This window comes from Zingiber officinale, chromosome 5A (assembly GCF_018446385.1).
Source record: "Zingiber officinale cultivar Zhangliang chromosome 5A, Zo_v1.1, whole genome shotgun sequence".
Classification (NCBI taxonomy): domain Eukaryota; kingdom Viridiplantae; phylum Streptophyta; class Magnoliopsida; order Zingiberales; family Zingiberaceae; genus Zingiber; species Zingiber officinale.
This window is the reverse complement of record NC_055994.1, coordinates 85107197-85179285: the sequence shown is the minus strand read 5'-3', so window position 1 is coordinate 85179285 and position 72089 is coordinate 85107197.

The window sequence follows — 72089 nt, the reverse complement described above, 5'->3', positions numbered from 1 at the left end:
TTTTTTTTATAAAACATAACTTGAAACTTGTTGACCCTAAAAGACCATCCATCAAAAACCCACAAGAAAATTTTACGGTTTGAAAACTCTTGAAAAGAAAACTTAACGATCTATTCGACAACAACTTGTACTGCAATGAGGGGAATACTCACATCCTTCGCTAAATTCTCTAAGGAGGGAACCTTGCTTGTGAATCCTTCCTAGAGGAGAGCTTCCTTGCTCCTTGGTCTCGGCAAGAGGATGAGAGGGAGAGAGAGGTCACGGTGAGGGTGAGTAGGAGGAGAATGAGAGCAAATGACAACTCATCTTTAATTTCCTCCTTTTATTCAATATGAGAGGAGGAAGGAAAATATATTTTTCTCCCTCCTTTCTTTTACTCTCTTCATAATTAAGAGAAAAGTCTAGATACATCCCTTCTTGGTGAGTAATAAAGGAATATTCTAGAGCATCTCTTCATTAGAGAGGGAGAAGACAACTCTTACTTCTCCTTCTAAGAGAAGAGTCTTTTCTTCTTACATTTAATTATGGTTTCCCTCTATTTCCTAACAATAATTTCTCTTGGTCTAGTGGTTATCTTATTCAGGCATCTAATGAGAGATCTAGAGTTCAAGTCCTAGACCTTATGTATTTTTATTTCTATTTTATTTGTTTAAGTGTTCGGCTAGGAGAAAAATTCAACTAAAGCATATATATTTTTCTTTATTCATGATAGAATAATCTAGAATTTTGCTTAGGACCCTATGGGTGTTACAAGTGTTCCTTTTTTTTTTAGGAGGATGAGATATTATCAACAAGAGAGGTGTCAAAAGAGATGTCTGAGTCTAGTCAATCCAATGGGAGTGATTTGCCAAGCCATAAGTTGACTTCTCAACAACCCAACTTACGAAGAAGTGTTTGTAAGATTAAACCTCAGAAATGATTTGATATTGAGAATAATGCATTAATAATACTCTCAATTGACACAGTGAACCTCAAACAGTTGAGGAAGCATTAAAATCCTCAGTTAGAAAAAAAGGTAAGTTGCAATGGATTAGGAAATGGAGTCAATGAGAAAGAATCAAGCTTGGGATTTGGTCGATCTTCCTCTAAGCCGAAGGGCTATTAGGAATAAGTTTATTCTCAAAATCAAGAGGAAAGCGGATGGTTCGATTAATCGATTCATAGCTTGACTAGGTATAAAAGGATATGTAGGATCGAAAAGAATTTAGATATCTCCACAATGACATGATATTGTCCACTTTGGGCCTAAGCCCTCATGGTTTTGCTCTTGGGCTCTACCCAAAAGGCCTCATGCCAAATGGAGATATCTTTCTCTTATAAACCCATGATCTTTCCCATGTGTTTTCAATGTGGGACTATGTTTGCAACCTTGCAACCCCAACAATCCCCCCCTCAAACAAAGGACCACGGGCTTTCCATGTCCGATCCTCGACCCACCAGGTCTTCCTGCCCCTCGGTCTACCCGACCTACTAGGACTTTCTTGCCTAGCCGTAACTAGGACTTCCTGCCCCTCGGTCCACTCGACCTACTAGGACTTCCTTGCCTAGCCGCAACTAGGACTTCCTGCCTGGTCTCTGGTCCTCTTGATACAAACATAGGAGCCCCCACTTTCTTTGTTCGAGGTCACACATGGTTCAATCAGACCATAGCTCTTGTGCACAGTCGGTGGTTAAACCTTCTGGCAGTCCGGGCTCTGATACCACTTGTTGGATCGAAAAGAATTTAGATATCTCCACAATGACATGATATTGTCCACTTTGGGCCTAAGCCCTCATGGTTTTGCTCTTGGGCTCTACCCAAAAGGCCTCATGCCAAATGGAGATATCTTTCTCTTATAAACCCATGATCTTTCCCATGTGTTTTCAATGTGAGACTATGTTTGCAACCTTGCAACCCCAACAGGATATACCCAAATGAAGGATATTATTTTTAAAGAGAAGCTGAGTACATATTAGGAGTGAAGATCATGAAAGTTCGATTAAAAAGGCTTTTGGGTTTGTCTCAAGAGGCTTATATCACTAAGTTGCTACAATACTTTAATATGTTGAATTGCAATATTGTATCCCAAGACTCCTGAAGAAATAGCCAGAAAAAAAATCAGATGCCAGTACTATTGGTAGTTTGATATACACTATGTTGTGTACTCATCTTGCTATAAGTTATGTTATTTTCTTAGTTAATCATTTTTAATTAAACCTAAGATTGAGACAATCAAAAGCAGTAAAGAGGATATTAAAATACCTCAAAAGGATAACAGATAAGCCTGAGTGGCTACATAGATGCAGATTAAGCAAGAGACCTTGATGACATAAAATCCACATCTGGCTATACCTTCTTGTCGAATGGTGGCACCATCTCATGGAATAGAAAGAAGCAGACTTATGTAGCCTTATCAAAAATGGAAGCTATGTGGTTTGGCTTGTGTAGCCTTGTCGACAATAGTAGCTATATGGCTAGGCTTGTGTAGTCTTGTCGACAATGAAAGTTGTGTGGCTTGCGCATCAGTTGTGTAACAATCTGTCTGGTTGAAAAGGTTCCTAAATCATTTGAATATTACTGAGGACGGTGAGAGCCCTGTTTCAGTGTACTGTGACAGGCAAGCTGAGGATCCCAAATATCACAGCAAAGGTAAGCATATAGAATTAAGTATAATTTTGTAAGGGATATTGTGAACAAGAAAATGATAATTCTTGAGTATATCCCTACACATACTATGCTTGCAGATCCTTTTACTAAGCCAGTGACTAAAGAGTCATTTCAAAGATATGAGAAGTCTTTGTAACTTCGTAAAATGTAACATGTTGTAAAATGTCATGATCTATTCAATGTATATATTGTTACATTTTAGATTAAAGTCTCAATGAACATATTGGCAAGTTGAGATTAGTCCACTCATATGAGCAATCATCTATATTTGTTGAGTATAAATAGAGGTAAGACCATTACTTATGAGGCAGCTAATGTAGCTATGAATAGAGACATACATATAAGCTAAGGTCGCCTTGATAATTGTGTTAAGATGAGATCATTTATGTAATGATCGGAATAAATATACCCATCATTTACTGAATCTTCTTAAGGCCAGATTGGAATTCATATGTTGAATTCAGGATTAGACATTTAGTATGTCTAGATCTAAATCTGTATGATGTTAAAATTTGAGACAAACATGCGATATTTTTAGTAAAGAGAATAACATCATAGCATGTGATTCATACCATATGTGCTATGACGACAAGAAGGGTAGTAGGAGAATGGATCCCTGCTTCTCTACTATGTGAGACCCTTGAGATTATAAGTTAATCTCAATTTTACCCTAAGTGACTATTTAGCTCTCTACTTGAAGTTATAATCAGTGTTTGCTACTTTAGCATGTTTCCTATTGGCTATGGATGATTCGGTCTATGGAGCCTAACTAGGAAAGCGACTGATTAGAATGAATATATTCAAATTAAAAAGAAAAATTAAATAAATTTACATCTTTTAATGTTATTCAATGGTTGACCCATTTCTGTTATGTATAGAAATAATTGTGAATATTGAATATGGAATATTCTCTTGACAAAATAGTCATTATGAGAGATTAGAGATGTTCATATTGATGTAAATAAGATTATTTAATCTGGGTAAATAGCAAGACATGGATATCTCCAAGATAATGGTTGTGTGTCACTGGGAGATTGGATGTTTCCTGGATAATGGATATGTACCACCAGGAGAGAGGCTATGTGCCATTATGAGAATGTCTCTGATTTACTCTATAAAGCAGCTATGTAAGGTGTAACAATCTTCTTAGCAATAATTGCTCAGTGTACTTGTTGTCGCATGAACCATTTTCCCTAAAGTATGGATTGGATGTTATTATTTGGTCTTTGTAGCTAACTAGTTCTTATTGGTGTTCGTGACTAACTAGTGTTTTGCTCTAGTCTTTGTGACTCAATTACAATATAGTCTATGTGACTTACGTGATCTTTGTGACTATATGACATTTATTGAATAACTTGGATGAGTGAGAGATGCTGGAGTTAAGAAGATGAAAGGCACCCCTTCCCCTTCATCTTCTAGCCCATTTAATTCCTCTATTAATAGAGGGAGAGGAAGAGTCATCTCCCTCTAATATATATGCGTCCAAACCAAATAAGAAAAGGGGGGCTTTCGGGGGCTTGCTATGTGGGAGGTTCAGATAGAAAGGGTTCCTCCCCTATGTGAAAGGTCTCTGTGCAAGGTTCGTCCGTGTGCACAAGATTGTAAGAGAAGAACATCCATTAGAGAGGGATTTGGCTCATGGAATCTTGAAGAGCTTTTCAATTTGTTCATGATCATTCTTCCGATAGCAAGTTATTCTTCGATATCTTCTCTAATCTCCTTCTCAGAGCATCACTGTGAGTTTTTCATTTTGTACAAAAAATGAAAATCAAGATCTACTATGGGAGATCACTGTGAGTTTTACAATTTTTGTATTTATGTATTTTTCATGCTTTAGAACAATCAACAACAACGCCAAATATTTATGGGACCGATTAGTTGAGCTACATGAGGGCATTGATGAAACCAAGGTAACTAAACGAGATGTCCTATTGAATCAATTACTCAATATCAAAATGAAGGAAGGCGAGACCACAAATCAACTCCATACGAGAATAAGTACATCCTCAATGATCTACATATCATCGGACATCAAATCGACAATCGCGACTTAATAAGGTATGTACTAAACTTGTTCCCTCGAAACTTTTTATGGGCATCCATGGTGGATGCTTATAAAGTTCAAGGGATCTTTCCAAAAATCATTTAGATGAACTTTTTTGTGAACTTGAACTACACGCAATCTAACTCAAATCAAACCGAGAAAGGTATTGCTCTTATGCAAGACCAAGCAAGGAGCCAGAATCAAAAGTTTGATTCGAGCATGAGTCTGAAGACGAATATGACTCAAACTCAATCGAAGAATAAATAGTAAACATGGTAAGAAAAATGTTTACTAAAAAGAAGAAAAGATTTTCAAAGAACTATCTCAAAAAGATAGTACAATCTGCACCAACCAAATCACTATCCAAGGTGGCATGCTATGGATGCAAAAAAAAAAAGGGATACTACAAGTCCGATTTCCCAAATAACAAAAAAGGAAACTCTAAGTCAAGAAAAGAGAAGGCACTAACAGCAACCTGGGATGAATCATAATCAGAGGAATCGGACATAGACAAACCAAGACAAAATAATTTCTTGGCTCTAATGGCAAGAAAGCAACTCGACAAATCCGAGTTAGAATACAAGTCAGAATCAAGTTAAGAAGACAAGTCTAACGAAGAATCAAGCCACAATCCATATTCGTTTCCGAAGGTTCCCAAAAGGTAGCATCTAATTTGGAAATCAAAATATTTAAAATTATCACATGCTTAAATAGGAAACTATCTAGATCTGAAAAATAAGTAGAATTGCTCCTTACAGAAGTTAACAGTCTTAAGGAGCAAATTAACCCTAAACTCTCAACTAACCAAGTTCAAAATAGAAACTCAAATCAAGTTGTAAGACTTGAGAAAAAATCCATATTAAAAGGCAAAGTTGAGAGACTCAAGGGAATACTTGAACAGTTCATTTTGGGATCCAAGAATCTTGACATGATACTCGGATCATAAAGGACCGTGTACAATAAATCTAGTCTTGGATAACAATCTAAAATCAACAAACAAATCATTTTTATCACTTATTAACCAAAATAAAAAATATGTTAAAGCATTAGTTCCGAAAGCTTATCTAACAAAGTAAGTAGAACCAAACCAATACTATGTGCCTAAAAATAACATTCATTACTTAAACATAAAACATAAAATCTATGCTCCAGGGGGAGACGACAAACTAGTTGTCACCTCAATAACTTAATCTACCCATCTGGGTATTTAGGACTAATAATATTAGGGAAAATTTTAACTTAGTTCCAAAAAAAACTAAGATGATGGTAGGTTAGGGAAGCTAAGTCGAAAGCTTGTCTAGAAGAATCATATGTGTTCAACTTGTACCAATCGGCTTAGTCTAACTGAAGCTACCCCTATCTAGTCTGAACTAGTTAGACCATGACTTAATATTAAATTCTTTGGGCAAGACTATTTTGAGAAGTATTCAAAAAGTGATTCACCGTGATACTCAAGAAGGTCATATGTCTCGCCACTACATAAAAATTTATTCTTAAGAAACTTGCTTGATGGACCCAAAGTTAAGCCTGAAGCCAACATCAATTAAAATTACCCTTTGAAAATTAATTAAATTAATTAAAACTAAATTTAAATCTTAATTTAATTTAAAAACTTAAATTAAATTCTAAATTTAAATTAATCAAACTTAACCTTAATTTGATTAATCTTAAATTAGCTAAACTTAATCTAAACTGAAACCATCTATAGTTCCAAAATAAATCTTAAATTACCTAATTAAATTAATTAATCATTAATTAATAATTTAATACACATGGTTAATCCTTAATGAATTTTAAATTAAAATTAAAAATCTTAACTTTAATTAACTAATAAATTACTTTAATTAATCTTAAATTAATTTGAAACTAATTAATTAATTAATCTGAAAGTTAATATTTAAAATTAATCCTTAATTGATCCAAAAAAATTAATTACGTTAATCCTAAATAAATTTAATTCAAAATAATAATTAATCAATTAATCAATAGAAAACTAACCTTAATTTATCCTAAATTAAGCTTAACTTAAATAATTAAATAATAGAACTATTTAACTTAAATTAATCTATCAAATATTAATAATAATAAATTTTAAACTTAATACTTAATTAACTTAACTAATTAATTTAATTTTAAATCAATTTGAAATTAATCTTAACTTAATTCAAAATTTATTTACCTTAATTTAAAATTAACTTAATTAATATGAAATTAATTTAATTATTTTATTAATCCTAAATTAACAATTAATCAATCTTAGTTCCATCTTAAATTAAACAAACAATAATTTGTAATTAATAATCATCAACTTAATTCAAAATTATCCAGAAGTAAATCTTAAATTAACTAATTAAATTAGTTGATTAATAACTTAATCTACTTAATTATGTTGGTGCGGGAAGCATCCGACGATCGAACCCAAGTTTTGATAATGACAAAGGAATCAAAGTTAAGCTTATATGTGATCTAACATATCTAATGGAAATTGCAGGAAAGTCCTAAGTGTTCTTAGGCAAAAGTTCGAGCTGCGGTTAGGCAAGGTGAAAATCCTAGGGGGTCGTAACCCTAGTATTAGAGTATATACTAAAAGCCTAGCTTTTGTAAAAATTTATTTTTGAAATAAGAGAATCACATTGGTCAAAAGTCTATATTTATTTGTTGAATATAGTTGTTCAATTAATTTATAAAGTAGATAACATAGTGTGTGGTGTCACACACAAAAGATCATGTTATCAGCTCTTTATAAATTATAAACAGTTGCTCACGACTAAGATGGAAAGGAACAAACCATTGGAATAGTCGTAGTGTAATTAGATATTAGTTTATCTTGACTAATAAATTACACTAGTACACTCTAAGTGCATTGAGTAGGACCATTTTAGGTAAGTTCTTTTTATACTGCCTTAATAAAAGAACTATACCTTAGTTATTATGGAAGTGTGTGCTCTTAATTCTAATATAATAACAAGCACATATATTTAGTATTTATTTCTTTAACTTATCAAAGGGTGAGATTTAGCTTGATAAATCAATAGGCCTGATAAGTTGGAAAATGATATTACTTATAGTGTGTATTGTTAATTATAGAAGGAAACAGTGTCCTGGTTATCTAGGTTGAGATTGTCCCCAAGAGGAGCTCATAAGGATTGTCATGTTAAACCCTGCAGGTGAACTTAGTCCGACATGACAATGAGATTGAGTGGTACTACTCTTGGAGCTAGATATTAATTAAGTGAGTTGTCAGTAACTTACTTAATTAGTGGACATTCGTTATCTTAAACACAGGGAGACTAACACACTCATGGTAAGAAGGAGCCCATAATGTAATTTGGGATTGGTGCGGTAGTGCAACATAACTCTCTAGTAGAATGAGTTATTGTTAATGAACTTGAGTTGTGTGTTCGGGGCGAACACGGGATACTTAAGCTCATCGGAAGGTCAAAACCAATTTCTCCTCTAGGTCCCTATCGTAGCCTCATTAGTGCCTTATAAACCACTCATAAAAAGCCCTTCTTGGTGTCCAAGAAAGGAGGCCGACGACCCATTGCTTGGTGACCAAGCAATGGTCGGCCACCATCTCCTTAAGAGGGCCGGCCCTCTTGCTTGGTGACCAAGCAAGTAGGGGCCGGCCATAATAAATTCAAATAGGAGGGGCATCTTGAATTTTTAAAATCTTCTCTTTGTAGAAAACTATAAGTTTTAAAAGAGTTATTTTAATTTTAAAAACTTTCCTTATTTGAATTAGGCCACATGGTTTAATAGAGAGTTTTAAAAGTTTTAAAACTTTCCTTTTTTAACCATCCTCTTGGTTTTAGAAAAAAAGGAAGAGAAGTTTTAAAAATTAAAATTTTCTATTCATGTTAAAAAAAGGGAATTTTGAAGAAAAGTTTTAAATTTTAAAACATGGTTTTAATTTTTAAAACTTTCCTTTTTAACATCCACTTTAGGAAAGAGAGCAAGTAAAATTTTATAAGAGGATTTCTTCTTGTAAAATTTTATTAAAAATTTATTTTTTCTTCCTATAAGTGGTCGGCCACCCTTGCTTGGTGCCCAAGCAAGGGGTCGGCCAAGATTAAATCAAGTCAATCATTGATTTGGTGACTTATTCAATCAAGAGGAAAGAAAAGGAAAAATAAAAAGGAAAAAGGAAAAACTAGAGAAAGATTTTAATTTTTGTAAAAATTCTTCCCTTATTTGCCTTGGGCAAGTAATATAAAAGAAGGGGTGAGGAGGCTTCATGAGACACAACTCTTATTCTCTTGCTTGGTGATCCTCTTGGTGTGGTCGGCCCTCTCCCTTCTCCCTTTCCCTTTGCTCTCTTTTGCTCTTTGTTGGTGGTGGTCGAATATTAGAAGAAGGAGAAGAAAGCTTTGGGTGGTGTTCATCTTGGAGGATCGTTGCCCACACGACATCCAAGGCAAGGCGAGGAATATGGCAGAAGATCTTAAGGTCATTAGTTTGCAAAGAAAAGGTATAACTAGTAATTTTCTTCCGCATCATGCTAGTTATTTTTCTTTGTTAGAATTCCAAACACAAGTGGCATTAGATCTAGTTTTTCGAATTAGTAATTCATGTTTGTGTTTTTCTTTATTTTTTGAATTTGTGATTCGATTGTTCTTTTTGGTTAAACCTAGAGTTATATAAGAAAATTAAATATTAGCTTTCCTTAAAAGGCTTTGTCTAGGAGGTGGTGGTTGCTCCCATATCCAAGAAGGTCTTGTGCCTCGCCATGTTTAACCTAGAAGCCAATTTTGGAAATTAATATTTAATGAAATTTATAACGTAGGTGGATTTGAATCAATAGTGTTAAGTTCCTCTTGCGATTCAAATCTAAACCATTAAGAACAGATGAGTTAAATTTGGAATCAATGATGTTAAGTTCCGTCTGTGATTCCTAATTTAACTTCTAAAGAACACAATAGGTTATTTAGGAAAGGTTCGACACTTGTACAAAATTATTGTACAGTGGAACCGGTACGATCTTCCTAGGACTAACCAACAATTGGTATCAGAGCTAGGGTTTGCCTCTGTGTGTTTTGGTTTTCAAATTAATTATGCACATGTCATACATATTTCAGGCAGGATAATAGTAGGATGTGCTAACTTTGTGGTTGCAGGCTCCAACTATTATGGCATTTAGATATTGTGTGTGATTGGACCCTTGGACATGTCAAGGGCATTATTTTGTGTGCATGATTGTATGTATCAAATATAGCAGGAGCTGTATTATTTTTAGAATTTTATTTTTGTTCGATCTAGAATACATGTGCACTCCTTTATGGAATATAAGATCGATATATGTAAAATTCTATATTTGTCGTGGATCGTATCTTTGCATGGCGTGGTGCTATTGGAGGACTAGAGGCGCAGCGGATTAAGAAGCAAGATAGATGCGACATCTCGACCCGATGGCGGTGGTTAAAGATGGCAGCAGCTAGGGTTGGAGCATACTGAAGACAGTGATGGAAAAGGTCATAATAGTTAGAAAATTAATTTCTAAATTTATTGCTTTTATTTACTGTGATGTTTATGTGCATGTGATGTATGCTAGCATAGGTTAAAATCCTTATTTTTAAATAACTAAGTGGGAGAGGGATTTTAATAAATTCCACGGTCTCCATTACTGGTTTATAAGTGATGCAACAAGTTTGAGTGTTGGCTTTGAGTGCCTCCCTCCACAACGGATGGGTTTGTTGCGGATCACTAGATTAAACTTCCTTTATGGATCGTTATAGGAAATTATTTAGGAGCGTGTGATCTTCTCCAACTGAAGGGGCACAGTCCTATTTAATGGACTAAGTATCAACTAATGGTATACACTTAGACGCATTCAATAGTATCCTCCCCAACGGAGTCACTGCTATTGTTTTGTGTGACACCACAAGAAAACCAACTATTAATTTTATTTGTCATAAAGTAAGAATGACAAGATAATAAAATTAATGGGTTACACCCTCCTCTTATAAATGTTGAATTTGTATACGTCCACACTAATGTGGCATACAATATTTACGGTGTTTTGAGGTGTTGGTAAATTTAAATAGTATTGTTTGAGGAATCAATATTATTCTAAATTTAGAGTCCTAAGCAAAATTTATTTTATGATTCTTAGGATGACTTTCAACCCACTGCCCATTATTCTAAAAGAGAATAAACTTATTGGTCCCAACTATATAGATTGGAAAAGAAATCTGGATATTGTCTTAACTGCTGAAAGCTATAAGTTTGTACTGTCAGAGGTATGCCCAGATACACCTAATGGTGATTCTACCCCAGAGGAGATTGAGTATCATAAGAAATGGGTAAAAGCAGATGAGATGGCGTGGTATTATATTTTGGCTTCAATGTCAAATGTATTGCAACATCAGCATCAAGATTTACCAACTACTTATGATATAATGAACAATCTCAAAGAACTCTTTGGGCACGAGAGTCGGACTGCTATGCAAAAGGCAATGAGAAATTTAATGACAACCACCATGTCTGAGGAGACACCCGTAAGGGATCATATCCTCAAAATGATGGCTCATCTGAATGAAATACAAGTCCTTGGAGGAGAAATCGATGGAGAAACCCAGGTCAATATAATTCTCCAAATGCTACCCAGAAGTTTTGAACAGTTCCGCCTGAACTATAACATGGACAAAAAAGAGTATACGTTGGCGGAACTTCTGACAGAACTACAGGCAGCAGAAGGAATATTTCATCATAGTATTCAGATTCACTATGCTGAAAATGATTCTACTTCTAAGTCGAAAGGCAAGAAGAAGAAGAAATAGGTCTTTTCAGCAAAGAAAGTGAATAAACCTCAATGTACAGGACAAAAAGCTAGAATGAAGAAGCCGAAGGGCAAGTGCTTCATCTCCAAGCAGTCAGGACTTTGGAAGGTGGACTGTCCTCATAGGAATCAGAACAATAAAGGTATATCTCATGCTCTAGTAGTTGAAACATGTTTAGCAGTGTTATCTACCAGCACCTGGTGTGTAGATACGGGAGCCACTGATCATGTCTGCAATTCTTTGCAGGGGTTCTAGGAAACCCGACGACTATTTTAAGGAGAGATAACCGTCTACATGGGCAATGCTACTAAGGTGGCGGTTGTTGCAGTAGAAGACGTCTACTTATCTTTTAATAGGAATAGAAGTTTGATTTTAAGAAATTGTCTTTATGTACCCAGCTTTAGAAAGAATTTAATTTCAATTTCTAAACTATATTTGGATGGATATTCTGTTTCCTTTAGTAACAATGTGATTATAAAGAAAAATAAGGTGATTATCTGTTCTGGTATATTGGTTGGCAATTTATATACTTTAAATCCAATTTCTCCCACAATGCAATATATGAAAATTAATAACATATCTTCTAACTCTAATAAAAGAAAAGAACCTTCGGAAATGAACCAAACATATCTTTGGCATCTAAGGCTTGGTCATATTAACTTAAGTAGGATTCAAAGGCTTGTAGCCGATGGACTCTTGGGTTCATTAGAGTTGGAAAACTTTCCAACATGTGAATCCTGCTTGGAAAGTAAAATGACCAAGAGACCTTTTAAGGCCAAGGGGTATAGAGCCAAAGATGTGTTAGAATTGGTTCATTCTGATTTGTGTGGTCCTATATCTATCCAGACAAGAGGTGGTTATGAATACTTCATCTACTTTATAGACGATTATTCAAGATATGGATACATTACTTGATGCGTCACAAGTCTGAATGCTTTGATAAGTTCAAAGAATATAGGGCTGATGTGGAGAAACGTCTTGGTAAAACTATCAAGATACTACGGTCTGACCGTGGTGGCGAATACCTCTTTGGAGAGTTTAGGAATTACTTATCAGAAGTCAGGATTCAATCCCAATTGTCTACATTTGGTACACCCCAACAGAATGGTGTGGCAGAACGAAGGAATAGGACTCTTATGGAAATGGTTAGATCGATGATGAGTTATTCAGAATTACCAAATTCGTTTTAGGGATATGCTCTAGAAACAGCAGTGTACATTCTGAATATGGTACCTTCTAAAATCGTTCCTTCTACTCCCATGGAATTATGGAATGGGCGTAAGCCTAGTCTGAATCATATCCAGATATGGGGTAGTCTAGCACATGTGCTGAAGGGAGATACTAACAACTTGGAATCACGTACAGAAGTTTGTCTATTTGTGGGATATCCTAAGGGAACGAAAGGTAGTTTGTTTTATAATTCTAAAAATCAGAAGATCATTGTTAGCATCAATGCTCGATTTTTAGAAGAAGATTATGTAATGAACCATAAGCCCATGAGTAAAATAGTTCTAGAAGAAATAAGAGAGGACACGTATACTTTAGTACCAACAGTACAAGATGAAGTACCACTAGAAACTGCAACACGTGTCACACATGATACACATCAGAGACAGTGCCTCGTCGTAGTGGGAGGGTTGTGAGGCAACCTGAGATATTCATGTTTTTGGGAGAGTCTTCGGACTTGATCCCGGATAAACATGAACCTGATCTCCGAACATATGACGAAGCACTCCAAGATAAAGATGCAGTATATTGGCAAAAGGCAATGAATTCTGAAATAGAATCTATGTATTCTAATAAGGTCTGGGAACTTGTAGAACCACCTGATGGTGTAAAAGCCATTAGATGCAAGTGGATCTACAAAAGGAAAAGAGGGGCAGACGAGAAGGTAGAAACCTTCAAAGCAAGGCTTGTTGCAAAAGGGTATACTCAGAAAGAGAGAATTGATTATGAAGAGACTTTTTCGCTGGTAGCTATGCTTAAGTCTATCCGGGTACTCTTATCCATTGCCGCTCATATGGATTATGAGATTTGGCAAATGGATGTCAAGACAGCTCTCCTTAACGGAAGTTTTGAAGAAAACATCCATATGAAGCAACCAGAGGGATTCATTGAAAAAGACAGAGCATCTAGTGTGCAAGCTCAATCAGTCCATTTATGGACTGAAGCAAGCTTCAAGATCTTGGAACATTTGGTTTAATGAAGTAATCTAGTCATATGGATTTATTCAGTGTCCGGATGAGTCTTGTGTATACAAGAAGTGTAACGGAAACGTGGTGGTATTTCTTGTACTATACGTAGATGTTATTTTGTTAATTGACAACAATATCAAAGTATTATCAGATGTGAGGGTATGATTGTCCAAATAATTTGATATAAAAGACTTAGGAGAATGTGCACATATTCTTGGGATCAAAGTCATAAGGGATCGCAAGAAAAGGATGTTGTGCCTATCTCAAGCTTCATATATAGATACAATCCTTGCTCGTTTTAGCATGCAGAACTCCAAGAAATGTTTTTTACCTTTTAGGCATGGAGTAGCTTTATCTAAAGAGATGTCTCCGAAGACATCAAAAGAGATAGAGGATATGAAGGTAGTTCCTTATGCTTCGGTTGTAGGAAGTCTTATGTATGCAATGTTGTGTACGAGACTTGATATCTGTTTTGCCGTGGGCATGGTTAGCAGATATCAGAGTAACCCTAGACAAGGGCATTGGACTGCTGTAAAGCATATATTGAAGTACCTGAGAAGGACTAGAGATTATATGCTAGTTTACCAAGCAGACGATTTGCTCCCTGTGGGTTACAAGGATTCAGATTTCCAATCAGATAGGGGCAATAGTAAGTTTACATCAGGCTATGTGTTTACTTTAGGAGGTGGAGTCATTGCATGGAGGAGTGTTAAGCAGAAATACGTTTCAGACTCAACCATGGAAGTTGAGTATGTGGCAACCTCTGAGGCAGCCAAAGAAGCAGTATAGCTCAGGAATTTTCTAATGGACTTAGATGTGATTCCTGGTTTGCCCAAAATCATCATAATTTATTATGATAATAGCGGTGCAATTGCAAACTCGAAGGAACCACGAGCCCATAAGGCAAGTAAACATATAGAGTGCAAGTACCACCTGATACAAGACATCGTCAAGCGAGGAGAAGTTGTCGTCGCCAAGATTGCATCAGCAGATAACCTAGCAGATCCTTTCACTAAGGCCCTTCTGGCGAAATCTTTTGATCGACATGTGGGAGGGATGGGAATCAGATGTATGGCAACAAATATGGCAGCTTAGTCTTTTAGTATAAGTGGGAGATTGTTGGAGTGTATACTAAAAGCCTAGCTTTTGTAAACATTTATTTTTGAAATAATAGAATCACATTGATTAAAAGTCTATATTTATTTGTTGAATATAGTTGTTCAATTAATTTATAAAGTAGATAACATGGTATGTGGTGTCACACACAGAAGATCATGTTATCAGCTCTTTATAAATTATAAACAGTTGCTCACGAATAAGATGGAAAGGAACAAACCATTGGAATAGTCGTAGTGTAATTAGATATTAGTTTATCTTGACTAATAAATTACACTAGTACACTCTAAGTGCATTGAGTAGAACCATTTTAGGTAAGTTCTTTTTATACTGACTTAATAAAAGAACTATACCTTAGTTATTATGGAAGTGTGTGCTCTTAATTCTAATATAATAACAAACACATATATTTAGGATTTATTTCTTTAACTTATCAAAAGGTGAGATTTAGCTTGATAAATCAATAGGCCCGATAAGTTGGGAAATGATATTACTTATAGTGTGTATTGTTGATTATAGAAGGAAACAGTGTCCTAGTTATCTAGGTTGAGATTGTCCCCAAGAGGAGCTCATAAGGATTGTCATGTTAAACCCTGCAGGTGACCTTAGTCCGACATGACAATGGGATTGAGTGGTATTACTCTTGTAGCTAGATATTAATTAAGTGAGTTGTCAGTAACTTACTTAATTAGTGGGCATTCGTTATCTTAAACACAGGGAGACTAACACACTCATGGTAAGAAGGAGCCCATAATGTAATTTGAGATTGGTGTGGTAGTGCAACAATAACTCTCTAGTAGAATGAGTTATTATTGATGAACTTTGAGTTGTGTGTTCGGGGCGAACACGGGATACTCAAGCTCATCGGAAGGCCAAAATCAATTTCTCCTCTAGGTTCCTGTCGTAGCCTCATTAGTGCCTTATAAACCACTCATTAAAAGCCTTTCTTGGTGTCCAAGAAAGGAGGCCGGCCCATTGCTTGGTGACCAAGCAATGGTCGGCCACCATCTCCTTAAGAGGGTCGGCCCTCTTGCTTAGTGACCAAGCAAGTAGGGGTCGGCCATAATAAATTCAAATAGGAGGGGCATTTTAAATTTTTTAAATCTTCTCTTTGTAGAAAACTATAAGTTTTAAAAGAGTTATTTTAATTTTAAAAACTTTCCTTATTTGAATTAGGGCACATGGTTTAATAGAGAGTTTTAAAAATTTTAAAATTTTTCTTTTTTTATCCATCCTCTTGGTTTTAGAAAAAAAGGAAGAGAAGTTTTAAAAATTAAAATTTTCTATTCATGTTAAAAAAGGAAATTTTTTAAGAGAAGTTTTAAATTTTAAAACATGGTTTTAATTATTAAAACTTGTCTTTTTAACATCCACTTTAGGAAAGAGAGCTTGTAAAATTTTATAAGAGAATTTCTTCTTGTAAAATTTTATAAAAAAATTATTTTTTCTTCCTACAAGTGGTTGGCCACCCTTGCTTGGTGCCCAAGCAAGGGGCTGGCCAAGATTAAATCAAGTCAATCATTGATTTGGTGATTGATTCAATCAAGAGGAAAGAAAAGGAAAAATAAAAAGGGAAAAGGAAAAACTAGAGGAAGATTTTAATTTTTGTAAAAATTCTTCCCTTATTTGCCTTGGGCAAGTAATATAAAAGAAGGGGTGAGGAGGCTTCATGAGACACAACTCTTATTCTCTTGCTTGGTGATCCTCTTGGTGTGGTCGGCCCTCTCCCTTCTCCCTTTCCCTTTGCTCTCTTTTTCTCTTTGTTGGTGGTGGTCGAATATTAGAAGAAGGAGAAGAAAGCTTTGGGTGGTGTTCATCTTGGAGGATCGTCGCCCACACGACGTCCAAGGTGAGGCGAGGAATATGGCAGAAGATCTTGAGGTCATTAGCTTGCAAAGAAAAGGTATAACTAGTAATTTTCTTCCGCATCATGCTAGTTATTTTTCTTTGTTAGAATTCCAAACGCAAGAGGCATTAGATCTAGTTTTTCGAATTAGTAATTCGTGTTTGTGTTTTTCTTTGTTTTTCGAATTTGTGATTCGATTGTTCTTTTTGGTTAAACCTAGAGTTATATAAGGAAATTAAATATTAGCTTTCCTTAAAAGGTTTTGTCTAGGAAGTGGTGGTTGCTCCCATATCCAAGAAGACCTTGTACCTCGCCAAGTTTAACCTGGAAGCCAATTTTAGAAATTAATATTTAATGGAATTTATAACGTAGGTGGATTTGAATCAATAGTGTTAAGTTCCGCTTGCGATTCAAATCTAAATCACTAAGAACAGATAAGTTAAATTTGGAAACCATGATGTTAAGTTCCGTCTGTGATTCCTAATTTAACTTCTAAAGAACACAATAGGTTATTTAGGAAAGGTTCGACACTTGTACAAAATTTTTGTATAGTGGAACCGGTACGATCTTCCTAGGACTAACCAACACCTAGGTGGAGAAAAATCCTAAGGGGGGTAACCTTAGGTCCTAGGGGGTGGTAACCCTAGGTGGAAGAAAACCCTAAGGGGGGTAACCTTAGGTCCTAGGGAGTGGTAACCCTAGGGAGCTGTAACACAGGTCCTAGGGGGTGGTAACCCTAGGCGGAAAGTCCAGTCGGTCTGGAGGACCGAACTTGTTGGAGTGTATACTGAAAGTCTAAGCTTTGTAAACATTCATTATGAATAAAGAATCACATTTGGTCAAATTGTCTACATTTAGTTGTAGTTGTTCAATTAATTTATACTGTAGATAACATAGTATGTGGTGCCACATGCAGAAGATGATGTTATCAGTACCTTATAAATTATAAATAGTAGCTCACGACCAAAATGGAAAGGAACAAATCATTAGAAGGTCGTAGTGTAATTAGGTATCAGTTTATCTTAACTGTATAATTACACTAGTACACTTAGAGTGTAATGAGTAGGACCATTTTGTTGGTGCGGGAAGCATCCAACGATCGAACTCGTGTTTTGATAACGGCAAAGAATTCAAAGTTAAGATGTTTTGTAGTCTAACAAGTCTACTTGAGGATTTCAGGAAAGTCCTAGCTGCGGTTAGGCAAAGGGAAAACCCTAGGGGGAGGTAACCCTAGGTCATAGGGGGTGGTAACCCTATGCGGAAAGTCTTGGCATGTCGATGGCTTCAGGCAAAAGTCCTAGGGGGTGGTAACCCTAGGTGAAAAGTCCTGGTGTCGCGAACCAGGTGAAAGAATGGACTAGCCGGGGAAGCGGATGTCTAGCAGAAAGTCCGGAAGCATCGAGTGCTGAGCAAAAGTCCAGTCGATCTGGAGGATCGATTGGCAATAGGTAAATCTCCTGAGTGGAGTAGGTGAGGACGCGTTCCCCGTAGAGGGAACAGTAGGCGTCGGGTCGACCTAGGGTTTCCGGTCGAAAACCCGAAGTCAGACTCGGACAGTCCGGAGACTGTCTATACTTCATTTATCATGTTTATTGTGATAACTTTGTGTTGCAGGATATTGTTTGGGACTAACGTATCTTGCAGGTACAAAGGAGCAACCTAAAGCCTCGGATGAACAGTGTCCGAGGCGCCTCCATGGAGCTTGGAGGCGCCTCGGGTGCAAAAGCTGAGCTGGCTGCGAAAGTTCATCGAAGGCGCCTTGAAGGGAGTATAAGGAGCCTTGGAAGGCGCCTTGAGCAGGGTATAAGGCGCCTCCAAGGGATGAAGTTCGACCAGTTATGATCTGATCCACGCGGAAGACTAGGCAACATGGAGGCACCTTGAACAGCCTTCAAGGCGCCTTGAACAGCCTTTATAAGGGGGTTTCGACCAACACTTCAGGGAATCAAGTTTGAGGCTTTCCTTCTTCAACGTGCTGCTAACAAAATCATTCCGAAGTGCTGCTACAACATTCCGACAACCCGGAGCTCCGCTTTCTTCTTCTTTAAGTTGTCGGTATAACTTTTATTATAATACTTTATTTGTAAGAAGCTTGTAATTCTTATCGAGATTATAATTGTTGCCCACTGGAAGCGATCAAGGATCGCGGGCCTTCGAGTAGGAGTCGCCTTAGGCTCCGAACAAAGTAATTCCCTGTGTCTCTGTGATTGATTGTTTTATTCCGCTGCTTATTACTCCGATAATTCGTTAGATTTCCGATAATCGTACAAAATAGCCACGAGCGCTATTCACCCCCCCCCTCTAGCGCGTCTCGATCCAACAATTGGTATCAGAGCGGGGTCGTCTTGAATCAGTGCAACCACTATTCGAGATAATTTTTTCGTGGTTTTGTTCGGAGTCGATTAGAATTTAGCCTCATAGCTATATTCTAATTTCTTTTCACAAATCGATTTTCTGCTCAAAGATGGTCAATACCACTTGAGCCTGTTATTTTTTCTTTTCTTCCTCCCGCACTACTAATCCAAGACTCAGTCTTGGAATAGATCTTGTTGTTTCTGTTCTTTCAGATCTAAATGGCCCAACAAGAAGGATATAGCACCGTTCGTCCCCCACTATTTTCCGGAGAGAACTTCGGATATTGGAAGGGGCGAATGGAGATATATCTGAAGATCCAGTTCGACACCTGGATGATCGTCAAAACAGGACTGGAACTACCAACTGGTACCGACGGTAAGCCTACATCCTGTGAAAACTAGGAGCCAGCATTTATCAAAAAGGTGGAAGCCGACGCCAAAGCCACCTGCACCATCCAATGCAGTCTTACCAAAGAAGAGCTCAACAGAGTCGGTCCATTCTCCTCCGCAAAGGAACTATGGGAGAAACTGATCGAACTTCACGAAGGCACCTCTGAAACTAAGGTAAGTAAGCGTGATTTGTTACTTAATAAACTATATAATTTGAAAATGCAGGAAGGCGAGACGGCAAGTTCTTTACACGCTCGAATTCAAGATATCTTGAATTCCCTTCATGGAATCGGGCAGAAGGTAGAAAACAGAGATATAATAAGGTATGCACTTAACTCATTTCCTAGGAGTACATTGTGGGCATCAATGGTAGATGCCTACAAAGTCTCTAAGGATTTGTCGTCCTTAAAATTAGACGAGTTATTTAGTGAATTTGAACTCCATGAACAAACTAATGCACAGCCATCTGAGAAAGGTATTGTTTTGATTGCAGGAACGAGTCGAACACGGGAATCAAGAGGTCGGCGAAAAATTGAATCAGAATCAGAAGACGAACCCAATTCAGAAGATTCAGAAGATGAACTGGCCAGCGAATTTGTGAATCTTGTAAAGAAACTCTACAAGAAGAAGAAGGGCTTCAACAAGAAAGATCTGAAGAAGGCAGTTCAATCTAAGGAGGCCCAATCGAACTCAAAGGTAAAATTCGAAGTCACATGTTTCGGGTGCAACCAGAAGGGTCATATCAAGGCCAACTGCCCCAACCAAAAGGAAGCCAAGAAGCTAAGAAGAAAGAAAGTCCTAAAGGCAACCTGGGATGAATCTTCTTCGGAGGACGAAGACGACGAACTCGACCAAACGAGTTTACTCGCATTGATGGCCCGGGACCAGATCAGCGAATCCGAGAGCGAGTCAGAAGCCGACTCCGAGCAAAGCCACGGATCCGCATCCGTTTCCGATGGGCCAGACTCCGCTGTAAGTATTCCTAGACTTAATAATTTAGTCAATTATTTACTTCGTAAATTAGCCAAGTCAAATTTGAAAATTAAGTCACTTTTAAAATAAGTAACCATTCTTAAAGAAGTAACTAACTCAAAATCTTTACCTGATCAAGTTCAAGATTCAACTCAAGTACAACAACTTGAGAAAGAAAATTCAAATCTGAAAAATCAGTTAAAAGATTTAAAAATTACCTTAGAAAAGTTCTCTCTGGGCTCCAAGAATTTGGATCTAATTCTTGGGACACAAAGAGCAGTCTACAATAGAACTGGGCTAGGATATAAGAGTAAAAAGAAATATAAATCTTATTTATCCTTAATAAACAAACAAAGTAGTAAATCAGTCCAAGCATGGGTCCCCAAGTCCAAATTGATCAATCAAATTGGACTTGGCCAATACTGGGTACAGAAGGATCAAATATACTACCTCGACAGACAATATCGAGGCCGTGATCCAGGGAAAGCTAAAATTCGAACTCAAATTAAATTAAATTACAAATCCAAAATTCAAAATTCGAAATTAAATTAAAAATTCAAAATTAAATTACAAATCCAAAATTCAAAATTCGAACTCAAATTAAATTAAATTATAAATCCAAAATTCAAAATTCGAAATTAAATTAAAAATTCAAAATTAAATTACAAATCCAAAATTCAAAATTTAAAAATAGATGGAGGATCCAAACTAGCTGGCACTTCCAACTGAACTACCCGACAGGGTAACTGAACCTAATTTACCCGGAATGGGTAAAACAAGAATAGATAACCCGGCAGGGTAATTAAGGTTAGATTAAAACGGGATAAGTTTAACTTGAACCACAGTACTGGTGAAGTTTTTGGATGATAGTACGTTAGGGAAGCTTGGGCATCACATGTCTAGGAAGATATGGCTTCAACCTGGTGCATTTGGCCAAGTGAAACTGACCGAAGCTACCCTTAAATGGATCCTAACTAGTTAGACCAAGTTTTAGTATTAAGTTCAATGGTAGGACTATTTGGAAAACCTCGAAGGCATGGTTACTTTAATGAGCTCCTTGTGACTCACCATAGCCCAGAAGTTTATCCAAAAAATGCTTACTTGTTGAACCCAAAGCTAAACCTGAATCTAACACAAGACTAAACCAAACCCTTAAATTGAACCTCAATTCATCTCACAAAAATTATAGGATTCCCTGATTGAGAATTTAGATCGGGTGAGATGACTAAGTAATTGAAATCCAACTGATAATTAATTCAACTTCAAATTAAATTTCAATATTTTTTAAAAAATAAAAAAAACTTAAATTTCAAAATTATTTTAAAAACTTAAATTTCAAAATTATTTTAAAAAACTTAAATTTCAAAATTATTCTAAAAACTTAAAATTCAAAATTATTTTAAAAAACTTAAATTTCAAAATTATTTTAAAAAACTTAAATTTCAAAATTATTCTAAAAACTTAAAATTCAAAATTATTTTAAAAACTTAAATTTCAAAATTATTTTAAAAACTTAAATTTCAAAATTATTTTAAACTTAAATTTCAAAATTATTTTAAATTTCAAAATTATTTTAATTTCAAAATCATTTTAAAAACTTAAATTTCAAAATTATTTTAATTTCAAAATTATTTTAAAAACTTAAATTTCAAAATTATTTTAATTTCAAAATTATTTTAAAAAACTTAAATTTCAAAATTATTTTAATTTCAAAATCATTTTAAAAACTTAAAATTCAAAATTATTTTAATTTCAAAATCATTTTAAAAACTTAAAATTCAAAATTATTTTAATTTCAAAATCATTTTAAAAAATTAAATTTCAAAAATATTTTAATTTCAAAATCATTTTAAAAACTTAAAATTCAAAATTATTTTAATTTCAAAATTATTTTAAAAAACTTAAATTTCAAAATTATTTTCAAAATCATTTTAAAAACTTAAATTTCAAAATTATTTTAAAAACTTAAATTTCAAAATTATTTTAAAAACTTAAATTTCAAAATCATTTTAAAAACTTAAATTTCAAAAATTATCTCAAAAACTTAAATTTCAAAAATTATTTTAAAAACTCAAATTTCAAAATTATTTTAAAAATTTTATCCTGATCAAAATTATATCATAGGCTTAAATACTTGCCGAATTACCTAGAAAATCTTAGGAGTCTACTTCAATTAAGCTATCTTTAAATCCATAAAGAACCAATTCAAACAACTTCATGTGTAGGAATTGGAACAATGGATGTTGGATAGTGGATGCTCTAGACATATGACTGGAGATAGATTGAAGTTTACTAAACTCAAGTACAAGAAGTTAGGATCAGTTGCATTCGGCAACGATGGTAAACTTAAAGTAATCGGAAAAGGTAATATTGAACTTAGTTCCGATTCCATTATTCGAAATGTCTTATTGGTTGAAAATTTTAATTTTAATTTACTAAGTATTAGTCAATTATGTGACAGCGGATATCTAGTCAATTTTGACAAATCTGGATGTTTAGTTAAAAACATTGAAAACCCTGAAATTAGGCTTAAGGGACTTAGGAAGAATAACATCTACACAATTAACTTATCATTATCCTCAATAAAGTGTCTATTGACACAACAAGAGGAAACTCAACTGTGGCACAGAAGGCTGGGTCACACTCACACCAGACTCATTTCAAAAATGAGTCACAATGGTCTAGTTAGAGGTTTGCCCAAATTAAAATTCATTGAAAACTCAATATGTGATGTATGTCAAAAAGGAAAACAAACCAAGTCAATCCACAAATCAACCAATCTAGAAAGAACCAACACCATACTAGAGCTCCTTCATATTGACCTATTTGACTCACATGGAGCCAAATCACTAATCAAGAATCAATACTGCTTAGTAATAATTGATGACTACTCGAGGTACACATGGGTAAAATTCCTAAAAACAAAAGATGAAACCTATGAAATATTTAGTAACTTTTGCAAATTAACTGAAAATGAAAAAGATACTAAAATTAAAAGAATAAGGAGTGATCACGGGGGAGAATTTGAAAATCATAGGTTCACGCAATTTTGTAAAATAAATGGATACCAACATGAATTTTCATGTCCTAGAACACCCCAACAAAATGGACTAGTAGAACGTAAAAATAGAACACTACAAGAAGCCGCTAGGACAATGTTAAACGAATATAAGTTAAGTCATCAATTTTGGGCTGAAGCAATAAATACGGCAAATTATATTCAAAACAGAATTTTAATAAACAAATCTCACAATAAAACACCGTATGAACTCTGCTATCATAAAATTCCCAACCTAAACTATTTAAAAGTATTTGGTTGTAAAGTTCACATTTTAAATACTAAAGATTACTTAGGAAAATTTACACCCAAGTCTAACCAAGGAATATTTTTAGGATACTCCTCAACCAGTAGAGCCTTTAGAGTTTATAATCAACACACCTTGAAAGTTGAAGAAACAACTAATGTAATATTTGATGAAGAAAACAATTTACCTAATATAACTGACAATGTTGACATTCATCCAAGAGCTATAGAAGATGATGAAATCCAACCTAATCTTAATGAGGTAGAAGAACCAGTACCTGAACCACAACCAAGACCAACTAGAGTAAGTACTTCTCACCCACCTGACCAAATTCTGGGTGACCCAAACCTAGGAGTCAGAACTAGATCATCCCATAGAAACCTTAGTCAGATTGCCCTCATTTCAAAAATTGAACCTAAAACTATAGATGAAGCTCTTCCTGACCCAGACTGGACCATTGCAATGCAAGAAGAATTAGCACAATTTGAGAGAAACCAAGTCTGGGACCTTGTACCATATCCATAGATAAATCAATAATAGACACCAAATGGGTTTTTAGGAACAAGTTGGATGATTATGGTGAAATAATAAGAAACAAAGCTAGGTTGGTAGCCAAAGGGTTTAGTCAAGTCGAAGGCTTAGACTATGATGAAACCTATGCTCCGGTAGCTAGACTCGAGTCCATTAGGATGTTATTAGCCTATGCAGCAAATAAAGGGTTCAAATTGTATCAAATGGACGTCAAGTCAGCCTTCTTAAATGGTTTTATCAAGGAAGAGGTCTACGTAAGCCAACCTCCAGGGTTTGAAAACATAGACTATCCTAACCATGTATTTAAATTAAAAAAGGCATTATATGGACTAAAACAAGCCCCTAGAGCATGGTATGAAAGATTATCTAATTACTTAATTTCCAAAAACTTTAACCAAGGACAAATCGATCCGACCTTGTTCGTAAAAACTATAGAAAAAGATATCTTTATCGCTCAAATCTATGTTGACGACATAATCTTTGGTTCAACTAATTCAAAATTTTTGAAAGAATTTGTTAAATTAATGGAAAGTGAATTTGAAATGAGCATGGTCGGAGAACTCAACTTTTTCTTAGGCTTACAAATAAAACAAACCAAAGATGGAATCTACATTTATCAAACTAAATATGCTAAGGAGTTAATCAAAAAATTCAGCATGGAAAATTCAAAAATTATAAATACTCCAATGGCAACCAACATAAACATTGACTCTGACCCTGAAGGAAAACCTGTAGACCCAAAATACTATAGAAGTGCCATAGGTAGTTTACTTTATCTAACTGCAAGTCGACCTGACATACTGTTTGCAGTAGGTATGTGTGCAAGATACCAATCATGTGCAAAAGAGTCACATCTAACATATGTTAAAAGAATACTTATGTATATTAAAGGAACTCTAAATGTAGGACTTTGGTATCCAAGAACTTGCACCTTTGACCTTTATGGATATTCTGATTCAGACTATGCTGGGTGCAAGTTAGATAGGAAAAGTACAAGTGGTAGCTGCCAAATTCTAGGTCAGTGCCTAGTAAGTTGGTCAAGCAGAAAGCAACATTGTGTTGCTTTATCCACTACAGAAGCTGAATACATAGCTCTAGGAGAATGTGCATCTCAATTGTTATGGATGATGCATACACTAAAAGACTATCAACTAGACTATAAAAATACTAAAATCTTTATTGATAATATCAGCTCGATTAATCTGACCAAAAATCCTATTCACCATTCTAGGACCAAACATATAGAGGTAAAACACCACTTTGTAAGGGATCATGTAGCTAAAGGTGAAATTGCACTCAACCATGTTGAGTCCAAATCAAACCTAGCTGACATCTTTACAAAACCCTTACCTGAACTCGAGTTCAGTGGACTTAGAAGGCAAATAGGAATGTGCTGGGTAGAGTAGATATCTTACCATTATTTCTATTATTGTTTTTCAAATTCTAGGAAAAATAGTTTTCAATACCCCAATTTTTCCTAGATTTTAAAATTCTGGAATTAACCTAAGCTTTCCCCCTAGATATCATGTTCCCCTAGAATTAAGCTAGAGCATCTCACAAATACCTAGGTTTACCTTGATTGTGTTTGAAATACATAGAACGGCGTGAGATGCATAGGGTATAGCCTGGACTCAAGAATGCTTATATCTGTGCATCAATATGAGTTTGGGTGTTAAATATGCAATAAACATTAATTAAGTTAAGTTCTCCAGCTCTAGTCAAGACTATCTGGACCGAAATAACTTAACTTGACTAACCTAGTGAAAGCTATTGTCCTATAGACAATCAGCAAGTAACTAAAGGTTAGATAGTTGGTAAAGGATACTCAATTTTTTAGTTAAAAATGTTTTGTTCTTTATGGCTCTGATACCTAATATATCAATCTAGTGAACATGACTTGTGCTTGGACTTAAGGACCAACTGAACTTAAATGAATAAACTTGTCCTAAAACTTAAAATATTATTCCAATTGACCTTAATAAAATCATGTACAACTCATTATTGCCCATTTTTGAGTTATGGCAAAAGGGGAGAGTAGCAAAAATGTAAACATAAACATAAAATTCAAGTTAAAAATTAAGGGGGAGCCAAAGTTAAGGGGGAGCATATAGGGCAAATTTGCTTTAGTTACCTTGTTCATCTATACTTAGCAGATTTGCCTGTGTTAAAAATGTCTATCTATTCGGTTGTTTACTTAACTTTAAATTTGAGTTGCCATAATCAAAAAGGGGGAGATTGTTGGTGCGGGAAGAATCCGACGATCGAACTCATATTTTGATAACGGCAAAGAATTCAAAGTTAAGATGTTTTGTAGTCTAACAAGTCTACTTGAGAATTTCAGGAAAGTCCTAGCTGTGGTTAGGCAAAGGGCAAACCCTAGGGGGCGGTAACCCTAGGTCATAGGGGGTGGTAACCCTATGTGAAAAGTCTTGGCAGGTCGATGGCTTCAGGCAAAAGTCCTAGGGGGTGGTAACCCTAGGTGAAAAGTCCTGGTGTCGCGAACCAGGTGAAAGACTGGACTAGCCGGGGAAGCGGATGTCCAGCAGAAAGTCCGGAAGCATCGAGTGCTGAGCAAAAGTCCAGTCGATCTGGAGGATCGACTGGCAACAGGTAAATCTCCTGAGTGGAGTAGGTGAGGACGCGTTCCCCGTAGAGGGAACAGTAGGCGTCGGGTCGACCTAGGGTTTTCGGTCGGAAACCCAAAGTCAGACTCGGACAGTCCGGAGACTGTCTATACTTCATTTATCATGTTTATTGTGCTAACTTTATGTTGCAGGATATTGTTTGGGACTAACGTATCTTGCAGGTGCAAAGGAGCAACCTAAAGCCTCGGATGAACAGTGTCCGAGACGCCTCCATAGAGCTTGGAGGCGCCTCGGGTGCAAAAGCTGAGTTGGCTGCGAAAGTTCATTGAAGGCGCCTTGAAGGGAGTATAAGGCGCCTTGGAAGGCGCCTTGAGCAGGGTATAAGGCGCCTCCAAGGGATGAAGTTCGACCAGTTAAGATCTGATCCACGCGGAAGACTAGGCAGCATGGAGGCGCCTTGAACAGCCTTCAAGGCGCCTTGAACAGCCTTTATAAGGGGGTTTCGACCAACACTTCAGGGAATCAAGTTTGAGGCTTTCCTTCTTCAACGTGCTGCTAACAAAATCATTCCGAAGTGCTACTACAACATTCCGACAACCCGGAGCTCCGCTTTCTTCTTCTTTAAGTTGTCGGTATAACTTTTATTATAATACTTTCTTTGTAAGAAGCTTGTAATTCTTATCGAGATTATAGTTGTTGCCCACCGGAAGCGATCAAGGATCGCGGGCCTTCGAGTAGGAGTCGCCTTAGGCTCCGAACGAAGTAATTCCCTGTGTCTCTGTGATTGATTGTTTTATTCCGCTGCTTATTACTCCGATAATTCGTTAGATTTCCGATAATCGTACAAAATAGCCACGAGCGCTATTCACCCCCCCCCACCCTCTAGCGCGTCTCGATCCAACACATTTGAGGTCGTTTCTTTTATACTGACTTTATAAAGAAACAAAGATCTCGATTATTATGGAAGTGTGTGCTCTTAATCCTAATATAATAACAAGCACATATATTTGATATTTATTTCTTTAATTTATCAATGGGTGAGATTTAGTTCGATGAGTCAATAAACCCGATAAGTTGGGAAATGGTATCACTTATAGTGTATGTTGATGATTATAGAAGGAAACTGTGTCCTAGAGATACTAGGTTGATAATGTCCTCAAGAGGAGCTCATAAGGATTGTCATGTTAAACCCTGCAGGTGGACTTAGTCCGACATGATGATAAGGTTGAGTGGTACTACTCTTGGACTAAGATATTAATTAAATGAGTTGTCAGTAACTCACTTAATTAGTGGACATTCGATATCTTAAACACAGGGAGACTAACACACTCATAATAAGAAGGAGCCCAAAAATGTAATTTGGGATTGGTGCGGTAGTTCAATAATAGTTCTCTAGTGGAATGAATTATTATTGATAAAATTATGTTGTGTGTTCGGGGCGAACACGGGATGCTTAATTTTATCGGGAGGCCAAAACTAATTCCTCCTCTCGGTCCCTATCGTAGCCTCTTATTTATAGAGTTCTATACCCACCTATACCCACATCCTATACCCACCTAATAGGGGCTGGCCAAGCTAGCTTGGGAACCAAGCTAGGGCCGGCCTAAGCATAAATTGGTGTGGCCGGCCCTAGCTTGAACCCAAGCTAGAGGGACCGGCCATATTAAATTAAAAAGGATTTTAATTTTAATTTTTATTATGTGGAAGATATAATTTATTAAAGAGAATTAAAATTAAAATATCTCTCTTGTAAAAGATCTACAAAAGATTAAAGAAAGAGATTAGATCTCTTTCCTTATTTGTAGATTGGTGAGATATTTTATTTTCTCTTTAAAAATTATTCACATGTTGTTAAATTAAAATTATAGAAATTTCTTTTTATCAACCATGAAGAGATTTTTGAAGAGAAATTTTATTTTTAAAATTTCCGGAAACAAATTAGGAAGTTTTAATTTGTTGATTAAAACTTGTCTAATTTATTTCTTTTGATGTGGCCGGCCAATATTGTTTTAATTGGAAATTTTATTCAATTAAATCATGTCAAGGAAATTAAGGAAATTTTATTGTAATTAAATTTCCTAATTTGCCTAGGCCAAGGAATATAAAAGAAGGGGTGGGGGTGCCTTCATGAGGGAACAACCTCTATTATTTCCCTCCCTCTTTTGTTCCTTGGTGTGGCCGGCCATCATCATCCTCTCCCTCTCTTCCTCTTGTGGTGGCCGAACCTCTCTCTCCCCTTGGAGCTCTTGTGGTGGCCGGATACTACTTGGAGGAGAAGAAGAAGAAGGAGAGAAAGCTAGCATCTCTTGGAGCTTGGTTGGTGTTTTGATCTTCTTCCTTGGTGAAGCTTCCTTATTGTGGCCGAACCTAGCTTGGAGGAGAAGAAGGTGGTTGGTGGTTTCTCATCTCGGAAGATCGTTGCCCACACAACGTCCGAGGTTAGAAGAGGAATACGGTAGAATATCAAGAGGTCTTTCTAGAAGGTATAACTAGTACTTTTTCCTTTTCCGCATCACACTAGTTATTTATGGAAATAATACCAAATACAAGAGGCTTACGTTCTAGCATTTCGAATATGCTTTTCGGAGTTGTGTTCTTTTGTTTTATTTTTTCTTGTGATTTGATTATTCTTTTTGGTTAACCTAAAGTTATTTTAGGAAATTAAATATTAGATTTTGTATAAAAGGTTTTGTCTAGTCGGTGGTGGTTGCTCCCATATCCAAGAAGGTCATGTGCCTCACCACGTCAGAATTGGGAACCAATTATGGAAATTAATATTTAATGGAATTAATAACTTAAGGTGATTTGGGTCGAACGTGTTAAGTTCCGCAAGAGATCCAAGTCAAAACCTAAAAGAACAAATAGATTAAGTTTTGGATCAAATGTGTTAAGTTCCGCAGGCGATCCAAAATTTAATTTAAAAGAACACATGGTAGCTAGGAAAAGGTTCAGACCTTTGTACAAAATTTTTGTACAGTGGAACCTCTAGGCTTTCCGAGTAGCAACCAACAATTGGTATCAGAGCTAAGGTTTTGCCTCTGTGTATTTGGTATTAGTTTAATTATGCACATGTCATACATAATTTAGGCAGGTTAATAGTACGATGTACTAACTTTGTGGATGCAGGATCCAACTATTATGGCTTTTAGTTATTATGTGTGATTGGACCCTTGGACATGTCAAGGGCATTTATATGTGTGTGCATGATTGTATTAAAAATACATCAGGAGCTGTATTTAGTTTTATTAGGATTTTATTTTTGATCTAGATACATGTACATTCCTTTTATGGAATATAGGATCAAAAATGTAAAATTCTATTTATGTCGCGGATCAAATCTTGCAAAGCGTGGAACCTTCTAAGGACCAGAGGCGCAGTGGAACTAGGAGCAAGATGGATGCGACAGCTAGACCCGATGGTGGTGGCCAAATATGGCAGCAGCTTGGGATGACAACACACGGAGGACAACTATAGATAAAAGCCATAATAGTTGAAAATTAGATTTTCTATTTATTGCTTTCATATTGTGCTGTGTGTGCATGTTAGTATACATGACTAGTAGGCTAGCATAGTTAAAATTCCTCGTTTATAAATAACTAAGTGGGAGAGGGATTTTTAAATAAATCCCATGGTCTCCATTACCGGTTTGTAAGTGATGCAAACAAGCTTGCGCGTTGGCTCTGAGTGCCTTTCTCCATAACGGATGAGCTTGTTTGTGGATCACTAGAACAGACTTCCATTTTTGGATGACTATAGGAAGTTAATTAAGAGCGTGTGATCTTCCCCAACGGAAGGGGCATAATCTTATTAATGGACTTAGTGTGAAGTAATGGTATACACTTAGACACATCTAATAGTATCCTCCCCATCCGAGTCACTGCTATTATTTGTGTGACCAAAAGACACCAACTATTAATTTTATTTGTCAAAAAGTTAGGTTGACAAGATAATAAAATTAATGGGTTAAAACCCTCCTTTTACAAATGTTGAATTGTATACGTCCACACTAACGTGGCATACAAAATTCACGGTGTTTTGAGGTGTTGGTTAATTTAAAATAGTATTGTTTGAGAAATCAATATTATTCTAAATTTAGAGTTCTGATCAAAAGATATTTGTGATTCTTAGGATGACTTTCAACCCACTGTCCATCATACTTCAACAGAACAGACTTACTGGACCTAATTACATAGATTGGAAAAGGAACCTGGACATTGTTCTTACTGCTGAAAGCTATAAATTTGAACTGACTGAGTCTTGCCCTGAAGCACCTACTGGTGAATCTACCCAAGAGGAGATTGAATATCATAGGAAATGGGTAAAAGCAGATGAGATGGCGCGGTGTTATATTTTGGCTTCAATGTCAAATGTATTGCAACATCATCATCAAGATTTACCAACAGCTTATGATATTATGAACAATCTCAAGGAACTCTTTGGTCATCAGGATAGGGCTTCTAGACAAGAAGCCATGAGAAAGATAATGACAGCCACCATGCAAGAGGGTACTCCTGTGAGGGATCATATCCTAAAGATGATGGCTTATCTGAACGAGATACAGATCCTTGGAGGAGAAATTGATGGGGAAACCCAGATCGATATGATCCTCCAAACACTACCTAGAAATTTTGAGCAATTTCGCCTGAATTACAATATGAATAAAAGGGTATATTCATTGGCGGAACTACTGACAGAACTTCAGGCAGCAGAAGGATTGTTTCGTCACAACTCTCATATTCACTATGTTGAAAATGGTTCTACTTCGAAGCCAAAAGGAAAGAAGAAGAAGAAACAAGTTGGTTCAGCAAAGAAAGTGAATAAAACTCAGAGTACAGGATTTAAAGCTGGAGTGAAGAAGCCGAAGGGCAAGTGCTTCATCTGCAAGCAGTCAGGGCATTGGAAGGCGGACTGTCCTCGTAGGAATCAGAACAACAAAGGTATATCTCAAGCTCTAGTTGTTGAAACATGTTTAGCGGTGTTATCTACCATCACCTGGTGTGTAGATACGAGAGCCACTGATCATGTCTGCAATTCCCTGCAGGGGTTCCAGGAAACCCGACGACTAACTGAAAGAGAGATTACCGTCTACATGGGCAATGCTACTAAGGTGGCGGCTATTGCAGTGGGAGACGTCTACTTATCTTTTAGTAGTAATAGAAATTTGGTTTTAAGAAATTGTCTTTATGTACCCAGTTTTAGAAAGAATTTAATTTCAGTTTCTAAACTGTTTTTAGATGGATATTCAGTTTCTTACAGTAATAATGTAGTTATTAAGAGAAATATAGTGATTATCTGTTCTGGTACATTAGTTGGTAATTATTATACTTTAAATCCAATTTCTTCCACAAAGGAAAACATGAAAATTTATAACTCATCTTCTAACTCAAATAAAAGAAAAGAACCTTCGGAAATGAACCAAGCATATCTTTGGCATCTAAGGCTTGGTCATATTAACTTAAGTAGGATTCAGAGACTAATAGCCGATGGACTTTTGGGTTCATTAGAGTTGGAAATTTTTTCAACTTGTGAATCTTGCTAGGAAGGTAAAATGACCAAGAGGTCATTCAAGAGCAAGGGGTATAAAGCCAAAGAAGTGTTGGAATTGGTTCATTCTGATTTGTGTGGTCCTATGTCTGTCCAGGCAAGAGGTGGTTTTGAATATTTTGTCTCTTTTATAGATGATTATTCAAGATACGGATATATTTACCTAATGCGCTGCAAGTCTGAGTGCTTTGATAAGTTCAAAGAATACAAGGCTGATGTGGAGAAACGATTAGGTAAAAGTATCAAGACACTACGATCTGATTGAGGTGGCGAATACCTCTTAGGAGAGTTTAGGGATTACTTATCAGAGGCCGGGATTCAATCCCAATTGTCTGCACCTGGAACACCCCAACAGAATGGTGTAGCAGAACGAAGGAATAGGACTCTTATGGAGATGGTTAGATCGATGATGAGTTATTCAGAATTACCAAATTCGTTTTGGGGATATGCTCTGGAAACAGCAATGTATGTTTTGAACTTAGTACCTTCTAAATCAGTTTCTTCTACTCCCATAGAATTGTGGAATGGGCGAAAACCCAGTCTAAGACATATTCGGATTTGGGGTAGTCCAGCACATGTGCTGAAACCAGATGCTGATAAGTTAGAATCTCGTACAGAAGTTCGTGTGTTTGTAGGATATCCCAAAGGAACGAAAGGTGGTTTATTTTATAGTCCTAAAGACCAGAAGGTCATTGTTAGCACCAACGCCCAGTTTTTAGAAGAAGACTATATAATGGATCACAAGCCCAGTAGTAAAGTTGTTTTAGAAGAACTAAGAGAGGACACGTCTACTTTAGTACCAACAATACAAGATGAAGTACCACAAGAGACTGCAACACGTGTCACACATGATACACAACCACAAACAGTGCCTCGTCGTAGTGGGAGGGTTGTGAGGCAGCCTGAGAGATTCATGTTTTTGGGAGAGTCTTCGGACATGATCCCGGGTAAATATGAACCTGATCCCCGGACATATGACGAAGCACTCCAAGATATAGATGCAGCTTCTTGGCAAAAGGCGATGAATTCTGAAATAGAGTCTATGTACTCTAATAAGGTCTGGGAGCTTGTAGAACCACCTGATGGTGTAAAAGTCGTTGGATGTAAGTGGATCTACAAAAGGAAAAGAGGGACAGACGGGAAGGTAGAAACCTTCAAAGCTAGGCTTGTTGCGAAAGGGTACACTCAGAAAGAGGGAACCGATTATGAGGAAACCTTTTCACCGGTAGTCATGCTTAAGTCTATCCGGATACTCTTATCCATTGTTGCTCATATGGATTATGAGATTTGGCAAATGGATGTCAAGACAGCTTTCCTTAATGGAAGTCTTGAGGAAAACATCCATATGAGACAACCAGAAGGGTTCATTGAAAAAGGCAAAGAGCATCTAGTGTGCAAGTTCAATCGGTCCATTTATGGACTGAAGCAAGCTTCAAGATCTTGGAACATCCGGTTTAATGAAGTAATCCAGTCATATGGATTTATTCAAAGTCCGGATGAGTCTTGTGTATATAAGAAGTGTAACGGAAATGTGGTGGTATTTCTTGTACTATATGTAGATGATATTTTGTTAATTGGCAACAATATCAAGGTATTATCAGACGTAAGGGTATGGTTATCCAAACAATTTGATATGAAAGATTTAGGAGAGTGTGCACACATTCTTGGGATCAAAGTAATAAGGGATTGCAAGAAAAGAATGTTGTGTCTGTCCCAAGCTTCATACATAGATACAATCCTTGCTCGTTTTAGTATGCAGGATTCCAAGAAAGGTTTCTTACATTTTAGGCATGGAATAGCTCTATCTAAAGAGATGTCTCCGAAGACATCAAAGGAGATAGAAGACATGAAAGTGGTTCCTTATGTCTCCGAAGGCATGGTCAGTAGATATCAGAGTAACCCTGGACAAGGACAATGGACAGCGGTAAAGCATATATTAAAGTACCTGAGAAGGACTAGAGATTATATGCTAGTTTACCAAGCAGACGATTTGCTCCCTGTGGGTTACACGGATTCAGATTTCCAATCAGATAGGGACAGTAGTAAGTCAACATCAGGCTATGTGTTTACTTTAGGAGGTGGAGCCATTTCATGGAGGAGTGTTAAGCAGAAATGCATTTCGGACTCGACCATGGAAGGTGAGTATGTAGCAGTCTCTGAGGCAGCTAAAGAAGCAGTATGGCTCAGGAACTTTCTAATGGACTTAGATGTGATTCCTGGTTTGCCCAAAATCATTACAATTTATTGTGATAATAGCGGTGCAGTCGCAAACTCGAAGGAACAACGAGCTCATAAGGCAAGTAAACATATAGAGCGCAAGTACCACCTGATACAAGAAATCGTGAAGCGAGGAGAAGTTGTCATCGCCAAGATTGCATCAACAGATAACCTGGCAGATCCTTTCACTAAGGCCCTTCCGGTGAAAGCTTTCGATCGACATGTAGAGGGAATGGGAATCAGATGTATGGTAGAAGATATGGCAGCTTAGTCATTAGTATAAGTGGGAGATTGTTGGAGTGTATACTGAAAGCCTAAGCTTTGTAAACATTCATTATGAATAAAGAATCACATTTGGTCAAATTGTCAACATTTAGTTGTAGTTGTTCAATTAATTTATACTGTAGATAACATAGTATGTGGTGCCACATGCAGAAGATGATATTATCAGTACCTTATAAATTATAAACAGTAGCTCACGACCAAAATGGAAAGAACAAATCATTAGAAGGTCGTAGTGTAATTAGGTATCAGTTTATCTTGACTGTATAATTACACTAGTACACTTAGAGTATAATGAGTAGGACCATTTGAGGTCGTTTCTTTTATACTGACTTTATAAAGAAACAAAGATCTCGGTTATTATGGAAGTGTGTGCTCTTAATCCTAACATAATAACAAGCACATATATTTGATATTTATTTCTTTAATTTATCAATGGGTGAGATTTAGTTCGATGAATCAATAAACCCGATAAGTTGGGAAATTGTATCACTTATAGTGTGTGTTGTTGATTATAGAAGGAAACTGTGTCCTAGAGATACTAGGTTGATAATGTCCTCAAGAGGAGCTCATAAGGATTGTCATGTTAAACCCTGCAAGTGGACTTAGTCTGACATGATGATAAGGTTGAGTGGTACTACTCTTGGACTAAGATATTAATTAAATGAGTTGTCAGTAACTCACTTAATTAGTGGACATTCGATATCTTAAACACAGGGAGACTAACACACTCATAATAAGAAGGAGCCCAAAAATGTAATTTGGGATTGGTGCGGTAGTTCAATAATAGTTCTCTAGTGGAATGAATTATTATTGATAAAATTAAGTTGTGTGTTCGAAATGAACATTAATTTTATCGGGAGACCAAAACCAATTCCTCCTCTCGGTCCCTATCGTAGCCTCTTATTTATAGAGTTCTATACCCACCTATACCCACTTTCTATACCCACCTAATAGGGGGCGGCCAAGCTAGCTTGGGAACCAAGCTAGGGCCGGCCTAAGCATAAATTCGGTGTGGCCGGTCCTAGCTTGAACCCAAGCTAGAGGGGGCGGCCATATTAAATTAAAAAGGATTTTAATTTTAATTTTTATTATGTGGAAGATATAATTTATTAAAAAGAATTAAAATTAAAATATCTCTCTTGTAAAAGATCTACAAAAGATTAAAGATAGAGACTAGATCTCTTTCCTTATTTGTAGATTGGTGAGATATTTTATTTTCTCTTTAAAAATTATTCACATGTTGTTAAATTAAAATTATAGAAATTTCTTTTTATCAACCATGAAGAGATTTTTGAAGAGAAATTTTATTTTTAAAATTTCTGGAAACAAATTAGGAAGTTTTAATTTGTAGATTAAAATTTGTCTAATTTATTTCTTTTGATGTGCCCGGCCAATATTGTTTTAATTGGAAATTTTATTCAATTAAATCATGTCAAGGAAATTAAGGAAATTTTATTGTAATTAAATTTCCTAATTTGCCTAGGCCAAAGAATATAAAAGAAGGGGTGGGGGTGCCTTCATGAGAGAACAACCTCTATTATTTCTCTCCCTCTTTTGTTCCTTGGTGTGGCCGGCCATCATCATCCTCTCCCTCTCTTCCTCTTGTGGTGGCCGAACCTCTCTCTCCCCTTGGAGCTCTTGTGGTGGCCGGATACTACTTGGAGGAGAAGAAGAAGAAGGATAGAAAGCTAGCATCTCTTGGAGCTTGGTTGGTGTTTTGATCTTCTTCCTTGGTGAAGCTTCGTTATTGTGGCTGAACCTAGCTTGGAGGAGAAGAAGGTGGTTGGTGGTTTCTCATCTCGGAAGATCGTTGCCCGTACAACGTCCGAGGTTAGAAGAGGAATACGGTAGAAGATCAAGAGGTCTTTCTAGAAGGTATAACTAGTACTTTTTCCTTTTCCGCATCATACTAGTTATTTATGAAAATAATACCAAATACAAGAGGCTTACGTTCTAGTATTTCGAATATGCTTTTCGGAGTTGTGTTCTTTTGTTTTATTTTTCCTTGTGATTTGATTATTCTTTTCGGTTAACCTAAAGTTATTTTAGGAAATTAAATATTAGATTTCTATAAAAGGTTTTGTCTAGTCGGTGGTGGTTGCTCCCATATCCAAGAAGGTCATGTGCCTCGCCACGTCAGTACTGGGAACCAATTATGGAAATTAATATTTAATGGAATTAATAACTTAAGGTGATTTGGGTCGAACGTGTTAAGTTTCGCAGGAGATCCAAGTCAAAACCTAAAAGAACAAATAGATTAAATTTTGGATCAAATGTGTTAAGTTCCGCAGGCGATCCAAAATTTAATTTAATAGAACACATGGTAGCTTGGAAAAGGTTCAGACCTTTGTACAAAATTTTTGTACAGTAGAACCTCTAGGCTTTCCGAGTAGCAACCAACAATTGGTATCAGAGCTAGGGTTTGTCTCTGTGTATTTGGTATTAGTTTAATTATGCACATGTCATACATAATTTAGGCAGGTTAATAGTAGGATGTGTTAACTTTGTGGATGCAGGATCCAACTATTATGGCTTTTAGTTATTATGTGTGATTGGACCCTTGGACATGTCAAGGGCATTTATATGTGTGTGCATGATTGTATTAAAAATACAGCAGGAGCTGTATTTAGTTTTATTAGGATTTTATTTTTGATCTAGATACATGTACATTCCTTTTATGGAATATAGGATCAAAAATATAAAATTCTATTTATGTCGCGGATCAAATCTTGCTAAGCGTGGAACCTTCTAAGGACGAGAGGCGCAGTGGAACTAGGAGCAAGATGGATACGACAGCTAGACCCGGTGGCGTTGCCCAAATATGGCAGCAGCTTGGGATGACAACACACGGAGGACAACTATAGATAAAAGCCATAATAGTTGAAAATTAGATTTTCTATTTATTGCTTTTATATTGTGCTGTGTGTGCATGTTAGTATACATGACTAGTAGGCTAGCATAGCTAAAATTCCTCGTTTATAAATAACTAAGTGGGAGAGGGATTTTTAAATAAATCTCATGGTCTCCATTACTGGTTTGTAAGTGATGCAAACAAGCTTGCGCGTTAGCTCTGAGTGCCTTCCTCCATAACGGATGAGCTTGTTTGTGGATCACTAGAACAGACTTCCATTTTTGGATGACTATAGGAAGTTAATTAAGAGCGTGTGATCTTCCCCAACGAAAGGGGCATAATCTTTTTAATGGACTTAGTGTCAAGTAATGGTATACACTTAGACACATCTAATAGTATCCTCCCCATCCGAGTCACTGCTATTATTTGTGTGACCAAAAGACACCAACTATTAATTTTATTTGTCAAAAAGTTAGTTTGACAAGATAATAAAATTAATGGGTTAAAACCCTCCTTTTACACATGTTGAATTTGTATACGTCCACACTAACGTGGCATACAAAATTCACGGTGTTTTGAGGTGTTGGTTAATTTAAAATAGTATTGTTTGAGGAATCAATATTATTCTAAATTTAGAGTTCTGACCAAAAGATATTTGTGATTCTTAGGATGACTTTCAACCCACTGTCCATCATACTTCAACAGAACAGACTTACTGGACCTAATTACATAGATTGGAAAAGGAACCTGGACATTGTTCTTACTGCTGAAAGCTATAAATTTGTACTGACTGAGCCTTGCCCTGAAGCACCTACTGGTGAATCTACCCAAGAGGAGATTGAATATCATAGGAAATGGGTAAAAGCAGATGAGATGGCGTGGTGTTACATTTTGGCTTCAATGTCAAATGTATTGCAACATCAGCATCAAGATTTACCAACAGCTTATGATATTATAAACAATCTCAAGGAACTCTTTGGTCATCAGGATAGGGCTTCTAGACAAGAAGCCATGAGAAAGATAATGACAGCCACCATGCAAGAGGGTACTCCTGTGAGGGATCATATTCTAAAGATGATGGCTTATCTGAACGAGATACAGATCCTTGGAGGAGAAATTGATGGGGAAACCCAGATCGATATGATCCTCCAAACACTACCTAGAAGTTTTGAGCAATTCCGCCTGAATTACAATATGAATAAAAGGGTATATTCATTGGCGGAACTACTGACAGAACTTCAGGCAGCAGAAGGATTGTTTCGTCACAACTCTCATATTCACTATGTTGAAAATGGTTCTACTTCGAAGCCAAAAGGAAAGAAGAAGAAGAAACAAGTTGGTTCAGCAAAGAAAGTGAATAAAACTCAGAGTACAGGATTTAAAGCTGGAGTGAAGAAGCCGAAGGGCAAGTGCTTCATCTACAAGCAGTCAGGGCATTGGAAGGCGGACTGTCCTTATAGGAATCAAAACAACAAATGTATATCTCATGCTCTAGTTGTTGAAACATGTTTAGCGGTGTTATCTACCATCACCTGGTGTGTAGATACGGGAGCCACTGATCTTGTCTGCAATTCCCTGCAGGGGTTCCAGGAAACCCGACGACTAACTGAAGGAGAGATTACCGTCTACATGGGCAATGCTACTAAGGTGGCGGCTATTGCAGTGGGAGACGTCTACTTATCTTTTAGTAGTAATAGAAATTTGGTTTTAAGAAATTGTCTTTATGTACCCAGTTTTAGAAAGAATTTAATTTCAGTTTCTAAACTGTTTTTAGATGGATATTCAGTTTCTTACAGTAACGATGTAGTTATTAAGAGAAATAAAGTGATTATCTGTTCTGGTACATTAGTTGGCAATTTGTATACTTTAAATCCAATTTCTTCCACAAAGCAAAACATGAAAATTTATAACTCATCTTCTAACTCAAATAAAAGAAAAGAACCTTCGGAAATGAACCAAGCATATCTTTGGCATCTAAGGCTTGGTCATATTAACTTAAGTAGGATTCAGAGGCTAATAGCCGATGGACTTTTGGGTTCATTAGAGTTGGAAAATTTTCCAACTTGTGAATCTTGCTAGGAAGGTAAAATGACCAAGAGGCCATTCAAGGCCAAGGGGTATAAAGCCAAAGAAGTGTTGGAATTGGTTCATTCTGATTTGTGTGGTCCTATGTCTATCCAGGCAAGAGGTGGTTTTGAATATTTTGTCTCTTTTATAGATGATTATTCAAGATACGGATATATTTACCTAATGCGCCGCAAGTCTGAGTGCTTTGATAAGTTCAAAGAATACAAGGCTGATGTGGAGAAACGATTAGGTAAAAGTATCAAGACACTACGATCTGATCGTGGTGGCGAATACCTCTTAGGAGAGTTTAGGAATTACTTATCAGAGGCCGGGATTCAATCCCAATTGTCTGCACCTGGAACACCCCAACAGAATGGTGTAGCAGAACGAAGGAATAGGACTCTTATGGAGATGGTTAGATCGATGATGAGTTATTCAGAATTACCAAATTCGTTTTGGGGATATGCTCTGGAAACAGCAATATATGTTTTGAACTTAGTACCTTCTAAATCAGTTTCTTCTACTCCCATAGAATTGTGGAATGGGCAAAAATCCAGTCTAAGACATATTCGGATTTGGGGTAGTCCAGCACAAGTGCTGAAACCAGATGCTGATAAGTTAGAATCCCGTACAGAAGTTCGTGTGTTTATAGGATATCCCAAAGGAACGAAAGGTGGTTTATTTTATAGTCCTAAAGACCAGAAGGTGATTGTTAGCACCAATGCCCAGTTTTTAGAAGAAGACTATATAATGGATCACAAGCCCAGTAGTAAAGTTGTTTTAGAAGAACTAAGAGAGGATACGTCTACTTTAGTACCAACAATACAAGATGAAGTACCACAAGAGACTGCAACACGTGTCACACATGATACACAACCACAGACAGTGCCTCGTCGTAGTGGGAGGGTTGTGAGGCAGCCTGAGAGATTCATGTTCTTGGGAAAGTCTTCGGACTTGATCCTGGGTAAATATGAACCTGATCCCCGGACATATGACGAAGCACTCCAAGATATAGATGCAGCATCTTGGCAAAAGGCGATGAATTCTAAAATAGAGTCTATGTACTCTAATAAGGTCTGGGAGCTTGTAGAACCACCTGATGGTGTAAAAGCCGTTGGATGTAAGTGGATCTATAAAAGGAAAAGAGGGACAGACGGGAAGGTAGAAACCTTCAAAGCTAGGCTTGTTGCGAAAGGGTACACTCAGAAAGAGGGAATCGATTATGAGGAAACCTTTTCACCGGTAGTCATGCTTAAGTCTATCCGGATACTCTTATCCATTGCTGCTCATATGGATTATGAGATTTGGCAAATGGATGTCAAGACAGCTTTCCTTAATGGAAGTCTTGAGGAAAACATCCATATGAGACAACCAGAAGGGTTCATTGAAAAAGGCAAAGAGCATCTAGTGTGCAAGCTCAATCGATCCATTTATGAACTGAAGCAAGCTTCAAGATCTTGGAACATCCGGTTTAATGAAGTAATCCAGTCATATGGATTTATTCAAAGTCCGGATGAGTCTTGTGTATATAAGAAGTGTAACGGAAACGTGGTGGTATTTCTTGTACTATACGTAGATGATATTTTGTTAATTGGCAACAATGTCAAGGTATTATCAGACGTAAGGGTATGGTTATCCAAACAATTTGATATGAAGGATTTAGGAGAGTGTGCACACATTCTTGGGATCAAAGTAATAAAGGATTGCAAGAAAAGAATGTTGTGTTTGTCCCAAGCTTCATACATAGATACAATCCTTGCTCGTTTTAGTATGCAGGATTCCAAGAAAGGTTTTTTACCTTTTAGGCATGGAATAGCTCTATCTAAAGAGATGTCTCCAAAGACATCAAAGGAGATAGAAGACATGAAAGTGGTTCCTTATGCTTCGGCTGTAGGAAGCCTTATGTATGCAATGCTATGTACGAGACCTAATATCTGCTTTGCCGTGGGCATGGTCAGTAGATATCAGAGTAACCCTGGACAAGGACAATGGACTGCGGTAAAGCATATATTAAAGTACCTGAGAAGAACTAGAGATTATATGCTAGTTTACCAAGCAGACGATTTGCTCCCTGTGGGTTACACGGATTCAGATTTCCAATCAGATAGGATGAGAGTCTACATCAGGCTATGTGTTTACTTTAGAAGGTGGAGCCATTTCATGGAGGAGTGTTAAGCAGAAATGTGTTTCGGACTCAACCATGGAAGCTGAGTATGTAGCAGCCTCTGAGGCAGCTAAAGAAGCAGTATGGCTCAGGAACTTTCTAATGGACTTAGATGTGATTCCTGGTTTGCCCAAAATCATCACAATTTATTGTGATAATAGCAGTGCAGTCGCAAACTTGAAGGAACCACGAGCTCATAAGGCAAGTAAACATATAGAGCGCAAGTACCACCTGATACAAGATATCGTGAAGCGAGGAGAAGTTGTCATCGCCAAGATTGCATCAGCAGATAACCTGGCAGATCCTTTCACTAAGGCCCTTCCGGCGAAAGCTTTCGATCGGCATGTGGAGGGAATGGGAATCAGATGTATGGTAAAAGATATGGCAGCTTAGTCATTAGTATAAGTGGGAGATTGTTGGAGTGTATACTGAAAGCCTAAGCTTTGTAAACATTCATTATGAATAAAGAATCACATTTGGTCAAATTGTCTACATTTAGTTGTAGTTGTTCAATTAATTTATATTGTAGATAACATAGTATGTGGTGTCACATGTAGAAGATGATGTTATCAGTACCTTATAAATTATAAATAGTAGCTCACGACCAAAATGGAAAGGAACAAATAATTAGAAGGTCGTAGTGTAATTAGGTATCAGTTTATCTTGACTGTATAATTACACTAGTACACTTAGAGTGTAATGAGTAGGACCATTTGAGGTCATTTCTTTTATACTGACATTATAAAGAAACAAAGATCTCGGTTATTATGGAAGTGTGTGCTCTTAATCCTAATATAATAACAAGCACATATATTTGATATTTATTTCTTTAATTTATCAATGGGTGAGATTTAGTTCGATGAATCAATAAACCCGATAAGTTGGGAAATGGTATCACTTATAGTGTGTGTTGTTGATTATAGAAGGAAATTGTGTCCTAGAGATACTAGGTTGATAATGTCCTCAAGAGGAGCTCATAAGGATTGTCATGTTAAACCCTGCAAGTGGACTTAGTCTGACATGATGATAAGGTTGAGTGGTACTACTCTTGGACTAAGATATTAATTAAATGAGTTGTCAGTAACTCACTTAATTAGTGGACATTCGATATCTTAAACACAGGGAGACTAACACACTCATAATAAGAAGGAGCCTAAAAATGTAATTTGTGATTGGTGCGGTAGTTCAATAATAGTTCTCTAGTGGAATGAATTATTATTGATAAAATTAAGTTGTGTGTTCGGGGCGAACACGGGATGCTTAATTTTATCGGGAGACCAAAACCAATTCCTCCTCTCGGTCCCTATCGTAGCCTCTTATTTATAGAGTTCTATACCCACCTATACCCACTTTCTATACCCACCTAATAGGGGTCGGCCAAGCTATCTTGGGAACCAAGCTAGGGTCGGCCTAAGCATAAATTGGTGTGGCCGGCCCTAGCTTGAACCCAAGCCAGAGGGGGCGGGCATATTAAATTAAAAAGGATTTTAGTTTTAATTTTTATTATGTGGAAGATATAATTTATTAAAGAGATTTAAAACTAAAATATCTCTCTTGTAAAAGATCTACAAAAGATTAAAGAAAGATATTAGATCTCTTTCCTTATTTGTAGATTGGTGAGATATTTTATTTTCTCTTTAAAAATTATTCACATGTTGTTAAATTAAAATTATAGAAATTTCTTTTTATCAACCATGAAGAGATTTTTGAAGAGAAATTTTATTTTTAAAATTTCCGGAAACAAATTAGGAAGTTTTAATTTGTTGATTAAAACTTGTCTAATTTATTTCTTTTGATGTGGCCGGCCAATATTGTTTTAATTGGAAATTTTATTCAATTAAATCATGTCAAGGAAATTAAGGAAATTTTATTGTAATTAAATTTCCTAATTTGCCTAGGCCAAGGAATATAAAAGAAGGGGTGGGGGTGCCTTCATGAGGGAACAACCTCTATTATTTCTCTCCCTCTTTTGTTCCTTGGTGTGGCCGGCCATCATCATCCTCTCCCTCTCTTCCTCTTGTGGTGGCCGAACCTCTCTCTCCCCTTGGAGCTCTTTTGGTGGCCGGATACTACTTGGAGAAGAAGAAGAAGAAGGAGAGAAAGCTAGCATCTCTTGGAGCTTAGTTGGTGTTTTGATCTTCTTCCTTGGTGAAGCTTCCTTATTGTGGCCGAACCTAGCTTGGAGGAGAAGAAGGTGGTTGGTGGTTTCTCATCTCGGAAGATCGTTGCCCGCACAACGTCCAAGGTTAGAAGAGGAATACGGTAGAAGATCAAGAGGTCTTTCTAGAAGGTATAACTAGTACTTTTTCCTTTTCCGCATCATACTAGTTATTTATGGAAATAATACCAAATACAAGAGGCTTACGTTCTAGTATTTCGAATATGCTTTTCGGAGTTGTGTTCTTTTGTTTTATTTTTCCTTGTGATTTGATTGTTCTTTTCGGTTAACCTAAAGTTATTTTAGGAAATTAAATATTAGATTTCTATAAAAGGTTTTGTTTAGTCGGTGGTGGTTGCTCCCATATCCAAGAAGGTCATGTGCCTCGCCACGTCAGTACTGGGAACCAATTATGAAAATTAATATTTAATGGAATTAATAACTTAAGGTGATTTGGGTCGAACGTGTTAAGTTCCGCAGGAGATCCAAGTCAAAACCTAAAAGAACAAATAGATTAAGTTTTGGATCAAACGTGTTAAGTTCCGCAGGCGATCCAAAATTTAATTTAAAAGAACACATGGTAGCTAGGAAAAGGTTCAGACCTTTGTACAAAATTTTTGTACAGTGGAACCTCTAGGCTTTCCGAGTAGCAACCAACAGAACTAGCATCAGGTAATCTCTCCTGAGGGGAGTAGGTGAGGACGCGTTCCCCCAGAAGAGGGAACAGTAGGCATCGGGTCGACCTAGGATTTCAGTCGGAAATCCGAAGTCAGATCCGGACAGTCCGATTACTGTCAGACTTTATATTTATGATATTATGTACTAACTTTGTGTTGCAAGGTATCTTTTGGACTAACGTATCTTACAGGTACAAAGGAGCAACCTTAAGCCTTGGATGAACAGTGTCCGAGGTGCCTCCATGGAGCTTGGAGGTGTCTCAGGTGCAAAGGATAGAGCTTGTGCACGACAGAGCTGGAGGCGCCTCAGACTAAGTTAGAGGTGCCTTGGATCGCAGATTGGAGGCACCTTGGACCGACATGGAGGCGCCTTCAAGTGGATCAGAGGAGAAGTTTTCAGCGCTGATCCACGTGGTTGACTCGGCATGCTGGAGGCGCCTTGGATGGTGTTTGAGGCACCTCAAGTAGTGTATAAAAGGAGGTTTCGAGCAGCAGGTTGAATAATCAATTAAAAAGTGTTCTTCCTTCCTGTGCTGCTCAAGAAATGACCCGGCTCAGCTACGACAAGTTCCCGACGACCCAAAGCTACAGTTTTTCACTTAGTGTTGTCGGTATAACTTATTTTCAGTTCACTTAATTGTAATTCTTTAATGTACCAAAATTACGATATTATAGTTGTTGCCTACCGAAAGCGATCAACGATCGCGGGCCTTGGAGTAGGAGTCGCCCAAGGCTCCGAACCAAGTAAATAACTTGTGTTTGTGTGTTGCTTTCCTTTACTATTTCCGCTGCGTTATTTCGATACGTTTTAATCTGAAACGCGCGAAAGCCACGAGCGCTATTAACCCCCCCCCCCTCTAGTGCTTCTCGATCCAACAATTGGTATTAGAGCGGGGTAGCTTTGATTTGGTGCAACCACCAATAAAGTATTCTTTTCGTGGTGTTTTTCAATTTTCGGAGTCGATTGGAATTAGCATAATTGCTACATTCTGATCTAGTTCTTTCGTAATCGTATTCTTTTCTCGAAGTTGGTGCAACACCACTCGAGAACGTAATTTATTCTTATTTCCATACCGCACTACTGAACCAGGATCAAGTCCTGGGACATCTTTTTGTTTCTTTGTGTGCATATTCTCTAAATGGCCCAACAAGAAGGCTACAGTACTATCCGCCCCCTGCTCTTCACCGGAGAAGACTTCGGTTACTGGAATGGCAGAATGGAAATTTTCCTGAAAATCCAGTTCAAGATGTGGATGATCGTCAAGACTGGGTTTGAACTACCGGCTGACGGAGACGGCAAACCAATACCCTGCAAAGACTGGGATCCAACATTAATCAAGAAGGTGGAAGCAAATGTCAGAGCAACTTGCACCCTCCGGTGTGGACTAACAAAAGAGGAACTCAATCGCGTCAGCCCTTTTTCCAGCGCAAAAGAGTTGTGGGAGAAGTTGATCGAACTTCATGAAGGAACATTTGACACCAAAGTAAGTAAAAGAGACTTAATATTTAATAAATTATATAATATTAAATTATAGGAAGGTGAGACAGCTACCCAACTCCACGCCTGGATACAAGACCTACTCAACAGGCTTCATGCGATCGGGCAAAAGGTAGACAATCAGGACATCATCAGGTATTCCTTAAACGCCTTTCCGAGGAATACCTTGTGGGCATCCATGGTAGATGCCTACAAGGTTTCTAAGGACCTATCCTCTATTAAATTAGATGAGTTGTTTGCTGAGTTTGAGCTTCATGAACAGATTAACTCACGCCCGACAGAGAAAGGTTTGGCTTTGATTGCAAGTACAGGAAGAGCACACGAGTCAAGATTAAAGCGCAGAACCGAACCGGAGTCAGAAGAAGAACCGGATTCGGATGATGACGACGACGAGCTCACAGTCAAACTCGTCAACCTAGTGAGGAAACTCTACAAGAAAAAGAAATGCTTCAACAAGAAGGTAATTCAATCCAAGGAGGTCCAAGCTAAGGTAAAGTTCGAGGTGGTGTGCTACGGGTGCAATCAGAAGGGGCACATCAAGGTGAACTGCCCAAACCAGAAAGATCCAAAGAAACCAAGGAGGAAGAATGTAACACCCCACCCTCCTCGCTACTAGTCTGCGAGGGTGGAGCGCTACTGGACTACTAACTTTACTTAACTATCCTTGTTCACATATTGATAGTAATTCCTAAAACTCTCGGAGAACTCAAAACATACAATAAACTAGCAGCGGAAGATTAAATGACTCATCTAATACATTCTACTCAACTCTTTGTTAATAAATTCTTATGCTAAATCCCAAGGCTTCTATAGTCCAGGCATCACACATCCTTCGAACACCTCCTTATCGCCTTCCTTTCTATATCTTTTCCTTTCCTGTATCTGTAGTAAGAGGAAGTGTAGTCTATAAGCAAAATTTGCTTAGTAAGCGCTATCTAACTCACAAAAACACGGATGTGCATGTATACGAAAAGAACTAAAAACTATATGCTCTAAAAAGAAATAAAGCATAAACATAACTGCTCATGTCAAACTAATAGCAAAGAAAAGCTAAGGAATCTACTCATGTAATTCTAATAGCTAATCATGCTACTCATCTAATAGGTAAACATGAAAAACTACTCGTCTACTAGATAAACATGGTAGAATAAAGAACTAAACTTACTGATTTTCAGAACTATATGAAACTTATTTCATTTGTTCTAACTTAATCTTTAATACTTTATGTTTATGTAAAACTCATTTTACTTGTTCAAAAACTTATACTTATAATACTTCAAAATAATAATCAACTTCTTCTTGGGCCCAGGCGTAGTACCATCTTATGCGCGTTCCCTAATAGGTTGGGGTAGCGAGCCACCAATCCTAAAAGAGCAGACCTCGGTCTACCAGGGCCAAGACCTCGGAATTGAACACCTGGATTTGTTTAACGACAACCTCGGAAGTCGGGTACTAGCCTCTTCTTAAAAGTAAAATACTTATAATCTTAATTACTTCTTCTTTAAATGCCTTGGCATTTTAATAGGCACCTTGTGTGCCTAAAACCCCTAAAGTCTTGACTTTGGGATCTACTTAAGGCCTCGGCCTTTTCTTTCTTTTCTTTATCTTTCTTATACTTTTTTTTAAAAGAATGCTTCTTACAAAACTAAAATGTTTAAACAAATTCTAACACTGAAATGCTTAAATAAAATTTGCATACAAGTTTAAACAAAAATATGCATATTAAGCTTAACTAAAATCTGCCTATTAAGCTTATCTAAAATCTGCATACTAAGCTTATCTAAAATCTGCACTATAGGCTTAATTAAAATCTGCACTATAAGCCTAATTAAAAACCTGCACTATAGGCTTAATTAAAAATCTGCACTATAAGCGCTTCTTATGCTTCGAATTCAAGAAGAACAAAGGTCCAAAACTACTCCTACTGCAGGTGAGAAGCACTTACCTTGATTCTTGGACTCACAACCGAACAAAAAGGGCATCTAGGACCTTGGCCGCTCGTCGTAGATTATACCCTAACTCCCTTTCATTTTCTGCCCGAGCTCCGCCATCGTACGCAGAAGAGAAGGAGAGAATGGTTTAAGTCACGGGAAAACAGAGCATCAACTTATCCCCTTTTATAATCCAATATTCTGTTAATTATCTTAGATAAATTTGCTACTTTTTCTAAACAAACAAATCCAACATCAACTTATCCCTTTTATAATCCAATATTCTATTAATTATCTTAAATAAATTTGCTACTTTTTCTAAACAAACAAATCCAACATCAACTTATCCCTTTTTATAATATTCTATTAACTATCTTAAATAAATTCGCTACCTTTTCTAAACAAACAAATCCAAGATCAACTTATCTCTTTTATAATCCAATATTCTGTTAACTATCTTAAATAAATTCGCTACCTTTTCTAAACAGAAAAATCCGTTTGCCCACCTGGTCAGTCGTGTTTTGACCGAGTCAAAGGTCGCGGGTTCTATCCTCGGCTTGGACATTTTTTTGTCGAAACTTCCTTCGTTTAGTAAAAATACCAAACGACCTCCAAAAATTACATAAAAATACTCTAAAAATTTCTAAAAATCTCTAGAATATTTCTAAAATATTTATAAATATTTTTAAAAACTTTTAGAACTCCTAATGAGGAAAATTGGGTCGTTACAAAGAAAGCTCTGAAGGCAACCTGGGATGAGTCTTCATCAGAAGAATCTGACGATGAAGAACTCGAGCAGGCAAGCCTTCTCGCACTAACGGCCCGAGACTACACCAACGAATCCGAAAGTGAGGACAAATCGGAAACCGAGTCCGAGAGAAGCCACGGATCCGTATCCGTTTCCGAAGGGCCAAACCCCGCTATAAGTATAAATCATCTTTATAATTTAATTAATTATTTAATGCGTAAATTAGCTAAGCCTAATGTTCGGGTCAAGTCGCTTCTAAAAGAGGTAACATCTCTTAAAGAAGCGACTAATACCGAATCTTTAACTGAATCTATTCAAACTGGAACCTCAACTCAAGTCCAAAAGCTTAAGGAAGAGAATTCCAGCCTAAAAATTCAAATCAAAGATTTGAAGACTGCATTGGAACGGTTTACACTGGGTTCCAAGAATCTTGACTTGATTCTTGGAAAACAGAAAGCCGTATACAATCGATCCGGACTAGGATTTAAAACTAAAAAGAAATTTCGTTCATATTTATCGCTTATTAACAGACCAAATAGTAAGACAGTCCAAGCATGGGTACCCAAGTTCAACCTGGTCAATCAAGTTGGACTTGGTCAATATTGGGTTTCCAAGGATCAAGTACATTACCTTGATAGACCATATCGAGGCTATGATCCAGAGGGAGCAAATAGGAAAAATATCCTGATAAAAAGATAAACCATTAAAGGAATATAACTCAAATATAATTTATAAAATTAAATAAAAATATATAAAATTATCAATAATGTAGGGGGAGACTCCGGAATAGTTGGCACCTCCAAAACTAACCTACCCGGCAGGGTAACCCAAATCAAGCTACCCGGCAGGGTAATTAGAACTAATTAGAAAGGGAACAAGTTTAACTTGACCTATGGTACTGGTGAAATTTTAGATGATAGTACGTTAGGGAAGTTTAGTGTATGCATGTCTAGGAAGATATGGCTTTGACCTAGTACATTTGGCTAAGTGGAACTAACCGAAGCTACCCTTTATGGATCCTAACTAGTTAGACCAAGGTTCTGTATTAAGTTCAGTGGATAGGACTATTTGAAAAATCTCGAAGGTATGGTTACTTTAATGATGTCCAAGTGACTCACCATAGCCCAGAAGTTTATCCAAAAAAATGTCTATTTGTTGATCCCAAAACTAAACCTGAATCTAACACAAAGTTAACTCAAATCCTATAATTCAACCCAATTCATGTCACAAAATTATAGGACTCCCAGATTTGAAATTTAGATCGGGTGAGATGACTAAGGATTAAAAAATCAAAAAAAAATAAATTAAAAATCAAATTAAATTAAAAGTTAAAAATCAAATTAAAAATGAAATCAAATTAAAAATCAAATTAAATCAAAATAATACTCTTTTTAAAACTTATTTAAATTCTTTTAAAAACTCTTTTTAAAACATATTCAAAAATTCTTTTAAAAATTCTTTTAAAAACCTATTTAAAAATTATTTTTAAAACTCATTTAAAAACTTATTTAAAAATTCTTTTTCTTTTAAAATCTTATTTAAAAATTCTTTTAAAAACTTATTTAAAAATTCTTTGAAAAACTTATTTAAAAACTTTTAAAAATTCTTTTAAAAACTCATTTTAAAACTTATTTAAAAATTCTTTGAAAAACTTATTTAAAAACTCTTTTTAAAACTTATTTAAAATTTCTTTTAAAAATTTTTTAAAAATAAATTTCTTTAAAAACTCTTTTTAAAACTTATTTAAAAATTCTTTGAAAAACTTATTTAAAAACTTATTTAAAAATTCTTTTAAAAACTCTTTTTAAAACTTATTTAAAAATTATTTTAACTTATTTAAAAAAACTTATTTAAAAACTCTTCTAAAAACTTATTTAAAAATTCTTTTAACTAATTTAAAAAACCTATTTAAAAATTCTTTTAAAAACCTATTTAAAAATTATTTGAAAAACTTACTTAAATTCTTTTAAAAACTCTTTTTAAAACTTATTTAAAAATTCTTTGAAAAACTTATTTAAATTCTTTTAAAAACTCTTTTTAAAACCTATTTAAAAATTCTTTTAAAAACCTATTTAAAAATTCTTTTTTAAACCTATTTAAAAATTCTTTTAAAACCCTATTCTTTTAAAACCCTATTTAAAAATTCTTTTAAAAACCTATTTAAAAATTCTTTTTTAAACCTATTTAAAAATTCTTTTAAAACCCTATTTAAAAAATTCTTTTAAAAACTCTTTTAAAAACTTATTTTAAAAAATTCTTTTAAAAATTATTTTTAAAACTAATTTAAAAATTCTTTTAAAAAAAAATTATTTTAAAAACTTTTTTAAAAATTTTTTTAAAAAAAATTCTTTTAAAAAGTTATTTAAAAATTCTTTTAAAAAAATCTTTTAAAACTTATTTAAAAAATTATTTTAAAGATTCTTTTAAAAACTTATTTAAAAATTCTTTTAAAAAAAATCTTTTAAAATTTTATTTAACAATTCTTTTAAAAAAAAAATCTTTTAAAACTTATTTAAAAAATTCTTTTAAAGATTCTTTTAAAAATTCTTTTAAAAACTTATTTAAAATTCTATTAAGAACTCTTTTAAAAACTTATTTAAAACTTCTTTTAAAAATTATTTTAAAACTTATTTTAAAAAATGCCTCTAAAGGCGGCGAACGAAGGCGCAGAGGCGCCCTCCAGGATTAACGGGAAAATTCCCGTCGAAAATCACTAAGGCACCTCGGACTGAGTCCGAGGCGCCCTGAATGCCCCATTGGAGGTGCCTTCAAAAAGATTGAAGGCGCCCTCAATACTAACATATGCAGCGAACAAAAAGTTCACTGCAGATCACTTTCTCGTCGAAACCCACCTAACCGAGGTGCCTTCCTCCCCTCTTTTTTGCCTTCTACCTCTGTTAACACCTCAGAATACCTCCTAGGTATAATCTTAACCTATCTATTGTTCGTATATATCACTTTTGTCTATTTCATTTTGTATAAATTGCTTGAATCAAAATAGGAAATGTCGAAACATTGATCCTGCTCCCGCTAGCATACCTTCTATCGATCCTAGGTTCCCCTCAGAGCGGTATAGGATTGAATTCACTAGACATAAGTTTACCACTATTAAACCTAGGTACTTGAATAGGATATTTTTTGCTCAGTTTTGTCAGCCTACGGTCCAAATGATATAGCACTATCAATTTAGTAAACTGGTTTATTGCAGTCATGCAGTAAATCAGGACCTATGTGCTCAGTTCTTCAACAACCTCGAGAAGGTTGATGATCTGACCTACTCCACCAGAGTTGGAGGACAAGATATCCAGTTTACCCCTTCTTTGATTTGCACTAGTCTAGAGCTTAGATCATCTGCATGTCCCTTTTTGTGTTACCCGGCTAGGGATTTGCCATTTAATGACCCCTATTCTCACATCACATTAGACACCATCTACATGTATTTCTTTGGGGAGGAGAGACCAGAGGTCCTGACTGAGTTCAGATCACTCTCCCTTAGGATTCAGGACTATGTTATGTACAGAGTTCTGATAGCATGCATTTTGTTGATCACATCTCGGGATGTCCCGAAGATGCGACCTTCACATTCCTTTTTTCTGTATGCACTATGTCATCGCTTAGACATCGATATAGTATTACATATGTTCCATAACATTGTTCATGCATCTAGTCTAGTCACGTCCCTTAGATCCACATGTTCTACTGTCACATCTTGACATCTATTTTCTTGACCCTTGGGATTGATACCACCCAGGGGACAGTTATCCCTCTAGGACATTATGATGAGTTCGGGTAGCATAATCTTAGATTAGCCCACATAGACATCACCGCTGAGGGGATCCTAGCTTGGAAAGGTAGACCACAGCCAGTCGTTGCTCCGAGAGGGCCCGAGGCAGACGACGAGTTTATTGCCTTCTTTACTCCAGCTGAGGGAGAGGACTGGTTAGAGTTCACAGCCGAGGATATTCATGGACAGCCCTCCACTTCGACAGGGCCATCGACCTCGACATGACCATCCACCTCCTTATCGATCGAGGACCGACTTACGCGTCTCAAGGTTCAGTCCGCACAGTCACGACGGCTTATCTTGGACGAACTTCACTTACTTCGCGCAAAGATAGCCTCCAGCTTTTCCTCTCTTCGTCAGGCACAGGCTGCACTCGAGCAGCCCCCACCACTAGCTGACGATCCTTCTGCCTGACTCTATCCTTCTATGCATTGTATTTGATCCTAGACATCCATGCATTGTATATTGGACCTGGACATCTCCTTAGTACTTTGGTTGCTTAGATGTTTGATTAGTTGTACTTTCGTCTATGTTAGCAATTATTTGATCTTCTTTACTTTCAAATTGGTTTTTAAAATTTTAGGAAAAATAATGTCTTCAAAATCCTAATTTTGTTAGACTTTCAAATTTTGGACTTAGCCTAGGCACTAACCCTAGAAATCATGTTCCTCTAGGTGCATCCAGAGTATCTCACAAACACCCTAGGCTTAACTTGCTTGTGTTTGAAAGAAACTTAGACTAGCATAAGATGCATAGGGCACAACCTAGACTTCAGAATGCTTATTTCTGTGCATCGCAGTAAGTCTGGGCATTAAAAACTGACACTACATTAATCAAGCTAAGTCATCCAGACCTAGTCAAATCTAATTGGATCAATTGAATTAACTTGACTAACCAAGTGAAAGTTGTTGCCCTCTAGGTAATCAGCTAGTAGCTAAATGGTTAGACATGCAGTCAAGAGGATTAAGTGTGTTAGGATCTTAGATGGCTAGAGGGGGGTGAATAGCCTCTTAAAAACTTAAACACAAATTTTCTTCCAGAACTTTGTTAGCACAGCGGAAATAAGCAAAAACAAACTAATACAAGGAAGAAAACAAAACACAACTAACACACAGATTTACGAGGTTCGGGGATAACTTGCCCCTACTCCTCGGCGTGTCCGTAAGGTGGACGACCCCTTGATCTTCGGTAGATCGCACCCCGGATAAATTCTGGCTAAAGATCCTCCTTCTCGGTGGAGTAACCTCTCCACAGAAGTCACAGAAAATGATATGAAATGAAGCACAGACTTACAGAGCTTTGTGGCTAAAGGAATGAACAAATGAACTCGACAGCCACAATGAAAAACAACGCGCAAAGACAGAAGGATTCCTCAGCCAAGAGCTCAACCACACAGCGCCCTTGCTTTGGTCGACAGAGAGTTTTTTTTCAGAACATTAGCAATCCTCTCTTCTTCCTCCTTCTTATTTCTCTGCTTTCTTCACTGCGTTTTCCTGCATCGAATCACTGCAAGCTGCATAGAATCGCTGCAATCTGTATCGAATCACTGCAATCAACTCAGGCGTAGCCAATCACTCCTCCTCCTCATCTGGTCCTCTGAACTCACACCAATACCATCCATGGTCTTCACTGGTGTCTTCTGAGCTCGAACCAATGCCAAGGAGTCAAGCTGATTGCATCCAGAACATACTCAGATCGCCAGTATCCGTTGATGCTTCAAATGCATCATTTGCAGTGAAATACAGCGTAAAAGGTACTTGTTCTTATTCTTCTGATGGAGATTCATTTGAAATCAACCAATGGCACGATACCTGCAACCTGTAACTAAAAGATCTCACAGCAGATAGTTAGGTCAGGTGAATCGGAAGTGAATCAGAAGTGAATCAGCAAAATCAGAGATGCGCAGAAACAAAACGACATGTTGTGGATCAGTCAGCAGACCGATCCATAGGTCTCTAGACCGATCAGGACACATCCTGATCGGTCCGGGAAGAGCCTGATCGGTCTGTGGACCGATCAGCCTATGTGTGGATCGGTCCACAGACCGATCCACCCTTTCTCAGCGTTTCTGATCGCTTCTTTCTGATCGGTCGGTAGACCGATCAGATAACCCATGAGAACGTACAGGTATCTGATCGGTCCACGACCGATCGACTTACGAACCCTACATGTGTTTCTGTTCTCACCAGACCGATCAGATAGCCCACGAAAAGTCTGTGTGGTTACTGATCGGTCACCAGACCAATCAGTGATCTTTTAGTATCACTGGATCGGTCTGTAGACCGATCCAGACAACCAAGGTATCACTGGATCGGTCTGCAGACCGATCCAATGCTCATGTGAGTTTTGCAGCTTTCCAGCCCGAAACCCTAAGGTCTTCCTGGTCCCGAGAACGAGCTACCGAGCTCTCTCTGACCTAGTCCGGAGAACGAGCTACCGAGCCCTCTCCGACTTCGTCCGGTCCAGAGAACGAGCTACCGAGCCCTCTCTGACCTAGTCCGGAGAACGAGCTACCGAGCCCTCTCCGACTTCATCCGGTCCAGAGAACGAGCTACCGAGCCCTCTCTGACCTCGTCCGGAGAACGAGCTACCGAGCCCTCTCTGACCTCGTCCGGAGAACGAGCTACCGAGCCCTCTCCGACTCCGTGTGCCAAGTATCCGTACTTGGACTTTTCTTCTTCATATGATCAACCTTGATCAATGATCAGTCTGAGTTTAATTAATATCTGATACAAACTTAAATCAGTGTCAACATCAAAACAACAGCCAGGTCAGACTGTATCAACAATCTCCCCCTTTTTGTTGTTTGACAACACGAGATTTAAGTTTAGATCAGAGATGTTCATATTTCCCTAATTTTAGAGGAATCAAGATCCTCCCCCTAAGACAGATACAATACCATGTAAGAATAGAGGAATCATGATTCTCCCCCTAACTCAAACTTTCATTTAATTCTAAACTTAGTTACCTTCTCCCCCCTTGTCAAACACCGAAAAGGTGCGAACTAAGTAAGAAAATGTTAAAAGACTCCCCCTTAACCCATACTGTTTTCTTTCTTAATCCACCAAAATGCCTCTAAGTGTATTACGAGACAGTGATAACAACATAAGAGACATACCAGTCATTGCATATGAGCAGCAAATTTATATAAAGAAAACAAATAGGAAATGAAACATAGAGAAAAATAAGAAAAGAAACAGCATAAATATATGAAGTCTGGTCAGACATAAGTATCAACAAGCAACATCCAAAACATCAAAATGATATCATAGAACAGTGTGTGTCAGTCAGCCTCCTCATCATGAGGAGCATCAGCAATATCAGCGGGAGGAAAGGATCCCTGAGGTGGGAAGCCGCTGCATCCAGTCCATGATCGCCTGATGGGTCGCCAGCTGCTGACTGCGTAAGTCATCGTAGCGCTGGTCAATCCGGACGCGTAGCCCGTGAAGCTCAGCAACCAGCAGCTCGTCGTGTCGGTCAAAGCGACTCTCCAGCTCTGCGATCTGCCAGCGTAGATCAGGGTCGGCCTCTCCATCGTCAGCAGCAGCAGCAGGAGCAACAGGAGCAGCCGCAACCTGTGGAGGACTCCGTGGTAACTCCCCTAGAGCTCTCCCATCCTCCCACCAAACATCCCCATTTCGTCCTATGATCCTAGATTTGGAAAAAGCCCGCTTCCCAAGTCTACAATCTTGTCTGACCATCTTGATTATCCTACCCTTAGAAACATCAATCTGAAGGGTCTCGAGCCAATCTGTAATTATATGTCCATAAGGCATATAAACAGTGTAGCCGCTTGGCTCACTATAGGAGATGATCGAGGATTAGATGCTAGATACGATGTCAAAGTCGAGACGCCGACACAATCCATAAAGCATCAGGCAGTGATATGGTCGGATCTCAGACAATGGTTTGGATGTGATAGGCAGAAGACAGTTTGTGATAATTTTGAAAAGAATGTAGTCTTGAGGGGATAATCTCAAGGCTGTGAAAGTAGGAAAGTTAACATCTAGCTCATCAAGGCCCCCTGGTCTAGGATGTCTGAAGAAGTACTCATAAATCTCGTCAGATGAGATATCAAATGGTGGAGGTAAAGGATCTGGTAAATCAGGAAATATCGAACAAACATTACCAGAACACAACCGACAACCGAGATATTCAAAGAAGGATAAGTAACTAAAATCGAGATTACGCTTAGCAACTCTTGTCTTATAACCTACATCATTAGTCTGATGAAGGTTGTTATAAAACTCAGAGACCAAGTCATAGTTGATATCCCGTTCTAAGTAGACAAGTGAGTCAAGTTTGTAGTAGGCAATGGTTTCAGACACAGTTGGACAAAATTCGTCCATGAATTTACAATCTACAGACCTACAGGGGAGTAACTTAAAAGTTCTTTGTTTAAAAGCTTCCTCAAAATTGTGGTTCGGGAATCTCCCGAAAAGAGATGGTTGAGGTCGGGAAGGAGCTTTAGACTTCGACTTCTCAGGTGATTTAGAGGTTCCCTCACCCACTGGTTTCTTTCTAATGGGATACAATGGGAAGAATAAAGAGCACCGGAGCCACCCGAAACAAAAGCCACATATATGTGAGAAATGAAATCGAAATGCCATAGTTCTAGAGAAATAGGGAGTTACCGTGGTTCCATTGAACTCTTGGCTAGAGCTTCGGAGGGCTAGAACTTCGACTAGGGTTCCGGCGTGCAAAGAGAAGAGAAAGGGTGAGCTGGTGGGAAGAGTCGGCTAGGGTATCGCGTGAAAGGGGAAAGGAAGGAATCGGCAGGTTTTAAGGGTTTAGATGGGTGTACAGTGAAGAAATGTGATCGGACGGTTGTCCGATCAGGAGTATCAGAAGCCTCCTGATCGGTCCCTCGACCGATCCAGGAACATCTTGATCGGTCGACGGACCGATCAGGAGACGATCAGTACTCACTGATCGGTCCCTTGACCGATCAGCGAGCTTCCTGATCGGTCGGTAGACCGATCAGAGATTGATCAGTGGCCTTTGTGCCGAATTGATCTGATCGGTCTCCGGACCGATCAGGGAACTCCCTGATCGGTCTGTAGACCAATCAGAAAGCGATCAGTAGTGGGCTCTGCGTGCCAGGCTGACCTGATCGGTCCGTAGACCGATCAGTGTCTGATACTAGATTTCAGTAACTGAAATTCGTAGTTTCAGTAACTGAAATACATAGAGATGTTCTCTAGGAAAACTTCCAAGTTCAGAATCTAGAACCTGGAGGATCTACAAGCATAACTATTACCTGAAAATTATGGCCTGAACTTGTTTATAGCCCTAAAGATGCAGATAATTAGAAAACAAACAACTTAAGGCCTGAAAACTGAAATTTTTGACCTTTGTTATGTACAGTTTCAAATTTGTCAAAATATATTCAAATTGCTATTATTACTTCAATAGCTTGTCTTATTTTTCATTCAAAATCATGAATAAAATCAAACAGCCATATCAAACAACACATTAATCAAGGTTAGATAAAATCTAGGCAAAGGCCCAACCAAGTTTCCTTGGTTGGAATATATGAGTAAGATCTAGGAACCAAATACACATGAGTTATGTAATGGTCTTCCCCATACTCAATTTATGTCTCGTCAACCTAATTATTCAAGGGATGCAGGATACATTTTGAATAATTTGGCTGATCCTAGCATCTCACCCCATTTCTAGCAAACAAAAATCATTTGTTAATCCTTATAGTTTGTGTGAGATGTTCCCAAGTTGCCCAAATTAATTTCCCAATTTCTCTTGTTGTTTTAATTGTCCTTATTGATCATGATGGGGTCCTAATGGCCTACTGAGCCAAACACATTCCTAATTCTCTCCTTAAATGACTAAATTCATTTTCCGGAAGAGGTTTGGTGAAAATATCGGCTAGGTTTGACTTGGACTCAACGTAAGTGAGTGCAATGTCTCCCCTAGCTACGTGATCTCTAATGAAGTGATGACGCACTTCAATGTGTTTGGTCCTAGAATGATGGACTGGATTTTTCGTTAGGTTTATTGTGCTAATGTTGTCACACAACACTTGCACTCCCTTATACGAAAGTCCATAATCCTCTAAAGTGTGGATCATCCACAACAATTGTGATACACTCTCTCCCATGGCAATGTATTCAGCCTCGGTCGTGGAGAGAGCAACACAATGTTGCTTCCGACTTGACCAACTAACCAATGATGAGCCTAAAAATTGGCAACCCCCACTAGTGCTTTTCTGATCCAATTTGCATCCGGCATAATCGGAATCGGTATAGCCTATCAAATCAAAAGACTCTGTACGAGGGTACCATAGACCTACTCTAATTGTGCCCTTAAGGTATCTCAGTATTCTCTTAACTGCAATTAAATGAGATTCCTTGGCACATACTTGATATCTAGCGCACATGCCCACAGCAAAGAGTATGTCCGGTTGACTAGCTGTGAGATATAGAAGACTATCGATCATGCTTCTATATTGCGTTAGATCAACTGGTTTTCCACTCTCATCATTGTCAAGACGAGTGTTTGTCGCCATTGGAGTGGATACTTCCTTAGAGTCACTCATGTTGAATTTTTTGAGCATCTCTTGAGTGTATTTCGTCTGATGGACATAAATTCCATCTCGAGTTTGTTTGATTTCAAGTCCAAGGAAGAATGTCAATTCTCCTACTAGACTCATCTCAAACTCACTTTCCATGTGAGAAATAAATTCATTCAAATAGCCCTTGTTATTTGATCCACAAATTATGCCATCGACATACACTTGGGCTACAAAAATGTTTTCACCATCTCTACGCAGAAATAGTGTTGGGTCTATTTGGCCTCTTACAAAACCCTTTTCTAGTAAATATGTTGACAACCTTTCGTACCAAGCTCGTGGTGCTTGTTTAAGCCCATAAAGTGCTTTCTTGAGCTTGTACACGTGGTTTGGAGCTTCGGTATTCACAAACCCCGGTGGTTGTTCAACATAGACTTCTTCTTTAATGAAACCGTTTAAGAAGGCCGATTTAACGTCCATTTGATATAGCTTGAAGCCTCTATGTGCACAAAAGCTAACATTAAACGAATGGACTCTAATCGGGCCACGGGAGCATAAGTCTCATCATAGTCGAGGCCTTCGACTTGACTATAGCCCTTGGCTACAAGTCTTGCCTTATTTCTTACTACTTTTCCCTTTTGGTTTAACTTATTTTTGAAGACCCATTTGGTTCCAATAATGGTGGTCTTCTTAGGTCTAGGAACCAAATCTCACACTTGGCTCCTTTCAAATTGGCCTAACTCATCTTGCATAGCTATGATCCAATCAGGATCGTGCAATGCCTCATCAACTATTCTTGGTTCAATTTCTGAGATCAAGGCGACCTCATTAGACTCATTTCTAAAGAATGATCTAGTCCTAACCCCTTGTTGGATGTCTCCCACAATCTGGTCTTAGGGATGACTAGAGGCTATCCTAGATTATCTTGGTGTTGGCGGTGCCTCATGAATGGTCTCACTAGGCACAGGCAGAGACTCGGTATTAGGCAAATGATCAGCCTGAGCCCTTTGTTGCCTTTGCTCATCGTCATCAGAGTCAACTTCGACTCTTTCTTCATGTTGATCATTCAAACTTAGATTTCTAAGTTCAAGTTGAATATCTCCTACATCCCTTGATTGATCATTCGATTTAGGGATTTCTTCAAATGCTACATCTGAGGATTCTTCAATCAATGTAGTCCTATTGTTGTAGACTCGATAGGCTTTGCTGGTGAGAGAGTACCCGACTAGTATCCCTTCATCAGCCTTAGCCGTGAACTTTCCAAGATGATCCTTGGTGTTCAAGATAAACACCTTACAACCAAACACCCTAAGATGTTTAATTGTAGGGGGTCTCCCAAACCAAAGTTCATGAGGAGTTTTTCCTAAAAACCTATGTATCAGGACTCGGTTTTGCACATAGCAAGCTGTATTCACAGCTTCAGCCCACAAGTAGCTCGGTAGTGAGTACTCATTGAGCATGCTTCGTGCAGCCTCTTGCAAAGCTCGATTCTTTCTCTCCACAACCCCATTTTGTTGTGGGGTCCTTGGAGTAGAGAACTCATGCCTATATCCTTTTTCTTGACAAAATTCTAAAAATCTATGGTTTTGAAATTCTCTACCATGATCACTTCTAATTGTTTTAATTGTTGTTGATTTTTCATTTTCAGTTCTTCTACAAAAAGAAATAAAAATATCTATGGTTTGATCCTTATTTTTCAAAAAGAAGGTCCAAGTATACCTAGTAAAATCATCAATAATCACTAAGCAATATCTACTACCATTCAAAGAAATGATACTACTACAATCAAACAAGTCCATATGCAGTAAATCTAAAACAGTGGAGGTTCTTACAGCGCTTTTACCTTTATGAGTTGCTTTTGTTTGCTTACCCTTTTGACATGCATCACATAGTTTTGTCTTTTGGTACTTGATGCTTGGTAAGCCTCGCACTAGTCCTTTGTTGACCAGCTTTCGAATGTTCTTCATGTTTACGTGGGCCAACCTCCTATGCCAAAGCCAAGATTCTTCTTCTTTTGACATGAAACACTTAGCAGAGGCATTAGTAGCACTTTTAAATGATACTTGATAAATGTTATCTACTCTTGTGCCTACTAGTACCGTGTCAAGTGTGTCAATGTATTTGACCAGGCATTGACTTGAGTGAAACTCAATTGTGTAACCCGTATCACACAATTGGCTGACACTTAGGAGATTAAAAGTCATCCCCTTGACTAGAAGGACATTTCTAATTTGGAGACAATCGGATATATGAATATCTCCAACTCCTATAACCTTAAGGCTACCATTATTACCAAAAGACACATTACCTCTATTTTTGTTTTGAAGGGTAGTAAAGAGTGACTTGTCCCCGGTCATGTGCTTAGAGCATCCACTATCAACAAACCAAGTTGATAGATGCTCCCCCTCGACAAATGCCTACAAGACACCAAAGATAGATGTTTTAGGTACCCAAATCTTGGGACCTAATGCATCTACAATGAAAGACTTAGGCACCCATGCCTTGGTTACACCCTTCCTAGTCTCATGAACCCTAGAAACATGCGATCTATTAAATTGGGTTCTTGACACTAAAGAAATAAAGCTAGACTCCTTAGGTTGGTATCCTAATCCAGCCTTGTTGTAGACCACCCTTTGGGCATTTAGAATCATGTCTAGGGTCTTAGAGCTAGTTGAGAATTTTTCAAGCATTTTCTTGAGTTTCTCAACTTCACTCTTCAAGACTTTGTTTTCATCTTCAAGGAGCTCTAGATGTAGGTCATCAACCTCATCTTCCCTAAGAGATCTCAAGTTCTTTACTTCTTCTTTTAATGATTTATTTTCTGTTTTTGATTTTTTAAACAAGGTAGACAAATGTGTAATAGTCTTATAGCATTTTTCTAAGTGAGAAGAGGTTACCTCTTCATCATCCGAAGATGATGAAGCCGCGGCTGAAGTGCTTGAGTCATCACTCTCGGACTCGGACTCCTCCCTTGCCATGAGTGCCAATTGCCGAGTACTCTTCTCCTTCTTTTCCTCCTCCTCCGATGAGCTTGAGGAAGATTCATCCCAAGTGGCCTTGAGAGCTTTCTTCTTCTTGGCTCTTTCCTCCTTCTTTTTGGCCCGTTCCTCCTTCTTGAGTTTTGGACACTCACTCCGGTAGTGGCCTTTCTTGCTACACTCATAACATGTAACATTAGACTTATCAATATTTTGATCTACAGTCTTACCTTTGTATCTCCTGCTTCTTCTCATAATCCTTCTCACAAAATTTGCCATCTCGCTTGATGATGATCCACCTTCATCATCGGACTCGGAGGAGGATGAAGATGAAAGAATCTCTTTCTCCTTCTTCTTTCATTTCTTTCTTCTCCCATCCTTGCTCTTTTCTCCTGCAACCAAAGCTATACCTTTCTCCTTTTGACCTTTGTTAGCAAGTTCATGAAGTTCCATTTCACAAAAGAATTCATCTAACTTTACAATGGAAAGATCCTTGGAAACCTTGTAGGCATCTACCATAGATGACCACAAGGCATTCCTTGGAAAGGATTTAAGAGTGTACCTTACTAGATCGCGATTCTCCACGCGTTCATCTACGGAATGTAGACCATTGATGATTTCCTTGAACCTCTCATGTAGTTCACTTACTGTTTCGTTTTCCTTCATGGTGAGATTTTGTGGTTGATTCAAGAATAGGTCCCTCTTGGCTATCCGAGAATCTCGAGTTCCTTCTTGGAGCTCGATAAGCTTGTTCCATAAATCTTTTGCACTCGAGAATGGACCTACCTTGACGAGTTGGTCCTTGGCAATCCCACATTGTAAGGTGACTACCGCCTTGGCATCGGCTTGCCCTTTACGAGTTTGTTCAGTAGACCACCTTGATGAATCGAGTTCCTTACCTTCTTCGTCCTTCGGTGGTGTGAATCCTTCCTTGACCGAGAACCACATGGAGATATCAGTCTTGAGGTAATACTCCATGCGGCTCTTCCAGTACTGAAAATCTGCTCCGTCGAAATAGGGAGGACGATTGGTGCTAAATCCTTCCTTCATAGCCATCTTCTTTTGCTCTTTAGGGTGTTAAACCGAATGAAAGAGCGCCTCGCTCTGATACCACTTGTTAGGATCTTAGATGGCTAGAGGGGGGGTGAATAGCCTCTTAAAAACTTAAACACAAATTTTCTTCCAGAACTTTGTTAGCACAGCGGAAATAAGCAAAAACAAACTAATACAAGGAAGAAAACAAAACACAACTAACACACAGATTTACGAGGTTCGGGGATAACTTGCCCCTACTCCTCGGCGTGTCCGTAAGGTGGACGACCCCTTGATCTTCGGTAGATCGCACCCCGGATAAATTCTGGCTAAAGATCCTCCTTCTCGGTGGAGTAACCTCTCCACAGAAGTCACAGAAAATGATATGAAATGAAGCACAGACTTACAGAGCTTTGTGGCTAAAGGAATGAACAAATGAACTCGACAGCCACAATGAAAAACAACGCGCAAAGACAGAAGGATTCCTCAGCCAAGAGCTCAACCACACAGCGCCCTTGCTTTGGTCGACAGAGAGTTTTTTTTCAGAACATTAGCAATCCTCTCTTCTTCCTCCTTCTTATTTCTCTGCTTTCTTCACTGCGTTTTCCTGCATCGAATCACTGCAAGCTACATAGAATCGCTGCAATCTATATCGAATCACTGCAATCAACTCAGGCGTAGCCAATCACTCCTCCTCCTCATCTGGTCCTCTGAACTCACACCAATACCATCCATGGTCTTCACTGGTGTCTTCTGAGCTCGAACCAATGCCAAGGAGTCAAGCTGATTGCATCCAGAACATACTCAGATAGCCAGTATCCGTTGATGCTTCAAATGCATCATTTGCAGTGAAATACAGCGTAAAAGGCACTTGTTCTTATTCTTCTGATGGAGATTCATTTGAAATCAACCAATGGCACGATACCTGCAACCTGTAACTAAAAGATCTCACAGCAGATAGTTAGGTCAGGTGAATCAGAAGTGAATCAGCAAAATCAGAGATGCGCAGAAACAAAATGACATGTTGTGGATCGGTCAGCAGACCGATCCATAGGTCTCTGGACCGATCAGGACACATCCTGATCGGTCCGGGAAGAGCCTGATCGGTCTGTGGACCGATCAGCCTATGTGTGGATCGGTCCACAGACCGATCCACCCTTTCTCAGTGTTTCTGATCGCTTCTTTCTGATCGGTCGGTAGACCGATCAGATAACCCACAGAATGCTTCTGTGTGGTTACTGATCGGTCCACAGACCGATCAGTTAACCCACAGAAAGTTTCTGTGTGGTTCCTGATCGGTCACCAGACCGATCAGATAGCCCACGGAAAGTCTGTTTGGTTACAGATCGGTCACCAGACCGATCAGTGATCTTTTAGTATCACTGGATCGATCTGTAGACCGATCCAGACGACCAAGGTATCACTGGATCGGTCTGCAGACCGATCCAATGCTCATGTGAGTTTTGCAGCTTTCCAGCCCGAAACCCTAAGGTCTTCCTGGTCCCGAGAACGAGCTATCGAGCCCTCTCTGACCTAGTCTGGAGAACGAGCTACCGAGCCCTCTCCGACTTCGTCCGGTCCAGAGAACGAGCTACCGAGCCCTCTCTGACCTAGTCTGGAGAACGAGCTACCGAGCCCTCTCCGACTTCGTCCGGTCCAGAGAACGAGCTACCGAGCCCTCTCTGACCTAGTCCGGAGAACGAGCTACCGAGCCCTCTCCGACTTCATCCGGTCCAGAGAACGAGCTACCGAGCCCTCTCTGACCTCGTCCGGAGAACGAGCTACCGAGCCCTCTCCGACTCCGTGTGCCAAGTATCCGTACTTGGACTTTTCTTCTTCATATGATCAACCTTGATCAATGATCAGTCTGAGTTTAATTAATATCTGATACAAACTTAAATCAGTGTCAACATCAAAACAACAGCCAGGTCAGACTGTATCAACAAAGTGATCATTTTAATATTTTTTAGTTACTCATGCTTGGACTTTAGGGTTTCTTAAACTTATGTGAAAATGGCCTTAGTTGCAACTTTACAAAGCTTATTTTTTTCTCAAAAGCTTTTTAAAACTTAGTCTGGTTCAAATCATTTTACCAAATATTGTTTAAAATTAACCTTAGCTAGATATCTCTCAAAAGTTTTTTTTTTTGGCTAAGTATTTTTTAGCTTTTTCAAAAATTGATTACAAGGTTTCCAAATTTAACTAAATGTTTTAAAGTGTTTTCTTTGCTAAGTATTTTCAAACTTCAATTCTTTGTACAAAAATCTTTTTTAACCTCTTTCAAAATTTAGCTAAATATTTTAGATTCTTTCAAAATTAAGCTAAGTATTTTCAAAAGGTTTTTTAATTTTTACTTATGATTGTTTAAAAAGCTTTTCGAAATAAAGACAATGTCTATTAAGGCTTTAAGAATTTAAGGAAATATTTTTTAACAAAGCCTTTTCAAATTAAGCATTTTACAAACTTACCTAGTTTTTTTTCAATATTTCTTCGAATTTAGCTGAGTTACTTTTCAAAGACAAAAAAATTTAGCTATTAATATTTACAAAACGAGCTAAGGTCATTTGATCATTGTTCCTTGTAACTCCCTTGTTTATTTTGATATATGGCAAAGGGGGAGAGTAGGGAAAAATTCAAAATTCAATTCGCAAAAATTAAAATTTAAATTAAAAGGAGCTCTTATTAAAGGGGAGTCTTACATCGTTAAAAGTTTAAGTATGCTTTAGCTTAAGTTATGCTTATTTACTTAAGCTTGTTTATGTTTCTTACTTAAACTTTGAAGATTGTTTATGCATTTATTTTACTTAACTTTGAATTTCAATTATCATAATCAAAAAGGGGGAGATTGTTGGTGTGGGAAGCATCCGACGATCGAACCCAAGTTTTGATAATGGCAAAGGAATCAAAGTTAAGCTTATATGTGATCTAACATGTCTGATGGAGATTGCAGGAAAGTCCTAAGTGTTCTTAGGCAAAAGTCCTAGCTGCGGTTAGGCAAGGTGAAACCCCCAGGGGGTGGTAACCCTAGGTGGTGGAAAATCCTAAGGGGAGGTAACCTTAGGTCCTAGGGGGCGATAACCCTAGATGGAGGAAAATCCTAAGGGAAAGTAACCTTAGGTCCTAGGGAGTGGTAACCCTAAGTGGAGAAAAACCCTAGGGGGTGATAACCCTAGGTCTTAGGGGATGGTAACCCTAGGTGGAAAGTCCAGTCGGTCTGGAGGACCGGACTGACATCAGGTAATCTCTCCTGAGGGAAGTAAGTGAGGACGCGTTCCCCGGAAGAGGGAACAATAGGCGTCGGGTCGACCTAGGGTTTCCGGTCGGAAATCCGAAGTCAAACCCGGACAGTCCGATGACTGTCAGACTTTATATTTATGATATTATGTGCTAACTTTGTGTTGCAGAGTATCTTTTTGACTAACGTATCTTGCAAGTAGAAAGGAACAACCTTAAGTCTTAGATGAACAGTGTCCGAGGCGCCTCCATGGAGCTTGGAGGCGCCTCAGGTGCAAAGTATAGAGTTTGCGCGTGGCAGAGCTGGAGGCGCCTCAGACTGAGCTGGAGGCGCCTTGGACCGTAGATTAGAGGCGCCTTGGACCGACATGGAGGCGCCTTTAAGTGGATCAGAGGAGAAGTTTTCAGCGCTGATTCATGCGGCTGACTCGGTATGCTGGAGGCGCCTTGGATAGTGTTTGAGGCACCTCAAGCAGTGTATAAAAGAAGGTTTCGAGCAGCAGGTTGAATAATCAATTAAAAAGTGTTCTTCCTTCCTGTGATGCTCAAGAAACGACCCGGTTCAGCTACGACAAATTCCCAACGACCCGAAGCTATAGTTTTTCACTTAGTGTTGTCGGTATAGCTTATTTTCAGTTCACTTAATTGTAATTCTTTATTGTACCAAAATTCTGATATTATAATTGTTGCCCACCGAAAGCGATCAACGATCGCGGGCCTTAGAGTAGGAGTCGCCCAAGGCTCCGAACCAAGTAAATAACTTGTGTTCGTGTGTTACTTTCCTTTACTATTTCCGTTGTGTTATTTCGATACGTTTTAATCTGAAACGCGTGAAAGTCACGAGCGCTATTCACCCCCCCCCTCCCCTCCCTCTAGCGCTTCTCGATCCAACAAATTAATCCTTAATTAATAATTAACTTAAACTCCATAATTAATTAAAAAGATTTACCTTAATTAAAATTTTACTTAAGTGATTAAATTCAAAACTAATCTAAAATTTTTAATTTAATAAATCATCTAACATAACTATAAAATTATCATATTTGAAAATCTATAATAGATGAGAAGTCAGGAAAAGTAAATTGAAAATATTTTGTTAATCAATACCTAAGCTTTTAGATCTTTAAGTTAACCATGAACTCAAAATTCCTTATACACATATGTATGTCTTGGGCAACAAACATATTCTAAAGAATGTTGAGTTAAGGGGGAGATCATCTTATATTTTAAAAAAGTGGTTCAAAATAAAATATTTTTGAAATCTATTTTCAAAAAGAATTTGAAAAATGTTCTCTTCAAATATTCAACATAGTTTCAACCTAACTTCTTTTATTTTCAAAATTAATTTGAAAATATTCTTCAAAATAATACTTTAAAAAATATTTTGAAAAATCATATTTTAAATATTTTTGAAAATACCTTCCAAAATATTTTTTTAATTTTATTTTAAAAATTACTATACAAAATTCCTTGAAAGTTAATTTTTATAACATTTTGAAAATACATATTTTCAACAAAGAAAAATATCTAGAAATTCTTTTGAAAATTATTTTTCTATTTTAGAAAATATATTTCAAAATTTACTTTTGCAAAATCCGTTAACCTAAAATAATTTTGAAATTATGCTTGAAATGTAGATCTCAAAAATTAAAAATTTGGAATTATAAATTGTCTTTTAAGAGGATGATAGAGATATTATTGTTGATGCAAAATCTAAAGAGTACCTTAAAAATCAAAACATTTATGTAAGATTTTTTTTATGAATGACAAAAGGGAGAGAAGAAAGGTTTAAGTTAGAAATCTAATTCCTTTGACTTGATAAGTTGGGTTAAGTATTAGCATAACTTAAACATATTTATCAAACATCAAAAAAGAAAAAATTGTTGGTGCAATCGACCTCCAAAGTTTTAATGTTCGACAAATATATTTACTAGAGCTTAGTCAAGGTTGACCTAATTATGTGAGAAGTCTAGTCAGGTCAAGATTGACCAGATGACTGATAAAGGGTGAGTAACCTACCGAGAGACTAGCAAGTCCAAATAGGTTAAGGTGACCTAATGCTTGGCAAGAGGAAAACCCTAGGAGAAGGTAAACCTAGGTCTTGAAGGAGTGAACTCCAAGTAAAAGTTCTAGTGAGTGAAGCTTAGCTTTAGTGCGTGAAGCTAAGTGGTGAAAGTTCTAATGAGTGAAGTCAAACAATGGAAAATCCTAGGGGGAGATAACCCTAGGTAATGAGAAGCCTTAGAAGAGTGAACTCTAAGCATGTGTGACCAAATGATTTTCGCTCGACTGCGTGTGATCAACCAGACCACCAGATTTTGGTAAACATAAGTATAATTTTACCAACACTATTTTACATTACTATTATTGTTGTTGTACTAATTTAGTATTGTAGAAAAAGTCTTAATGGATCAGGTGATCAGACACTGAGCAGAGAAAGTCCAAACAGTTTTAGAAGATCAGATGTTTGGTAGGTAAGTTAAGGTAAGCTACTAGAGGTAGTGAAGTGAGGTCGTGTCCCATTTGGGACAAACCTTAGGTACTGATCAAACTAAAAAAACCAACGAAGATTTTTAAATTGAGATCAAGACAGTCTTTACTGTCTTCATATTGCATATTATATTTGTCCTAACTCTGTTTTGTAGAAAAAATATTATGTTATTATCTAACGTTGTTTTGCAAAATTTGTTGTTCCGTCAACGGAACACAAATGTTCAGTCGACGGATCAAAGAAAGATCAGAACAGTGAGATTCGATCAAAACGCAAAAGGGAATATTCGGTTCCGTCGATGGATCTAGGGGATCAGTCGACAGATCAGCTTATTTCTAGATTTAATGAAGATTCGAATTAAAGTAGAGAAGGTAAAAAGTTGTTCAGTTGATGGAACAGAGTTGATCAGTTAAGGAACGACGAGATTTCCTAGATTGAACTGATCGAATCTAAGCAAACAAGGAAGGAGTTGTGGTACCATCGACGGATAGAAGGTTCAATCGACGGAACAATTTTTTAGTCGACTAAACAAAAGTTATAAAAGAAGCCCTCGAGCTCCAAGCCAAGGAGAACTACTACCTTCCGAATTTCTATTACTATTCTGCTATACATGTGCAAGCTGTGACTACTACGATGTCGTTGAAGCCATCAACAACCTACACTTATTCTTATACTCTTTCATTGTCGGTACATTTTATTACTTGTAATTTTTATACTCATTTGTAATATCATTTGAACATTAAGTGGATTGCCCGATGAAACGGTCGACGATTGTGGAGCTTGGAGTAGGAATCGTCACAGACTCCAAACTAAGTAAAAAAAATTCTTATCTCTTGTCTTCTTAATTGTTATTTTACTTCCAGTAAACTCGTGTTTTAACAAAAGAATAGAATGTTTTTAAAGGATGAGATTTACCCACCCCCTCTCTCTCTCGCTCTAAACGATCCTTCAAGGTATTGACTCCTACATGACTGAGAATGGGTACATGAGATGTAACGATAACTTCTAAATTTATGTGAGGAGCCTTGATGATGATTCACTTATCTTCTTGCTACTTTATGTTGATAATATGTTGATTGTTGTAAAGAGTATGACTAAGGTCAATAAATTGAAGAAGCTGCTGAGCCAGGAATTTGACATGAAGAATTTAGGAGCTATCAAGAAAATTCTTAGAATGTAAATACATAGAGACAGAGTCTCTGGGAGATTGTGGCTATCTTAACGAAATTACATTGAGAATGTGTTGGACTGATTCAACATAAGAAGTGTGAAGTATGTAAGTGCACCTCTGATGCATCATTTCAAATTATCTCTTACACAGTGCCCAAGAATGGATGATGAGATACTAGACGTGTCAGAAGTTCCTTATATCAGTGCAGTTGGTTGTCTAATGTATATCATGGTTTACACAAGACCTAATTTGGCTTAAGCTGCTAGTATAGTGAGCAAGTTTCTTACAAATCCTAGTTAACAACATCAGGATGTGGTTAAGTGGATTTTCAAATATTTGAGGAATACTATAGATTATGACATTGAGTTCAGCAGACAATAGGATGATCCTTTAGTAATAGGATATGTGGATACAGACTATACAGGGATATGGATGACAAAAGGTCTATTACAGGATATGTGTTCACTGTGATAGGAGAACCTATTTGTTGAAAGTTCATGAGATTGTTATAGTTACATTGTCTACTACTAAGTCAAGAGTACATGGCAGTAGCTGAAGCAGCCACGAAAGCGTTATGGCTTACAAGGTTGATCAGAGAACTAAGTGTTAAACAAAGTGGAGTCAAGATGTATTACGATAACCAAAGTACTATATATTTGGTGAAAAATCAAGTATATCATGCGATGACCAAACATATTGATGTGAGATTTTATAAGATCAAAGAGTTGATTTCTTCCGGAGAAATACTACTTGAGAACTTCTGAAAACGTTGCAAATATATTGATAAAGCCAATTACTATAAAGAAGTTCAAACATTGCTCGAAGTTGATCCATTTCTCTAGTTGCTAGAGAGAGACAGCTCAGATTCAGCGCTCCAAGTGGAGTTCTTCTCAGATGATCGTGATTTTCCAAAAGGGTGAATACTTGTCAAGGTGGAAATTGTAAAAGATGGCTCGTATTTGACCAACACTAGGCACGGTCGTGTCAAGAGGCATGACCGAGCCGTGTTAGCTAGCCGCCGTGGGCATGATTGTGCTGGGAGGCACGGCTAGGTCGTGCCTCCCAGCACAGCCTTGCCAAGTTTCTCCGAGGATTGGCACAACGTGGTCGTGCCACCGGACATAGCATGGTCATGCTCCGGCTTCAGAGGATTGGCACACCCGTGCCACCAAACACGACCTAGTCATGTCCAAGCCTAGAGGAACAGACATGCCCATGGCACAGGCATGCCCCATGCTGGAGGCAGCGAGTTAAGTGGGATTTTAGATTTATTTGGTATTTTTTTAATCCAAAATACCATGTATGGTTTGGGCTATATATATATTGGATCATTATAACTCTAAACCTAATTCTAATAGAAAGTCTTGGCAGTTTGTAGAGTAGACACATCATCGAACCCCAGTAATTCGTTGTTGTCTTCTCTCCCCTCTCAATTATTCTTCCTCTTCAGTTCTTTTTCAATGATACTTCTCATTTGTTGCGGCACGATCTCAACAATATTCAAAAGTATCATGGTTCTATTCTTGGCTAAAGTATGCACATACTCTAATTTATAGAAAAATTATGAGAAGCGGTACGAAGTATGATTACCCAGTAGAGCCGAACAATCTCCGCAATCATGTTTGCAGCCCACAGTGCTAATACTCAAGTAGAGTAGAAATTTTCATTAGGCCGGACAAATCACCTCCAAAATTAATCGATTTGAGGAATTGAAACATAGATTATCGAACATTTTACCGATTCTTTAAATCCAATAAACAGTCGGCATAGGCTTATGGAGAAGGGTCTTCTTTCTTTGATCATCTTTTGTTAGCAACCAAACCTCAACATCTAAGTTTAACGAGTTAAAGCCTTTGTATAAACAATTTATCATCTGATTCTTGCAGAAAAGACTAGTATACAACATAATTCCAAGTAGTTCAATTAAACCCTTAAAGCGCAAGATAGTTCAAAACAAAAGAAATAA